Raw genomic sequence first — 60,948 nt, 5'->3', positions numbered from 1 at the left:
ATCTTGTGTGGTGATGTATTACTTATTCACCATATTTTTCTGTTCAGACCTTTGCTGTAAATAACTTACTCATTTCTGGGTAAAGCGCGGAATTAAAAAAATACATTTAAAAAGTCCTGTTAATGATACAGTGGGTTTATGAGCAGGTCTGATGGGAAACAGTACCACAAGCAGTTCAGACATGAATGTGGGTTTAGTGTGACTGTGAAGCAGGTGAAGAGCATGCAGTCAGCTTTCCTGGATTGTCATCTGTTGTGGTAGCTTTCATGGATCTTTGTGCGCACTTATGTTATTTTAAGAAGTGTAATGGGCTCCTGAATAAAACACATCTTCAATAACTGGGTCACACTGTGATTCATGAAGTACAGCGTGAAATTCTGCTTTCTTTGGACTAAATGTAAAGCATCTTAACTAGAAATTCTGCCTGTTTCGTGGAACATCTGGGCACAAAACAACAATGGGGATTAAAAAAATTGAAAAAAATGAGGTCCGGTGGGTTTTTGTTTCTTTATGTTTTTCATGTCACAAAGCAGCATGACAGTACCAAGAACTCCACAGTGAATTTCCACAGCACTCTTACCTCTGCAGCATGAACAGGGCAAGCCAAATTTGTCCCCACCTGAGGCCTCAACTATTTTTACGCAGTGGAAATTTCATTTCCAGAGTGACTTTTCTTTCAAACAGTAACTGGAATCAGAGAAACAGTGAGCTGCCGTTTCTGTTTCATCTCTCTCTCACTTTTCTCCCTCTCTCTATTCAACTGTCTTGCCTAAGAGTTTGGCTTATCTCGAGGAGTCATGACATGACGGTGGGCAGTGGGTGGGACTGAGGGGGGGTGAGTCAAGCCTTTGAAGCGTATGTGTGTGTGTGTGTCTGCTTGGGTGTTCAGCATGTGTCATCTGCGGCATCATACTGGATCATGACTTGAGCTCAAGAATACCAAACATTCCTGTTTAATATTGAATCTGGCAGCCACAGGTTGACTGCTGCACTGGATGTGATATGATTTGAGTGTCGGGTTACTCACTGACTAAACGTTGACATTTGTCGTTTTACTGCCTCTGATCACTGCATAAACAAGAACAGGCATGTGAAAACATTCCATCAGCATTTCCTGAAATACTTACTAATCTTATTACTGAGAAACTCGTGATGGTGGATCATTTTTCTTGGTAACAACACTATTGACACTGACATTTTACTTTATGTATTTGATAATTACTTAAAATTTTATGTATTTAATTTACTTCATAGTGTAAGTCTGTTTCTCCACACTGTAAATGTACTACTGTTGCTTTTGTCTACTATGTGTATGTGACACAAGTACATGTTGGACCCGGAGCAGGGGGCTTTCTGCTGCTCTTTTAAATGGATTATTTGCTTTTTGTTTCTATTCAAGTTCGTCCTTATCTAAATCAGTCGTCTTGCGACAGAGGGTGTCCTGTGTTGTACAGACTGAATAGCCATCTGGAACTAATTTGTGATTTTGGGCTATAAAAATAAAACTGACAATAAATTTAACTATCTGTCATCCTGAAATGATGTAACGTTTCCATTGTTCCAACTTTCAAGAGGGAAAATACTTGAAGTTATAGATTTTATTTTTATATGCGCTAATTGTGGCATTTACTGCTGCCTTCCAACAACAAAATGTTTATTCACCCTCTTCTGTATCGTCATTCCACTGTTTTATGGGTAATGGCCATAATTATTTTGATTAAATGAGATGCCACAACTCAGCTATACTTGGTTTATTATTGTGATTTTTTTTTATTTTAATTCTGCTGGGGACATGCCAGTAAAACCAAGAAAAGTATACTGAGAATTATGGTTTAAATGTACTGTATTTTTACACCAAAACTATTTTTGAGTCATTTTTTAGAACTCAAGTGGAATTCCAATACATTGTACTCAGTGGTCAGCTGAGGTGATCGAAATGAGTAATGTGGGCTTTATTGGGAAATCGCATCATTATCTGGAGGCTCCGTCAGCAAGCCAGGAAGCACCTGTGCTGCCAAGAGGGAGGGAGGGGGAGCGGGGGTACATGTCCCTGCGAAGGCGCCCTATTGTGTTTGGGTGCTTTTTATAAGTCACATGGAAAAAGGGACATTCTGGACAGGAAGTGACTTGACGCACTCACATACCGTACTAATGCGGTCTGGCCAACAGTTATTGTCTGGTGTAAATAGAAAGTGTTCTTACAGGAGTTACTTGCAGCATGAAAACAAATACATGAAGCTGGTTGCACTGTGAACTTCAGTCAACAAGACTACCACAAACATGCAGAACAATTCTTTGTTTGTTTGTTTGTTTGTTTGTTTGTTTGTTTGTTTGTTTGTTTGTTTGTTTGTTTGTTTGTTTGTTTGTTTGTTTGTTTGTTTAGACATACAGTACATACATGCATACATACATATAGTACAGGACCTGTAGCTTTCTATCTTGGGCAAGCTACAGTGGGCATTTACCTCTGCAAGCATTTCTTTTCCGATTTTTTCAGCTACTATAGTGCTGTATGTTATTTTTGATTACATCTAAAAAGTTTAATTTGTCCTCCATTCATTTCTGAAAGTTACATTAATGACAGCAGTGGTAAAGTTGGAAACAGCAGGGCATGATGTTATAAATCAGGAGACATCATAATGCAAGATCAGGATTAGAGACAGTGCAATCACATGATAATGTCATAACCCAGCAGACAGGCTGTGAAAAAAACAGGAAAAGACACAAAATGCCAATAAATACATGGCATTTATTATAGAAGAAAAAATATACAGTAAAGTAATTTTGGGTATGGCATATGTTCATCAGCGGCATCAGTAATGTTCATAGGTATGTGTTTGGATGGTGAGGAGAAAGGCATTGGCTAAGCAAAACAAAAAGTTGTGGGCAGTGATGGGGAAGAGACTGAGAAAACTAGGAGCTGGGACTTTTATATCCTGTGGCACACTGGGCCCAGGTGCTTCAAATCTGGTTGTATACTGCAGTCAGCTCCTGCTGTCACAATGCATTCACACATAGTTCAGTGTTAAGCCCTCATGATTCTCAGTTCACATATTTGTTGAACCAAGTTTGTCAATTCTCACAGCACTTTCAGATTTCTGTCAGATGATATAAGCTTTTTCTGCTGATGTTGTATATCACACACACAAAAAACGTGCAGTGGTTTTTAAGGGTGAGTTGACTTGAATCCTGGTTGAGCACATTTAAATTATTCATCCTCATGCAAATTCTGAGGATGTTATTTATGACTGTTGTGCATGTGCATGACAGATGAGTGAGGCAGGTTGGGCTGACAGTGGACTCAGTCAACTGTGATCTTCTGTAGAGTTATGAAAGATGTGTCCTCCTCGGGTCAACTGAGTACACTGGTCAGTCACTCTCAAAGGTATTTTCCCCCATTTATTGCTGCAACTACAACAATTATTTACATTATCGATTAATCTAGCAGTTATTTTCTTGATATATCTATTCATTTGCTCCGTAGAATGTTGGCAATAGCCCATCATCTCCCAGAGCCTATAGTGACGTTGTTACGCGACGTGTTGTTTTTTCCAATCAACACTCTTAAAGTATCCCAAAGATATTCAATTTACTCATCCAAGAAAACCAAAAATGATTCCTATTTGAGAAGCTGAAACCTATGAATTTTTACTTTAAAAATTACAATTGCAGATTAATTTTCGACTCATTGATTAATCATGTTTGTTTCTGCTCTACTCCCTTTCTTCCCATGGTAACTTTCATCCCACACCCACACAAGCAGTGGTTTGAGAGGAGGATATGATTTGTGTTTCTGTAACTTTAACTTAATGTCTTACCTACATCGGTTAACAATGATGAAAACTTTGCAGTTCCTTTGCTTTTATGGATTAATCAATTGAACCTTCAACAATGAACATAAAAATCTCAGAAATTTTAATTGACCCCTTGCACTTCCGGCCAGATGACATCACCATGCAGATGACACACTTTGTCAAAATACCACATTAGACGCAATCATAGTCGACACTACATAGTCGACACAACACAGTCCTAATAGCCGAACAGCTGACTACACGGTTCTGTGGAAGCAGGATTGAGGCTGGCTTTAAAATTGCCTGTCTGCTTCCTTAATGCATTAGCTATACTACAGAGCCTCTGATATGCTGAAGCAATCCTGTTAGAGAGATATGTATGGGCTCAGGACACTAATGTGAGAGGAAGGGGAGGGGGGCGTTTGGGGTGAAGGGATATACAAAGGAGTGAGAAGCAACTCGAACACACATCTTGTTTATCTGGTTCGTCTGGGTCCACTGTTCTTATTTACAGCTGACACTAACAAACCTCATAATGAAATGAGGGTACGGAAACGGATGGTGGGCCTTCCTACTCATCAGCCATGATGTCACAAGCCCAGATTAGACTGGACCATATGGCACGCTGCCTGCTGTCCTTCTAATCCTCAGCCACCACCCAGGAATCTCGCCATCCAACCACTGACTCACAGTACATCCATCCATCTATCTATCTATCTATCTATCTATCTATCTATCTATCTATCTATCTATCTATCTATCTATCTATCTATCTATCTATCTATCTATCTATCTATCTATCTATCTATCTATCTATCTATCTATCTATCTATCTATCTATCTATCTATCTATCTATCTATCTATCTATCTATCTATCTATCTATCTATCTATCTATCGATCTATCTATCTATCTATCTATCTATCTATCTATCTATCTATCTATCTATCTATCTATCTATCTATCTATCTATCTATCTATCTATCTATCCACAACTGAATGACACTTTCATGGCCAGGAAGACTATCTATTGTTTTGTTTGTCACTGTTTATTTGTTTCTTTTTTTTTGTTTAGTGTCTGTCCATCTGCATCTGTCACTTTGTCAGATTTCACTGCCATTCTCTTTCTCTCAGTGTTTTGCTCGTTGTATCATTACCATGCACTCATGCAGCAGACACAACATGATGTAACCCATATTTGCTGCATCCGTTTGTCCAAAGAGGCTTTCAGTGCCTCTAGTACTCTATGTATGTAATGTCAGATTAACCATTATCAAATTAACTACCAGCCCAAGAAGCAATGACTGCTTAATTTAACATGTACACTCAGCAAAGTGCCAAATATATTAACCAAATGTGATTATCATAGATTAATGAGAAAAGGCCTGTTATTCACTCCTGTAGTTTCAGTTGGATGAAGGGCTACAGTTAGGGTACATTACATATTTAAATCCAAACACACATACACACACACCATCCTGAGCTGCGTTAGGATTGATTGCACGTCATGTGAGTGCAAGCAGTGTGACGTTTAAACCTGTTAATTCATTTGGGGGATTAGGTTTACATGCTCGGATATAAGGCAGGTTCAACAGGCTATACATGGAACTAGGTAGATGCAGTTAGAAGTTTACTTTTGTCAGCTGCATGTCTGGCTACTGATTTCTTCCTTAAAGTATTGAGTAGCCTACTACATGGAAGACTATTCATAGACAGCCTTGCTAAAAATAAATCACCTTTGGGTGTTTACAGTAGGTGTGTTACTCACTGTGAGTTTGACTGTGTGTATGTGTGTGAGTGTGTGAGTTTACATACACTATGCAACCATACCCACTTTTTTTGTATTGGGGCTAAAATAATCATCAACTATTTGTTGACCGACTGTCTGACTTAATCAGCAACCAATAATTCATCATTGGTTAAGCCTATATCATTCTTTAAGCAACAAATGCAAAATATTCCCTAGTCTGGGACAATGATTGGCCTGAAGTCACATGACCATATATCCAACCCAAATTTGTAGATGCCCAATTGGCTGATTCATATCTGGATGTACACCATTGGTTGTCTTTTAAAATAAAGGAAATATTAGTGTAGAATAATAGAAGATGGAAATAGTCCTTAGTTACAGCTCTGTTACGTATATTTTATGGTATGATATTCCTGTGTGTGTGTGTGTGTGTGTGTGTGTGTGTGTGTGTGTGTGTGTGTGTGTGTGTGTGTGTGTGTGTGTGTGTGTGTGAGCGCTTGTGTGTTCTTCATCATTCAGTATCACTATTGTTGTATTTCTCCGATAGAAATGTGCAAGTCTGGTTGCGTTTTGTATAGCATCCTTGAAGTTGTTTTGTAGGTTCGGGGAAGTAAGGGTGTTTTCAATTAATCGTAGTCATCCTTCTCAAAACTGTGGTTTTTATGTCCACAGACAGCCTATTAAGAAATACTGGAAGCTGGTGTGTGGACAGGTGTAGGTGTCATTAGAGGACACCGCGTGAGTAATAGTTGAAACAAGCACGCTGCAGTAGTGGGATTTTTTATGTATTAAAACCCGGGGGCGGAGTCATCTCAGTCACAGTCCAGACATATTTATGGGCGGGTTTCTGTGTCACGATCACACCTCGCCGCCGGTGTCCTTATATGGTTCGTGACGTCACGCGCCGGAGGTTCCATTCACATAAAACTGATCGGCCGGAATCCCCTTGGAGGAAATGTAGACACAGACGCGCACGGGGCTCATCGCTTGCCCGTATCCGCCTTTTAGGAATAATCCAGTTTGATTCTTTAGGCAATAATAACAACAACTTCCAGGTGTCAAAATGAAAGTATCCAACATGGATTGCCGGCGTCTGAGGAAGATCATCAGGAAAGAATACGGGAGCTGCCTTATATTGGATTGCCGACCTTATTTCTCATTCACGGACTCCAACATCAAAGGCTCTGTCAATGTCAATCTCAACTCAGTGGTGGTCCGGAGGTCTCGAGGTGGACCGGTACCACTGCAGTTTGTCATCCCAGATGAGAGAGCCCTGCTGAGGCTTCGAGAGGGGAGCATATCGGCGATCGTAGTTCTGGATGACCGGACGTCCCACTGGCAAAAACTGAAAAAAGACAGTGTAGCACAAATAGTAATAAACACCCTCTCACATCTTGCGAGCGGGACAAACGTCTGTTTCCTGAAAGGTGAGAACTTTCAAAAATTAAACTGAGAAAGTGAAGGTAATAGTTAAAAAAACAGAGGCTCCTGGCTTTAATGTGGAATTAATGTCTTTACTTCGTTCTCATTTTAACAAACTTTTAACTGTCATTTTTATTTTAAAGATGGCAAACATGATATGAAATTGAACCTTTTTGTTTCAGTTTGTTTTTTATGGCTGCCCCACAAACTTAAAAGGAAAGCTACTCAAAAAACCATATGGCTCATTATTCTCCATAGAACGTGAATGTAAATGTATAGGCTATACATAGCCTACTTTTAAATCTATTATGTCTTTTTCTAATAATCCAGATAGGCCTACTGTTAAAACGAAATCATCTTTCTACCATTATCCTTCCTTACTGTGTTAAGAATAGCCTACATTTTTCTCTCACTTATTGGAGAGATATATGTCCTGCGTGCGTCAACGGAGCGGATGAGTCAGTGAGGCAGAGACTCAGACAAATTGGTAGTGCGACGACTTTCATTGATAAAAAGAAAGAAAGACAATTAAATATCCCTTCTTTTATGAATTGTGATAATGTGTTGAAGCACAGCCATTTCCGTCTGTCACCTTTGCATCCTCAGGGATGGCCTAAAAGGATTACCGGTCAGTCTACAGCGGGTTCCTGTAATTAATTACGCGCTTTATCAGGTTATAAAAGTTATAATCCGGGTCTTGGGTTGTTTCATAAACGCTGCCATTTCACAAGATATTCGGAGCTTATTTCTTAGAGTATGTGCTTATGTGTTCCCCCCCCTCTTTTCTCAGGAGGATACGAGAACTTCCACTCTCAATATCCTGAACTTTGCACTGAGGTGAAAACCATCGACCAGAGCGGAACTGAAACCGAGAAAAGAGTCAACAGCCACAGCGAGAAGCTCTCTCACCACAAACCAGATTATGATCAGGTATGGAAACACCCTTACAATACAGTATACACGCCCTCTCCCTCCCACACAGGGCGCAGATCCACTGCCGGTTTTTATTCTTAAAAAAAGCAAAGCCCTGCTGACATCACAGTGACTTATATTTGGCATCAGCCCATCATAACAGTTTCTCAACATACATAGCTGTGATATTCTCTGACCTTCACTGCTCCCCAGACTTCTCATATTTGGCTCATAAATGGAGAGGCAACTCAATGCTGCCCAGCTGACATTAGGACGCCCCATACAGAAAAACACTCTTTCATCTCTGACCTTTCCTCTATCTCCTCAACTGCCCAAATAGAAAGCATGTGCCTGCGTGCTTCACATCTAAAAGAACACTCTATTGTGTCTGTGGTTGACATACTGTGGGTTATTTCCCTTAACAGTTTACATATTTGGGGGGAATCCATCCTTTCAGCTGTAAGAATGCTTGTGCGTTCTGTCTGCAGATGAACATAATGTTCTAGCTGGCAGGTGCTTGAATGTTATGGCTTGCACTCAGGGAAAAGGGGCATTTTCCCAGCTATGCATTATGCATGGGTTAAGGCAAATGGTTTAAGGTTAGGGGTCTAGTCTTATGTCTAGCATTATCTACTTGACTCACATTTCTTTTTCCCTACCCCCCCCCCCCCCTGTCCTCTCTCAGGGTAAACCTGTAGAGATCCTGCCTTTCCTCTACCTCGGTAGTGCCTACCACGCCTCCAGACAGGACTATCTCAGCGACCTTCACATCACGGCCTTGCTCAATGTGTCGCGCAGGGACCAGCAGCCGGCCAAGGGCCACTACGACTACAAGTGGATCCCAGTGGAGGACAGTCACATGGCCGACATCAGCTCTCACTTCCAGGAGGCCATAGAATTTATTGGTGAGTTGAACACTGTGTCTCTCCCTTTATGGGGAACAACTCTTGAATTGAGTTTTGGTGTATGTAGGATGCATTCAAAGGTTTATTTCTGAATCAGATTTTTTTTTGTTTTGTTATTTTTACGAAGAAGCTGGTTCACTTGGCTCAATATACTAAAAATAGTTCGCTCACCCAAACAAGCTAGGGAGGGAAATAAATACACCACCACCAAGTCTTTTCCAGGAATAACATCAACTTCGGCATTTGTATATTTATAGTGCAACATCCCCCCCTAGAAGTATCAAAAATATCCAGGCTGAGTTAGGTGATGGAGAGACAGCCACCTATACATAGGTGTGTTTATTTTTGAAATGCGTCTTCATGCTCAAGTAAGCCTCCTTTATCACCGCTTTCTTGCCTGCTGCCAAGAAACTCAGCTGTAATCAGTTTAACTTGATCGCCTGCCTTCAATCCCCCACCAACATATCCAGCCAGTCTGCTTTCATTCAGGATTTGCTCACTTCCCCCCCTTCGACCTCTCTCCCTCCCCTTGTCTTAACTTGAAAAAGACGCTCCCATGCCGTCATTGCCTCTCAGGCCTAATCTCAGTGGCTTATTCTACCGGGTGTGGCCAGTCAGTGTGACAAGTGAGTGAGCTGTCCGTGTTTAGTAATGGCTGGGTGGAGGAGGTTGGGGGCTGACTGACACACAAACACACACACACACACAGTTGTTTATGACGATTGGGTGGAGGATAAAAGCAAGCTGGTTGACACACTATGGAAAAGCACAGTTGTTGGTTGCTCGCAGGTGGGAATCATTGATGGACATGAGGGCAGCAGGGCAGTGAGTGTGTTCCAGCAGAAGAGAGAGTGTGTGGGAGAGGAGAGAGGTGCTGGATAATAACAGCAGCAGCAGCAAAAGATGTACACAATGTGCTTGTGGCTATTTTTAGCCAAGCATAACCAAGGACAAAGCTCACCCACAAACAGCTTGGCTGCTGTTGTTGGTATTTTGTATTGTTTGGGATGCAGACTACATTTAGGGTGTCTTCGTGTAACCCCGTCTATTACATAATATATGCTAATTGTTCCAGGGGAAGGTTTAGCCTACATTTAAGGATGGCCTCTAAAATTCATCAGCCATGCCAGTTGATTATGTAATTATTAAGTAATGCACTGAACACAAATCCTCACCGTGCACAAACAAAAATCAATCGGAAGCCTTTCTGACCTGGGAATGATTTACAGTCAGGGAAGAGATAATAGATATTATTGACATCCTGGATGAAAACAGCTGCTGAAGCGTGCTGTGACATCTCCAGCCAATGGAGGCGCACCACTTGAGGATGGTCATTAAGACACCCACTGCTGCTGTCACCCCTTTTTTTCAAGCCCTTTCCCTCTCTCATTGCATCCTTCACTCCAGATGGGATGTTCATTATTCATTCATGTGATTTATCGAGAACCAGAGCTGTTCCCCCTGCACTGGCTCTGAGAACTAGATAGAGGTGGCACGCAATTTTTCTATTTAATAGAGAGACACATGTGCAGGTGTCTGCAGTAACTTTGTGGAATCAGCCCTCTCTTGGTTGCTCAAACTTACACACGAGACAGACAGAAGAGGAGACACGTAGGTGTTTGCAGTGGCTCCGATGAGCAAAATCTTGAAATATGTCAGGAGCGACCCTAAAAACAGATGACAGAAAACAGATTTTTGTGTAGGCAATAGAACATACAGATATGTGTGTAGGAGTGCGTCAGCTCTAAATTAGAGCATACATCTCTGCGCCAGTGAACTCTGAAGCAGTACCCAGCACCCCCACAGCAGTGTAGAAGAAAGAAAGTCTCACACTACAGCTGCACTCTGTCACTCAGACAAGCCTCACAAGTGCCTGTGTGTGCACATCTCAAACTGGAAGAGAATATCTATACATTTCTGCAAAATTAAGAAGTTCCAATGAGGCTGATGTTCATGTTTGTCATGTCGTGTATGTGTTTCAGAGAGAAACTAAATAGGATGTGTAGACAAGTGTTCGCATTAATTAGTGAGTGGGAGTACGTAGTTCTCAATGATTATCTATATAGTTCAATCAAATGTGATTGAACTCCCCCCGGAGGATTCATTACAACCTCTCCACCACCTTAACTTGACTTTCAAAAATATCAATTACAGATATACACAAACAATAATACATGACAAAATGCCTCTGCATTGACACTGACAAACTCCATTCATTACTATGTTCTAACTGAATTAATATATTAGATTGTTCAAATTAAATCACTGCAATTTTTTTTTACCAGACTTTGTGCAACAATTCAGATCATACATGCTCATCACAGATAATTAACATTGGTTTGTGTCCTTCTTCTCTTTTTTACCAGATCACGTGAAGCAATCAGGGGGAAAGGTCCTTGTCCACTGTGAAGCAGGCATCTCACGCTCCCCTACCATCTGCATGGCGTACATCATGAGGACCCAGCAGCTGAGACTAGATGCTGCCTTCGACATCATCAAGCAGCGCCGGGCAGTCATCTCACCCAACTTCAGTTTCATGGGTCAGCTGCTGCAGTTTGAGTCAGAGGTCCTCTCCACAGCCCCGGTGTATGCTGCCACACCAGAACCAGCCACGCCCTGCGCCCCAGAATCTGCCTCCTTCTTTGCCAACGACTTCACCACCACCTTCAACACCAAAAACTTTGAGCCATCCGTGTTCACCCTCCCTACCTCTTGCCTGCAGTCCCCGGTCCACCACCAGTTCAAACTGAGCCCAATAACTGCACTGCCTTAAAATGAACTGTGACTGCTTGTAGTCTTCCTTGAAAAAATAAAAATAAAAATAGTGCTCTCTGTGTGACTGGTGTTGAAGCCAGCAGAGCCGATAGACTGGAGATCAGCAACAGAAGAGTTGTAGTATTAATTTCATGAGACTTTCGGATCAGTGAAATCCGTGGGCCTCATATTGATGCTGTTTTCCTGTCGTCTGAACTGCAGTGATGAAACAACATAGCACAGTGATAAACTGCAATATACATGCCTTAGGTTGATATTGTGATTTATTTGCCTATTCACAAATACAGTCAGGCATTTAAACCTAATTTATTTGAAAATTACAGTCTGTCTGATTTTTTCAATAATGTGGATGTTAATATGTGTTTAATAAATGTTTTCACCTCCAAAGCAATGTTATGATCATTGACTCATGTGCATGGTATAAATGAAAAATCAAATGAGTGGACAAGACAATACCACAAACATCAATATAACTTTTAAAAAAAACTTTGCATGTATTAGAGGCCTATACATTTTCGCAAGGCAGGACAACATAAAGAGGAGGCAACAGTGACACCTGCAGTGACTTAGAGTTGGCCTTTGGTGACAGGGAGGAGATTTAGATTATTTGCTCATATTTATAGTTATAGTCTTCGTCATTTTATAGGTTATCTAGGTCATCAAGTAATTGTGACCCAGTATAACCATTAGATAAGTTGTATGTTTGTGTGCATGGGTATGGGTGTATGTATCTATATGTGTATATATTTTATTTTATCTACTGCTTTTATTTAAGTATGAGATGTGTGTGTGAGTGCTGACCGAGGATGGAGCTGTTTTAAAATTCGTTGTATTGACCTCAATGCAATGACATTAAAGACAATTCAATTCAATTCAATTCAATTCAATTCTATTCAAATAAAATTAACTCAAAATTCCCACTTGAAACAAAGTGACAGTGTGTTTTGGAAGCAGCATAAGAAAATTATGTATTCTTATTCTTATTATTCGTATTATTATTCTTATTATCATCATCATTATTATTATCATCATACTACTACTACTACTACTACTACTACTACTACTAATAATAACATTATTAATAATAATAATAATAACGATTATTATTATCATTATTATTATTGTTGTTATTATTATTATTATTATTGTTATTATTATTAGTTTTGCCAAGCAGCAGCTTTAATTCAATAAGTTTAGTTTATACTATAGACTTCATACTTTTTTCTTTTCTTTATTGACAACAACACAAAATAAGTGTATACAACAATATTACACAAACATACAATCATAAACACGCCAGGACGTTTAAGGGTGACACCAAGATAAAGAAAGAAGAAAGGGAATACTTATTCAATTAATATTTTGTAAAGCTTACAGAGATCATATGTTTTAACAGCTTTTTTATTTTCACAATCATATATAGAAGAGATGTCATTTTTAACATACGCAGACAGTTCCAGAAAATTTAGATTTGTGTATGTGAAATTTGGATAAAATAATTAACAAATTAATGTATAGACTTCATACTTCTGTCAACACACGCTCTTTTCGGTATTTGGCGCCCAGAGGATAGACAGCTGGACTGTACCAACTGTAAAAATAGGGAGGCATTTAAAAAATAAACATGCCAAACCTGTTGTTTACAACAAAACGCACTACAGAAAATGCGGCATACTGCTCTTAAAGCCACTGTATAGTTTAATTCTCAAATGCAACCTAATTTACATTAAAACCATACACTATCTAGTATAAGCTTATTGCTACCATCCCGGTTTTCAGATCATGGTATAATCCATTACATCCCGCCCCCGCCGCCATTTTCCATGTTATTCTGTGTTTTGCCGCACAGTGTTTCACCGATTTTGAATGCAAATATTTCGGATATTTTCTGATAAATTCGGGTTATTAACTTCCCGACTTCTCCGGTTTAGTGGAGGGGGAGTTCATCTCCAAATTCAGCCAAGGAGACGGCCTACTTAGACAGCCATGTACATCAAACAGGTAAGCGAGGAACACTACAGTTACTTAGAGACTGGCCTAATGAGGCTAGCATAACGTTATAATTGTGTTCAAAATACAGCGTTTCAACACGAATTATAGCTTTAAATTAGTCGCAAAGTTAAGCCGGATCACACCAAATTTAGATATTTAGCCTATAAACGCTAACTACCGCTACCTAGATTAATATTGCATTGAATTGCCCGTCCCCCTTTTAGGAAGCTAGGCCAACGCTACAAGCTAACGTGAGGCTAACGTTACTTGATTTAGTCTGTGTCAACATTGCACCGGCATCCTGCAGTCAACTTGCTTTTAACTTGCTTTCTCGTATTTAGAGATATACTCTGACGTTATTGTGGTGGTTTAACCAGTGTTTTATGTGTATGAGATGGTCGCCAAACGATGAGCGTCAGCTAAGGCCCTGTGTATGTGTTTAGTGGTAGTAATCCATAACTCCTCTGTGGTTATGATGGTGTTACGGGCTGTGTATTCACGGTGGTCTCCGGGGTCCTGTGCAGGTCATCATCCAGGGGTTCAGAAGTTACAGGGACCAAACTGTGGTGGACCCGTTCAGTCCAAAGCACAATGTCATTGGTGAGTATCAACTTTTCCGCACATGCTCATTGCTTATGGTGTAGTTGTGGTTTTACTGTACCAGGAGTAAGATCCACTTATTTTGGTCCTGCTCTGTAATGTTTTCACATTTATAATAATAACTATTTAACTTTCTTTTTATAGCACCTTTCATCCATAAAATGCAGCTCAGAGTGCTTTACATTTAAAGCGATAAAACAAGAACAAAGAAGTACAGCAAGTTAAATAAAAACAGCATAAGTGAAAAACAAACAAACATTAAAACAAATAAAAAAATGATAAAAGTTAAAATAGATTTAAAAGAGGAAACTTAATAAAAACAAGTCTAAAATACAAGAAAAAACACAGATTAACTAAAAGCTCTGTGGTAAAGGTATGTTTTAAACTCTTAAAAAATAAAGAAAAAGAAAACTTTTTTTTTGTTTTCTCAGGGTTATGATTGACCAGTTTCTTACCTGAGTGTGCGTGGCTGGACAACTATTTTTGAACTTTTTATTGTTTTTTTTCTTCCTGTTTTCCTTATTGGTATTATTTTGTGTGTGTGTGCTTGATTTGGTGTTTGATTTTAATTGTATTTCAGCCAAGCATGTTAACGCACACAAGGGATTTGACTCTGGTTAATTGTCTTTCAGTGTACTTACACAAATAGCAACACAACAATCTTCAGAGATATACGCAAGGTATGATTATATACGTGTGAAACAGTCACAGTGTAAGAAGGATACAAATAGTGCAAAGAGGTGAAAAATGCTAGCAGTGCTGAGTTAAACATTAAATGGTAAAAGAAAAAAAGACATGTTACTTTATTTACACTTAGTTGGCTCCTGTATTTTAAACGTCTTTAAAGTTATTTTGTCATGTTGGTCAATTGGTTTTATGCTGATGTTAAGCACCTTGAACTGCCATTGTATATGAAAAATGCTATACAAATAAAATGAACTTGACTATGTAAGTATATAGCGTTCATGTGCTTGGGGCGTACTTCGAATGAAGGCACATACATAAGCTGAAAAAAATAGTGAGCCAAAATTTGATGTGGGTGGCTGTGAACATGCTGTATGTCATCATGCCCTCATTTTGTGTTTTTTCCCCCCCCCTGTTACAGTTGGAAGAAATGGGTCAGGAAAAAGTAACTTTTTCTATGGTAAGTTGGCCTCAATGACAGCAGTCAAACATGGTCCCCTCTTGTAAAGCTCATTGTCTAAAATCATGGCTCCTTTCTGTTTCCTTAGCCATTCAGTTTGTGCTCAGTGATGAGTTCAGCCACCTTCGACCTGAGCAGCGCCTGGCCTTGCTCCATGTAAGTACTGGCAAATGATACACACACAACAGGTCCAGCTACTTTTTTGAAAATAAAATGAACCTTTCACTTATGTAACCTGTGTAACTTTCTAATCACAGCTGGATTACAACAGTCTTAAGAACATTAGTAGTTACTGTATCTGTTATTAGCATGTAACATGTAAAACATCTATAAACACATTATAACATGCAGTCCATGTTCAATTATTGTCTCAATGTATACATGAATTTTCCTCCCCTGTCACTGTAGGAGGGAACTGGTCCTCGTGTCATTTCGGCTTTTGTTGAGATTATATTTGACAACTCTGACAACCGGCTGCCGGTAGGAATGAGACAATTTCTGATCCTATTATTGTAATGTCTGACAAAAGGATTGATTTCCCCCTCCTACTGCAGTACTGTTGAAACCTTTCAATAAGCCTCTCAAATAATACTCTGTTTCCTGTGTTAGCATGAGGCCTACCTGTCTGTCTATGTAATAAATACTTTGTTGTTTAAAATTTTGCTGCCATCATAAATTCAGGCTTGAAGTGCACTTGTGTATTTGTCACGCCATCTGGATTGTAATCTAAAAAGTGCATAGTGTCATCTGTCCAATATAATTTTACACCGCTGATGCCTGGTCTGTGTACAACACCTACCAATGCCAAATTAACAGCATTATAATAAGTGACCTTAACACCTAACACACCCACCAAATTAGACAAAGGAGAAAAAAACTTTTAAGGGAGGCCTTTGGCATAGCCCATTTTACAACTGCATTTATACCAAGACTCTCACAATAGTAAACAACATCATAATCAATATATTTTGCAAACTACCTGATATTAATATTACCTTTAGAACTGCTTCTATGAGCGTCCTTAGCCTAGGCTACCTAGGCTAAGGACTGTGGTTGTGACCTCTCAATATAGTCGAGACTGCTTCAGTAAACACTGTGCTTATTATTTTGACAGATAGGATGTTTGTACTACTGTAGAAATACAAAGATTGGTTTTAACTTGGTGTGAAGCTGTAATCAGGGAGGTGACTAATACTATGACATAACCAGTAAATTCTGCTGCAGCGTGATTCTCTTCCTGACCAGTCATAAATGTCTCACCCTCCAGATTGATAAAGAAGAAGTCTCCCTTCGTCGTGTCATCGGTGCAAAGAAGGACCAGTACTTCTTAGACAAGAAGATGGTGACGTAAGTATTGCTGTGGACAGACTGTCTGTGTCCCTGTAATCACAGGAAATAACAACTCTGTCAATCCATGTAATCACTTGTTTGATGGAGTCTGTGATTGTTGCAGTAAGAATGATGTCATGAACCTTCTGGAGAGTGCCGGCTTCTCCCGCAGTAACCCCTACTACATTGTCAAGCAAGGAAAGGTGAGAGAGGAGTGGTTGCATAACCTCATACTTGTTTAACCCATTTTTTTGGGTTTGTTCTTCATAATATGTAAGCAGAGCTTAAGGCCAGAGTGCTGGATGTCTTTAGTTGGGTGTTTTGTTTTGGGTTTTTTTCATGTTAAAATCACAACAGTACAATATCAACTGATAGAGGGACTGTAATTTATATGTTAAATCATAAATTAACATCCACTAATGTAAAGTGTATTGTGTCAAGTAGGGAACATGAACAGTATGGTATTCTGTCTCACTCGTTATTTCAATGGTTCATTCAGATCAACCAAATGGCTACGGCACCCGACTCCCAGCGTCTGAAACTGCTGAGAGAGGTGGCAGGGACACGGGTGTATGATGAGCGCAAAGAGGAGAGTATTTCACTCATGAAAGAAACAGGTATGAGCTTCTTAATGTTATTGTGTTGAGTACGTTCACGCATGTGAGACACGATTACAAAATTCTTGTGTTCTTGAAAAAGTTTCCTATTGTCCATCTATAATTACTTAGTACATTTCTTGAGCCATAGGCTTCATAAGAACAGTCTAAATAGTGCACACTGTACTGCACAGTAACAAAAAAAACCTGAGGTTGTTTCATTTGGAAAATAATGCTGGAAATACATCTGTGTCCATTGAGGAACAGTAATGTAAAAACAAGTCTTAATGGTGTTATTTCACTTTTGTTATTCCATGTTCATTATACATGATAGTGAAAAACATACAATTACATACAGTACTAGCAAACAGAATTAGCCACTAAACCATCACTTATTTGCATTACAAAAACAACAACTTGTGTGTCTATCGCAGAGGGGAAGAGGGAGAAGATCAATGAGCTGTTGAAATACATTGAAGAGCGTCTGCACACCCTGGAGGATGAGAAGGAGGAGTTGGCTCAGTACCAGAAATGGGACAAGATGAGAAGAGCCCTGGAGTACACCATCTACAACCAGGAGCTGAACGAAACCCGTGCCAAGCTGGATGAGGTAAGAGAATCCCACAAAGATCTGAACTGTGTATGACCAAAATTTATGCATATAGCATTTTGATCACAGGTGATCTGTGAGCTCGTCAATTCAGAAACTCCAGGAGAGAGGGATGTCATAAGCAAAAAGATTGATTGACAAACACAAAGTTGATCAACCAAGAAGATGACAGTTACAATTCAAAGTGTGGGTGTAGACCCAGTACGAATTATTCAGACAGCACCCAGGCAACCAAGTCAAAACATCATTATGAGATTGTTTACTTTAGCACTGTCTCTATGGCAGCAATCATAAAGCTAGGTTGGCTCAACTAGAAACCAACAGTCCATGTGCATTTCATGTATGGCACATATATGAAAATATGAGACACTTAGGCATTTAAAAATGTGTTAGAATAAAGGAGTCTGCCTTGTTTTGGTAGATGCTTGAATGCAACAATCTACCAATCACTGTGGCCTGTCCACTAAGCATTTAAGTGGTATTTCAGTTATGTACAGCTTCAAAACCGAGCCTTTTGTTTTGTGTTTTTTTTCTTCTAGCTGTCCTCCAAGAGAGAGACCTGTGGAGACAAATCCAGACAGCTGCGCGATGCTCAGCAAGATGCCCGAGACAAAGTAGAGGTAAAGTAATCCATCATGGATGTAAACCTGTGATTAGTGGTGGATGAAAATGAACATTCAACAAAAATTGCTATAATATGCACTGAAATACAGTTAAAAAAAATCATATGGTAAAATGTCATACTTATGCTGTAGAATGTTGTACTTTTAAAAACATGATTATTCTAAATATCTCACACTGAGAGATTATAATGTACTCACTACGCAAGCATAATTTGTGAATCACAAAATGTCAGGCAAGATAAAACTGAAATAGAATACAAAACTACTTGAGTGATATTAACTTTGGTTATGTGTCATCATGATCTTTAATATTTTTTGTAGTGAGAATAGAAAATGAATACCATTAAAACATTTTTAAACTGCTGACGTTCCCAACCGCTGACATTTCGTGTATTTGAATGTAAATAAATGGATAGTCATTTATTTACTGACATGGAAGTAAGCTCTTATAGTTCAAATTAAATCTCATCGCCTGTTTCTTCCTTTTGGCTCTCGTTCTATAGGAGACAGAGCGTGTTGTGCGGGAGCTGAAGTCCAAGATCTCCGCAATGAAGGAGGAGAGAGAGCAGTTGTCAGCCGAGCGCCAGGAGCAGATCAAGCAGAGGACCAAGCTCGAGTTGAAGGCCAAGGACCTGCAGGACGAGCTGGCAGGCAACAGCGAACAGAGGGTACGGAAGCCTCCCATCTGCGTCACTCTGCACACGTGATACTGCAACAACACTCCCCCTTCCCCTACAGCACTGTATGTAGAGGGATGATAGTCTTTTTCTCTTTGCACCCACTCCGTTCATACATGTTTAAAAGATTGGTAAATGTCCACAATCATTCACTTTTCATGTATCTGCAAGAATAGTACGTGGTAGTCTTCATGGCCTCTCATTGGTTGCTGAATTTTTTTCAGTTATGTGGTTTTTGTAGTAAAATAAATAAATGAAAGAAAACAAATTACCAGAGCCCAAAGGGAACAGGGGAACAAAATCAGGCATATTCAGTTTACATAAATATAAAAACACAATGTCAGAAAAATTCAAAAATTGTTGACAGAAAATGTTTATTTTTACTTGATGAATGACTCGAATTAATTTACAAAAGCATCACTAATTTTCTCTTGATTGTCTCAGTAGATTCACTGACCAAACAAAAAGCACAGATCCTAATGTCTCCTCTCCCCTCAAAAACAAGAAGTATGGCCAAATGTAGTTAACAGTTTTGGTGCTGAATTTTTAAGTAAAACTATTTTCTGCTCCAGTACTGGGATGACGAACCAAAATAGAGGCAGCACCAGCCTGCGTATCAGACTCTTGCCAGCAGTCCCACTATACATCACTCCTGGCATGAGTTGGTGTGTACAGAGCTGGCATGGCTCACTGTCCTTATGGCCTCATGTTCAGTGTGTGTTTGTGTGCATGTGTGAGTATGAATAATCATACAGAAAAGCTTTATTGGCTCAATCTGTCTGAGGACCATGATGGGTCCCAGGCAGCATGCTGGCTGGTGGTTGGATTAAGCCCACCTGGCTAAAACTGGCACAGCATCAGCCAAAAGTTGTTGGAGCAAAATGAAAAGCAAGGGAAGCAGAAGTGCGTCACTATCTGATGATAGTACTGATTTTGATCAGATTTGAGGCGGCCTTGACTGACAAAAATTCTGCCCACTGGCAGTGGTCAGTGGGCGGCTCTGCAGTTTGTGATCCCTGTTGGTGTCTGTAATGATGCACCTCACTAATGAAGTTCAAGAGAAGGATTCAAAAATAATTTTCAAAATCTTGACACAAAGGAGGCATGCATTTTTCATAATAGGTCATTCTACACAGGGAAATATTTCTTCTTTTTTAGGCATGGGTGAAAAAATCAATTCACATGAGAAGTTTGAGTTTTATCTCCTATTCTGAATCAATTCAATGTCAAAAATAGATTTTCAAAATGTTGGTTAATAACATGATATTGGTGGAGTGAAAAGGCAGAACTCAACCGTTTACATTTCACTGTCAATTACAGTAAGATAAGGTAGCATGAGCAAATGTAGTGTATAGATGTGGGTATATAGGTAATACCATACTGAGGTGATTGGAGCAGCCTATATCTTTGGATAGTGAGTTTTGTATCAAAGTCTTTTTAGCAGTTGTCCTCCTCAGCACCTTCAGTCTTGACTTGACTTAATGTATTTGATCTTTAATCTTTACTTTCTGTTTCTCTTTTCTTACCATCTTTATCTATTCTACATTTGGAAGCTGTTGTAAAGTTGCCTGTTTTTTGTTCTTACAGAAACGCCTACTGAAGGAGCGCCAGAAGCTGCTGGAGAAAATTGAGGAGAAGCAGAAGGAGCTACAGGAGACGGAGCCCAAATTCAACATGGTGAAGGAAAAAGAGGAGCGGGGCATCTCCAGGTAGGGATGACTCACTCACAGCTATGGCACCCCGAGCAGCTAGTGACCAGCCTTAACTTGATGAGTCAGTCATTACATTATGAATACATTCTGATAGTGAGAGATCAAGAGATGGATATTCATGGATTCTCTTGAAGCACTTTGGTGCAGGTGTGCTACAAATGTTTTTGAATCCTGAATTGCAGACATGGGACCCTGAGTTCCTTTGAGGCACACAGATGCATCAAAATTATGAAAATATAACTGTTGGCTGACAAGATGAACTTTGCACACATTTACATGGATAATTTCTCAGGGAATTAATATGAAAAAAATGACCCATTGATGTGGCTTTCTGTGTGAACTTGTGGTTTAGTTTACAAAGTCTTAACTCCTTCTGTGGTGCCATCTCCTTTCAGACTGGCTCAGGCTACGCAGGAGAGGACGGACCTGTACGCCAAGCAGGGTCGTGGTAGTCAGTTCACCTCCAAAGAAGAGAGGGACAAGTGGATCAAGAAGGAGCTGAAGTCTCTGGACCAGGCCATCAATGATAAAAAGAGGCAGATCGCAGCCATCCACAAAGACCTGGAGGACACAGAGACCAACAAGGAGAAGAACCTGGAGCAGTACAATGTAAGAGGAGGAACAGATACCACAGCACTTTTTCTCCATTGTTCAGTTTTATATTTCGATTATTTGCTAGTTGCTGGTTTTCATACTAATTTTTAAGACCAGTTTCAAAGGGAGTTACAGTTTAAGAATGGTACTTTTTATAGCTATAACTATCATTGATTTCACTACTGTTTGTAAGTGTTATTCTCTTCACTTTCCCCCCCCCTTAAAATTACATCCAGTTGTTATGGATCATAAAAACTGCTTTGTTGCTGTAAAAGGTTTCTGCTGGTTTAATCTAACCCCTGACTGTGTCTGACCCACTTTCAACTTGTCTCTTTAGAAACTCGATCAAGATCTAAATGAGGTCAAGACCCGTGTTGAGGAGCTGGACAAAAAGTATTATGAGGTGAAGAACAGGAAAGATGAGCTGCAGAGCGAAAGAAAGTAAGACTCTTATCTTTGCCTCTAACCTCCTATTTGACATCACATCTTTCACCTAATTACATTTTCAGTTCAACCTTCACTTGTGCTTTATATTTTTTAGTAACTCCACATAGTATAGTGTCACTTGATTTATATGTATTCTCACATGACTCATGCCGGTATCTTTTATTAAGCTGAAAGGTTGAGTTGTTCACCCCCTCCCTTTTAAGCCATTATGCTGTGTTTGCCTGGCAACCTTTATTGACATACCACAATATTATCTGCTGTGAATGTCAGTGGGCCTTCTATGTCCACTTACACAACAAGGTGTATTTATATAATGCAGAGGAGGAGGATCCCTCAGGCTTCTGCTGCCTGACACTTTTTTGCTTTTATAATATCTTCCAGTCTGGATTAATTCTGGAGCAAGTTCGTAATGAAATGAGAGTCAAGAGAGAGGCTTCCCTGCTTCTTTAAAACACGACATATGGAGCATTTCCATTCAGGTCTTTCCAAGTATAATTTTAGGTTACATACTCAAGGCACTCATTTTTAAAATTGAAAAAAGAGGTTGTGATCTTTTTCTTTAAAAAAACCAAACTGAATTCCTCTAAATTCAATAAAAAACCAACCTAAATAAAACTGAATTAAATTATTTTCATGAATATGTTAAGACGCTTGTCTGCACCCTCCTCTGTCATCCATTGTTTGGGTGTATTGGGTGAAAAGGCAGCGTGAAGACAGCTTTAATAGATGGAATACAACATGCAGATGCCACATGCTGTTGGTAATGTATAATCTAAAATTAGGAAGAAATGATCCTAATTGAAACAAGAGGGGGACTGCTTTGGCAGTCTAACTGTTTCAATTATTTAAATTTGAATATTTAATAAGAATTAAGGTATTTGTTTGTATTTATGAGGATAAAAGCTGACCGTCTCAATATTGGTAAAAAAAAAAATGACTTCAAAAATGCAAATTAAATTTAAAACCAACCTGAGATTTTCATTGTTTTCTTTTTTGTTTGTGTTTATTCAGTCATTATTCACATTACCAAGTCATAACAGTGCGCCTCTTTCTGTCATAATGTTGTTGTTTTTTTAAATCACTGACTGACTTCTGTCATCAGTATCATGGCTGCAGTTGACTTTTTGTGTTTCTGGTGACATAAGTGTAACAGTGTGTGACTGTCCATGTCTGTGCAGCTACCTGTGGCGTGAGGAGAATGCAGAACAGCAGGCCCTGGCAGCCAAACGAGAGGACCTGGAGAAGAAACAGCAGCTCCTTCGAGCGGCCACAGGCAAGGTCTGTGTCTCTGTGCATGATTGCATAATTATTGACTTGTATAACGGAACTACGGGATACCTAACACTTCCGTCTGGACACAAGTGCTGCACTTGTCTTTGTGCACAGACATGTAAATGATGACGGTTGAAAGCTGTGGTAAAATACTGGTATCTCATTAATCCTTTTACTAGCTTGCTAACAATACACACTCACCACCCTTTTCTCTGGATGGCACTCAGAAGCAGAGGTAGCTTGTCATGCCACATGTCTATTAAACCTTCACACATGCACTTAACTTGTTGAAGTACTAAGGGAGAGGAAATGGGCAAGTGAAGATAAATTAAACCCCCAAGTGAAAAAGTGCCTCACTGTCTCTGAGCCCACCTGAATACTGCGAAAGACTCACTTTATGACTCAGCCTGTTGTTAGGATAGGTATATCAAATGGAATCATTCATCTGCCTCGCTACTGGCACCTTTATCATAGCTGGCTAAATTTACATATGACTCATTCCTCACTGGCCCATCCAGTCACTGCCAGTCGTTTCTTCTGTGCAGATGCATCAATCAAATATCACTTCTGAATAATTTCTGCTGAGATGAAAGGATGCTGTCTGTGGTTTCATGGACAAATGTCCTGCATTTATTTTTCTTTCATTGGTCCCGGCTGACTCATCCTGTCTCCAGGCTTTGATGGACTGTCTGTCCTATTTCATATTTTAAATTAATTATGCACAGTTTATAGTGTTGCACAATATTGACAAAATAAAGAGATTTCTCTCTGTGCATTTGTCTATACAGTCAATGTGGAGGCAGCTAATGGAAAAAACATTTTCCTGCTCTTATATCAGCGCTCTGCTTGAGAGGAAGTCATGGCTGTTTTTGTGAGAGAAAAAATCTGAATAACATTATAATCAGTTATATTAGTGTATTAGTATTAGTGCTTTTAGTGCATTTTGAGATTTTCACAGTTTTAATTTCATTTAAAAGTGATATATCAAAGATGTATCAGAATATATACTTCATGTCAGTTATTTTCCAATCCTAATTAAATAAGAGCAATAGTAGGTGCTTTTTACTTTATAAATAAAGTGCTCAATATTCGTCCTCTTCCTCCAGGCCATTCTGAATGGTATCGACAGCATCAACAAAGTCCTTGAGCATTTCCGTAGGAAGGGCATCAACCAGCATGTCATCAATGGTTATCATGGCATCGTCATGAATAACTTTGAGTGCGAGCCCGCCTTTTACACCTGCGTGGAGGTGACTGCTGGTACCAGGTCAGCTTTTTTTTCTTCTCATTGTTTTCAATAAAAAAATGTGACTTACAAACATTTGTGGCAGGTGTGAACACTTTGCACCAAAACACAAGTAGACTTTTACCTTCCCTGTTCACATGCTGCACGCTAACACATAGGTGACCTGTGTCAACCTTTATTTAATGGAGGCATTAAGAGCAAGCTCTCTGTTACAAGGACAATAGAAGCAATAAAAGTACATATAAAGCAATAAAAGCGCACAAACAGTATCAACAGATTATACAACACTGTGTTAAACCCATCCATTCTTTATTTTCATGATCTTATCTTTTTTCAGACTCTTTTACCACATTGTGGAGACTGATGAAGTCAGCACCAAAATACTAATGGAGTTCAACAAAATGAACCTTCCTGGAGAAGTCACCTTCCTCCCTCTCACCAAGCTTGACGTCAGGGACACCGCCTACCCTGAGACCAATGTAAGGACTTTGTGTACATGATGTACTTTGCGTAGTTCAAAATATAGGAGAGCATTTTTAAGCATAGTTATGAGGTTTTATATAAATGTATCTATACGGTATATAACTAATCTAGTTTTTATGTTACATTCACAACAGTTACCTGCTGCTGTGATTGTTGACTCTTGTTTATCTGTTAGGGACAAAAATGATCTGCATTTACTAATTGACAGGTGCTTTCTTACATCAAGCCTTTGATGCAACATTCAGATGAATTACAACCATGCAAACTTTCCCTCATCACAACACAAATACATTTTACATTTCCTAATTGTACTACTACTTCTTGTTTGACAATACAGTGTGTAGTATTTGCTTTTATGTTCATACCAACCTGTTTTCACCCCCCCAGGACGCCATTCCCATGATCAGCAAGCTGCGCTATAGCACCAACTTTGACAAAGCCTTCAAGCATGTGTTTGGGAAGACCCTGATTTGTCGCAGCATGGAGGTTTCCACCCAGCTGGCCAGAGCTTTCACCATGGACTGTATAACCCTGGAGGGTAAGCTCACCTGAAATACACACTATAGTATATATACCAATAAATGAATAAATATAATGAGCAGCAGAGGAGAGGAGTTCCAGTCCTTGTCACACAACAATGAGTAGAGTTAATCAGTCAACATCTGTTAATATTTATGAAAGGATATCTGTTATTTGTATTTTCAGAGTAAGGTTTGGTATTATTTGCCTCAGCAACACTGAACCTTTTTTTAATGTAGCATGGGATTTATTTTTAGGACTGAATGTAATGACAGTCCTCGTGGCCTTTTATCTCTTACATACGGTACATCGTGTTGTGACCTTGTAGGTGACCAGGTGAGCCACCGTGGAGCTCTGACAGGAGGCTATTACGATACCAGAAAGTCTCGTCTGGAGCTGCAGAAGGACATGAGGAAGGCCGAGGAGGAGCTGGGTGAACTGGAGGCCAAGCTCAACGAGAATCTGCGCAGAAACATTGAGCATATCCTTTTAATGCTGTATAATGGGTTTGTTGATTTAAGAACAGGTTTAATCATTTATGGCTACAGGAAAATGTTGTCTCCACATGCTCTCCATTGGGAATGCAGAGCATGTAATTGAAATACTTTTAAATGTAAGATTTATATCAGAGTTTAGGCAAGTGGCTATATGGATAGCTGTGCTGCAGATAGCTTTGCAGGTTTTTAGACAATCTGTGAATATTTCAATGTGGATTGGAAAGGTCTTACTCAGCCTTTATTTCGTTATTTTTGGCTTAGTTTACGGCTGTGGTGATTCTTGAAAAACTTCCCCAAACTACCACTTCATCAGAGAGACAGATTTTTTTACCTATTGAGGTCAACATTTTAATTATTCCTATTTGTAAATTCAGTGCTCTGTACGTTGCTCACATTTACTTCTCAGGGCAAACCTAAGGAGGGCAATAATTTTTTTTTTTTTTTTTTACGTGTTATCCAGCAGGTTGGTTCTTCTAAGTTATTTTAAAAATCATCCCTGCGATGAGAACATCTTGCCCCAAATTGCAACCAACGTTTAAATTCAGTATTACACAGACTGCCCACTGTGCAGCTCAATACTCAGCTGTTTGTAGTGCTGTCGCTGAAAAGGTAAGCAATGTCTGTGGAAATACTGGATTCAAATGTTGATTTTGTCCCAGGGAAATATGTTCTCATTTCGTGCAGACAATAAACACCTTTTTAGATCACGAAAATACTTTCTTTTTTTTGTATAGATGTCAGACAACAAGCAAAAAAATTACATTTGTATTTCTCCCCTAAGTTGATGAACGGAGCAAATGTCACAAATGGGGCTACATATTGATTATAACAAAATGGGTTGAGTCACACATGAATACCAAACAGTAAGTAAATAAGAAAGCAATTGTTTTAGAACCAAAATGTTAGTCTAAAAAAAAACCCTCAGACTCTCCTCTTCTGTCGGAAGAAATATGTTTTAATTTACACACTACCCTGCACTATATAGTTGCATTTGCTCTATCTAGGAGCTGTATTTGTGATAACCCCTTGAGTGCTGCCCTCACACAATTACAGGGTGATATCATGTGGCTGAGTTTGTATTTTAGAGAAGGATTAAACACATCTGGGGTATATAGCTACCTCAAAGCCAGCAGCAGGCTGACTCGGATGCTATGAGAAGGTGTTAGCAGGTCAAGAAGGATTAGAGGATGTCAGGTCATGTTGGAAAGAGCCATGACTCACTGCTGTCAGAGCTGGAAAGAAGATTTGGTCTTGCATGTACTGCATGTTTATAGATATGGTCACTTCCGCCTAGGTATGAACAACTATGTGTTTGCATACCTGTTTGGTTGTGTGTTGCTTCACACTCCAAGCCGGTAATGTGTGTGCGGGTGAATATGCGCACCTGGTGATTACGTGCATGTGTCAATAGGCAGGGGGAACGGATGACTGAGCCTATGACACTGCGCTCGTCCTTCAGTCCTGCAGCAGTGAGTCACAGGACAGATCAATTATTTAAAAGCCTCTTGTTTTTCACTCTCCACCTTTCTCTTGTCAATAAGCATGAGATTACGCTGATGCACCTCAATCCATTCCTTCTATTTCAAGTTGCCAACTTCATTTTGCCACCAGCACCACATTGCAGTGGAAGTATTGAGGTCATGCAATAAGTGCACTTGTGCTGTGATTAATCATCATAACCGCTACAACTCTTATCGACTTTGTGTAATGCGTCTGTTTTATATTTTATTCATAGGTGTTAAAGTGGTCATCACAGAGATTAATATGTTTCTCTTTTTCTTTTTTTTTAAAAGTCATTTAATTCAGGGAAAGGGGGACCAGATGTCAGCTGCTCCCATTCAAGACAATGATCAGATGGTCTTGAATCAGGGTTGTCCTCTGACTTTCAGTGGCCCTTTCTAAATCGATAAAACCACCAGCAGATTGATTTGCCTCAGTGTTTATTGAGTCTTGTTAAACCTCAAAGGGCCAGAGGAGAGCTGCAGTCCCTGAGGATCAATAAACCGTCTGTTAAATTAGCTTAATGAAGAGTATGTGCAACTCTCCTTAATCCTCTGCCTTGATATCAGTGATGACACAGACGTGCCCTGGAAACCCAGTTGTATTATTGAAGCCCTTTTGTTTTCACCTTTAAGAGAGCCGCAACAAAGGCAGTCTCTGTCTTTTCTGTTATCGTACATTTGTGTATAATGCTGTTTTGTTGTAGTCTATACTTGGCTTTAATTACAGTAAGCACAATTTCAGCTATATAAGCCTTGCATAAGGTAAAATGCAGTGTAGTTAGCAGAGGTGTTAATTACAGCTGTAGCCTGTAGACACTGATTACATTAGGTTCCTTAACGGTTGCCTCCACGTATTAACAATGAGATTGACCAACTGATGAACCAGATGCAGCAGATCGAGACACAACAGAGGAAGTTTAAGGCATCCCGAGACAGTATTCTGTCAGAGATGAAGATGCTGAAGGAGAAAAGGCAGCAGTCGGAGAAGACGTTCATGCCCAAGGTGATCTGCTGTGTGCTGATGTTGTCATAATATCCTTATTTGTACTTGAGGCGTTTTCTAATATTTAGGTTCAGCTCGTTTACAGTGCGCAACCTCCCTGTGCTGTCCGCTGACGTCTGTCTTCTCTCCCTCTTCTTCCTCTCCAGCAACGCAGTCTCCAAAGTCTGGAGGCTAGCCTTCATGCCATGGAGTCCACCAGGGAGTCACTGAAGGCTGAGCTAGGTACAGATCTGCTCTCTCAGCTCAGCCTGGAGGACCAGAGGCGTGTCGATGACCTCAATGATGAGATCCGTCAGCTCCAGCAGGTCAGGAGGAGGACAAGGAACAGACATACGATCTGTCTGTTAAACTCAGGATCTGTGGCAGAGTTTATAATAACTGCATTTTAAGTGTTTTTTTATTGTCCAGTTTCTTTATTGAGGAGAAGCACTACAAGATTCAAAAGTGATACCGTTTACTTTCAATGTTGCCGCCGCCGCCCGATTCAGCTACCAGTTATTCTGTGTTAAATATTTTGAATATGACTGAGACCAAGTGTTGACTTATTTATAACTTATTTATATAACCAAAGTACATTCAGTCTGTGACTTAATCAAACAACAAAATCCAATTTAGCTGCATCACATTACAGTTTTGTGTAGTGATGATAGAATATAATGTTCAATGTTTGTTCCTTCTTTTATCGTACATGGTGTCTCAGACCCCACAGATTGAACCTTTTAGAACCCCCCATCCCCATCCCCATCCTGCTAGTGTGTTCAAATAACCTGACTGAGGTGAAAGTAGCAGGCAGCAGCTGTGTGTGGGATATTTCTGTGATCCAGCGTTGCCCCCTCTTTTTCTTTCACTGCCAGCTGCTCTCAGCTCTCACCTCAGTGAACTCTCAGCTATTCCCGCTATGGTTGTGTAACAACTCCGCCCCCACAACATGGAGCATTTCATGTTATGGTCTGCAGTGTTGGCAGTTGTGGAATTATATTGCTTGACACATAACACTTTGTCTTGTAATTATGAGTTGGGCCCTCTTCACACCTGGCATTAAAATGTGTGTCAGGTGATCCGACCACAAGTGAACAGCTTGAAGGACAGGTGTGAATGTAGTCTCGCAATACCTCAAAATCATAGATCATCCTGCCCGCTGATCGTCTGGGGATTTCTAAATGTAAATCTAAAAAATAGATTTTTGTGGATGGAGTACACATGAAACACGCTGTCTGATTTCCATTTGTGTCAAAGAGTTTTGATTTTGTCCACATGTCAAGGTCTTTGCAAACTTCTTTTAACATCTGGCAGACTAGGCGCAGGAAGTGCATTGCTGCCTCTTGCCTATTAAAAACAACAGTGCATTTGGTCCTTGCAAACCGAAATGATTCACGTGTTTATTTACATATAGAGCGGGGAGGTGAGATCCGATCACAACTGGTCAATTGTGACGCACGTGGAGACGTATTGTAATCGCAGGTGTGAAGTGACGTACTTATAGCTATCTACTTGTGATCAGAGCACTCAAGATGCAAGTTAATACCAGGTGTAAACAGGGTCTTATTATTATTATTGTGCATTTTGTCTTGACATAAGTGAATACACACACGAGGGGGGGGGGTTGTGTACTGTGTTTGGGAAAAGACAGTTTTACAGTGAATAATTACAGATGTGTCAGATATTTATCAAAGTAATCAGAATTCTTAGCGTCTGTTTGTTCAGTGTAGAGCGCAAGATGTTTATGGTCAAACAAGGGCAGTCCAAATGTCTTGTTGGAGAAACGTTATGCAAAATTTTGTTTTAGATATTCTGTTACTCACCTTTGAAATTCTCTATCACTCTGCCATCATCATTATGTGTGGCAGGTTCTTCACTCTTGAGAATAAGTAGTAGCTGTAAAATGCACTAGTGTGTTACATAACAACATGTTTTGTGTTGACCTTCGCTGTCCACCCACAGGACAACAGACAGCTGCTGAATGAGAGGATCAAGTTGGAGGGGATCATGACCAGAGTGGAGACGTATCTCAATGAGAACTTACGGAAACGTCTTGACCAAGTGGAGCAGGTATGCTGTCCCTATAAACTCCCTAGAAATAGGTGTATAAATACATATATATATATATATATATATTATAATGAGCTGCAATAATTATGCAGAACTGCAATCAAGTGCTTTGTTTGAATTTTCAAACAAATTGATTCAATGAAGAAAACATTGTAATGTATTGACACTGTTCTGTTAGTGTTTGATTCATGCATGTCCGAATGGGGGTGTTTGCATTTGCATGACCCTCTTTTTTTTTTTTTGATGTGACCTAATTTGCATTAACACAGGAGCTAAACGAGCTGCGAGAGACTGAAGGAGGCACAGTGCTCACAGCCACAACATCTGAGCTGGATGGCATCAACAAACGTGTCAAAGATACTTTGTCTCGATCAGAAGGTACGCACTGTGCTAAAGACTAAACAGATAGGAGGTGGTTAGATAAAGTTTAGAAACAACACACACATACTTTCATGGTTGGTGGTAGTTTCTAGTTTGCCTCAGTTAAATGCAAATGTGCAAAATAAATCAACAAACTGCTGAAACAACATATTTGGAGTATTTTATTTATACTCAACAACAATCAAGCTCTGATTGAATATAATGTGTTAGTTGCTTTTTCAGCTTTCACATATCTGTCTGCATTTACCAATAATGCACTACAATCATCTTTGGCAATATAAGTACAAGGTCAGCTCAGTAATTTCTAATAGTATTTACATAAAGGCCAGAAAAAACAAAACATGAAGAGAAATATCTAAATGTGTTAAACAGAGGCAAATGTAATGATTGATGAACAAGTACGTCATAATACCATATTGTACAGTAGCCTTTTCAGGAAACTAACAAATCAAATCTTAATGATTAATTATCACAATAAGGATAATGTTTATTGGTCCTATAAAACTTGGTAATCTAAATTGACAAACTGCAGACTACGTATTTTCATCGGTATGTCCAGCAGATGGTGAGAATTGCTGTGATGTGTTTGTCTCACAGTTTGGATAATATGTTCTTCTACAAACAGCCGGGACGCACAGTTGTATAAATGTTCTCGTGGTGCTGTGACTCGGATGAGGATGAATGCAGTTGTCAGCAAGCACTTGTCCCTGAATAGAATTAATTTGCATGGATTCATATTTGATCATTCTCACTAACTTATTAATGACATATTCACAGCATGAGCTTCTTCTTAAGTGGATATTATATTTAATCCTTTGTCGGAAACTCTTTGCATGTCACTTTTTCCTTTTATGATTCAGAAATTAATCAGATTTTCTTTTGTCTCTCTCTCTTCACAAAGTGGGAGAAATAGCCTCTGTATTTGTAGGTTGTTGATGAAGGAGTAATTATGGTTCCTCAGTGAAGATGAAACTCGCACCTTTTTATAAAGAGTGCTGGCTGTTTTTTGCAGTTTATTCAGGAAAAGTTTATTTCTGTAACTTTTAAAACCAGAGAATCCAGCCTGTGACAGTGTTGGGCTTTTTCTGAACCAGGGACTATGCCACATTATATATGCAATAATGTCTACCGTCTCTCATGTCTATCCCCAGATCTGGATTCTATGATTGACAAGACAGAGGCGGAGATCAAGGACCACATAAAGAGCATGGAGCGCTGGAAGAACATCGAAAAGGAGCAGAATGACGCCATCAACCACGACACCAAGGAACTGGAGAAGATGACCAACAGGCAGGGCATGCTGCTGAAGAAGAAGGAGGAGTGTATGAAGAAGATCAGAGAGTTGGGTTCACTGCCTCAGGAGGCATTTGAGAAGTACCAGACCCTCACACTCAAACAGGTACACACAGGGAACACACACAAAGCCTCATATATTCATGTTTATTTGTGGTATTTAAGTTTCATTCTCTACTAGCTGCCATTAGCATCCCTGACAGGTGTTGTAGTTTGATTTTCTATATGTTACAATAGACATATCATACTGTTGACCTTTGATTCATCATTTTATCTGTTTGTGGACTCTTGGGGGCAGCAGTTGAAATACAACTCTGTCTACAGTATTATCAGCTTTTATAAAGTTGTTGTGGCATACACGTTCTTATGAACAGTTACCTATTTTATACATCCAGCAGTTACAGAGCAACAGTTCCAGTGTAAGTCCAGTCTTAGCAGCTAAATGCTCTTATGTGTTCACCAGCTAGTTGCTGATGTTAACTTGCCTGATGAAGAGATTTTTTTCTGATAGTTAATCCCATTTTGGATCTCATTCCTGATGAGCAAGATATCTGGAGTCATGTCTTGATATTTTTTAGTTGAATGGCGATATACGATATATATCCATATTTTTTCCGTAAAGTAATTAGGGTTTCTCCCAAAGCGTTATAGTTTAGTGGCCACACATTTTAATTGAATAATAGTGGATTAAATTAAGTTACTTCTACTACTTCTTGGTTTTTTACTCTGGCTTTTATTGTACTTACAGTAACAATAACAGTGTACTTGTCCAGTTTTCATCTGGTTCATTGTCTCTGTATGTGCAGCACACACTGAGGGCCCAGAGGTGAAACATACAGTTCTTTAAGACAGAGATCATCATCATCATCATAGCCATAAGGAAGATCTCGCATTAAGTCTTTGATTTTTTAGACTGAACCAACCAAAACCAGCATAATGTCGCTGCTGTGTGCTTTTAAATAGCACGCCAGCGTTTCAGATTCAGAGGTTTGAGGCTGAGCTGCAGGGCTGTGTGGGGAAGTTTATTTCTGCTGTTGAACGTAACTGCTGTGAAACAATCAGAAAATAACTTTTTATTGGTCTGGTTCACCGGCTTTCTTACTGTCAGAGCTCCTTCACTACATTCACTCTGTACCTCATTCGACCACAGCTAACACAACAGCGTCCTGTAGCCTCTTACTGTCGTACTACTCGACTGCCGTAAAGAGTGTAAATAAACTATATTGATATAAACGATAACGTCTCGTCCTATATCACGTTTGAAAACATCGATATATCTTAAAAACTCAATATATCGCTGCGCCTTACCTGGAGTCATTAAACCCCTGTGCTGGTGAATCTGTAGTCGAGCATTTCATCTTTCCTCATTCTTTTTGGGGAGCAAAGGGCAATAGAAAACACTCGGGCAGCTGGTTTCTCATTTCCAATTGGTGCTGGTTAAAATGACAGAAAACACTGACATCAGATTAGAGCAGCTTTACTAATTCTGTTACAGCTAAAAGGTGAAGTTTGGCTGGTCTCTGTAACACCACTGTATGAGTCCGCGAGCTTTCGTACTTTCACACAGGGGCAGCTCTTCTCTTGAGAAATGTCTCCCAGTTAAACTTTGATTCATATCAAATCAACATTTTAATCTGATCAGCTTCATAGTAGATATAGATATAATTACACTTCGTTAAAAGTGCTTCTCATTTAATTTTCAGATTGTAGATCCAGTTTATGAAGCTGATCACACAGCTGTTTAGTCAGACAATGTCAGCTGGGCTGTTTGTCTCATTCCTTACACATGTTGGCTGTGATGTGCATTTTTGTTGTTTGCCAACTGAAAGGAAGACACAGAAGAAGAAATGTTAGTATTTTATTGTTCAGGTGTTTCTCTGTGGGCAGAGATAACTATAAAAACGACGGTTTCCAACAACTTAGTGCAGACATAGTCTGAGTCACACCCATGAGTGTGTGCACATACACATACAAATAGACCCAGATTCCCCAAGGAATAAGACTTGACACCATCGCATCCCACCCACTCACCAGTGACTCAGACACTAGTTAGTGCTCTGTCTCTGATTTTTCAGCCAGCTGCCACTGGGAGCTTAGACTGTGAGTTGAGTGGACCTGGCTGCATCTTTCATAAGTGTCTGAGCATGTACATAGTGCGTGTGTGCGCGCGCCCCCCCCCCCCCCCAATGCTGAAAATAGCCTTACACTTTCTCATAAACACTCCACATAGTTAATCTTTCTCCTTGGGACACTGCTCGGGGGCAAGATGGTGCCATTGATTACAGAAGTGGATGAGAGGGCCAAGTAATAATGGCACTTGCTCATGTTCCCTCGGTCATTAGTGATTCAGTTGGATTAATTTATATTTGAAGAGTTTGGAGAGTGCATGTCATTTTTGAGCCAGACTAAGCTGGTTCCTAATTAATAAGGTCATGTCATCATCAGATATTATTATAATCTAGCAAGACACTTTTAAATGCTTGTTCTGAAAGGTAGAATATATCTGGATTTTGTCCTGCTTTAAGACCGTTCAATCAATTCACATTTTATATATTAGCAGGATATAACAAAGTTTCCAACACTGCAGAGCTTGTGTCTGTTGAGATGGTGACACACACTAAGGTTCCTATTGCAGATTTTGCTGCTCGGAACACTAGTGTGTTTCTGGAAGTTATTTACTAAAGATAAAGAAATAAACGTACTTATGGATTTGCTGACTGACACCATCTGGGCTAACAACAATTTAATCTTTCTCCTTTTGTTTTGTTTCTTTCCTCCCATAATGCAGTTGTTCCGTAAACTGGAGCAGTGCAACACAGAGCTGAAGAAGTACAGTCATGTCAACAAGAAAGCTCTGGACCAGTTTGTCAACTTCTCTGAGCAGAAGGAAAAGCTAATCAAGCGACAGGAGGAGCTAGACCGTGGCTACAAATCCATCATGGAGCTCATGAACGTCCTGGAGCTGCGCAAGTACGAGGCCATCCAGCTCACCTTCAAACAGGTTTGTTACTCCTGAGATTCAAAGCCTCAAGGGAACATCCACATTCACTTAAACTCATGACTTAGCCAGCGTTGGGGTCCATGATGCATCAGCCAGCTGCCGGGCTTTCAGTCATTGCTTAACACAACAGACAGACTCAATTTTGAAGGATCATTAATGCAGACTGTTACACACTAAGATAGTTCGTCAGTAGTTGATATTTTGGATTTTCTAGTTGGTACCAGATGTTCTGTTCATATAGACTGAGTCCCCACAAGTACTTCAGTCTCTATCTAATAAAATAATATTATAGAAATATAACATTATTGCAAGTTGAAGCTTTTTCTTTAAATAGTTTACTAGATGTCTGCTAATATGCAACATTTTTATTATTATACTTTTGTTTGCCTATTTGAAGTTTTAGACAATCAGATTTTTTTTTACTTTTACAAACCTGTAGATTCTCACTGTAAGAACTGTTTAGGAACATCACTGATATTCACCAGCGCCTGTTCTTGGTATATTTTCTCACCCCCAGGTGTCGAAGAACTTCAGTGAGGTTTTCCAGAAGCTGGTGCCTGGAGGCAAAGCAACACTGGTGATGAAGAAGGGTGATGCTGAAGGCAGCCAGTCTCAGGATGAGGGCGAGGGTGGTGGAGACAGTGAGAGGGGCTCTGGCTCACAGAGCAGCGTTCCCTCCGTGGACCAGTTCACTGGAGTCGGCATCAGGGTAAGATTGCGTTTGTCATTAGGGGTCCTATCAGCAAAACTGATGATGACCCAGTCGATTTTCTTCAGCATATTGACTTAATTGCGACAAAAGTTCACTGCACTGCAACCTGTGGTCAATTCAGAAATCAGTAACTCTGTGTTTTTCTTAAAATATGCTAAATTAATTAACATCTATATCTCCACTATCTCCGTCTTCATTCATATACAAACAAAATTGACACAGATGTTCTCAGATGGTAGATATCAAGTGTTTGAATGGTGTTTAGATTAGTCACACAGTGAGTCAGTAATATTCAATATCTTGATGTAATTTGTACCGCAATAACAACATTTTCTGTTTCATCCATTCTCACGTTTTTAACCATGAAGTGAAAATATGACATTTCTGTGCCTGGAGTCTAATACTCTTCCTCCTCTGTCCTGTGCAGGTTTCATTCACAGGGAAGCAGGGTGAGATGAGAGAGATGCAGCAGCTGTCTGGGGGTCAGAAATCTCTGGTGGCTCTGGCCCTGATATTTGCCATCCAGAAGTGCGACCCTGCCCCATTCTACCTGTTTGATGAGATTGACCAGGCCCTCGACGCCCAGCACAGGAAAGCCGTCTCAGGTAAAGTGTTAGCACAAATACATATATGTAAAGAGAAAATTAGGACAATATTATACATAAATACATTTAACTGAGTAGTGAGGCTCAACGTAATGGGGTTTGTTGACATTGTGTCAGTGAGGTGATGATTCAAACATATGGTTGCAGTTTGTGGTTGAGTTGTAAGTAATCTGTGCAGTTCTGCTTCAAATAGACGTCACCTTTATCTTTATATTGCATCTATATTTCAGACATGATTGTTGAGCTGGCAGGGCACGCCCAGTTCATCACCACCACCTTCAGGCCTGAGCTGCTCGAGTCAGCTGACAAATTCTATGGTGTCAAATTCAGAAACAAGGTGAGACTTTTACTTGAAGTGTTCTAGTTCTGTTAAAAGTCCACAGGGATCATTCAAATTGAATCTTCTCTGAGGTTTTCTCACATGCAGTCCGTTAGAAGACTTTAACAGTGCTATGATGTTTCTCCAAAAAAAGATGTTTTTGCTGATGTTTTTTTTTTTTCTTTCTCCAATTTAACAACAAAATAAGTTTAACAGTACAACTGCAACACAAAATATCCAACTCAGCATGAAAGTCTCACAGCACAAAAGGAGTTTGAGATTGTATTTTCGTAACTTTGTATTTTGTGTATGCACTATGTATTGTAATGAACAACATCACATTTATAGACCTGGAAAGAAAACCAAAAACTTCTTAAAAACCTGACGTAATGCGTAACACGCTCCTGAGCTGCTCGACCCGCAGCTTCTCTCCAGACTTGTTTAAGAATAAACTAAACAGCATTATTCAACATGAACCGAACCCAAACACAGTCATGAGACATAGGGTGAAAAGGAACGAAGAGTTGTAGTCATAAAAAGGTTTGCTTGATATGACTGTGAAACCTAAAATAGAACGGTTCAGGTTCAGTGTCATCGTTGTCCTTCTGGAGGAGTCTGAAAAAGACAGTAACAGTCTTCGCTTCGGAGTCATTTTTCCCCATATTTTTCAATAAATATTGTACAATTCTGTTATTATTGATTTGTTATCTAAGAAACCACCATCTTCACAGTGAGCCGACTGACACCCACAGTTTTGCAGCTTAATTGGTGTTGGGTTTTAATTTCCCTCATGGCTGTTGTTACTGATTTCAGTCTGCCGTTTTCTGTTTACTTCTACACAATTTCCCCTGGTAGACGTGGTTTATTTTCTGCTGAACTGCCTTACTGAAAAGAAAATGTTTTCTTTTGAGTTTTTGAGGTTTCATAACATAAACTGCTTACATAAACTGCTAACTGATTACTGCTTAGTCAGAGTGGCTAAAGCGGAGGCATCGATTGGTCATATAACTGTGTGTGTGTGGGGTATTTTTTTTTTTCTAGGTGAGTCACATCGATGTGATCACAGCGGAGCAGGCCAAAGATTTTGTGGAGGATGACACCACCCATGGCTAATAGTCTCACCCCTCCTCCCCCTACTCTACAGTTCACTGCGTAGCTGGAAGCCTTTTGCAACAGGGCCCAAAGACAGAAATGTCTCTGTCACTCTACCAGCCTCTTTTAGTTCTCCTGTTATAGATCAACAGTGCCGTCTAAGCCTATTGGACGATCTCTGACTTCAGAATATAATTGGACATGTTACAGTAAAAACAGGCAACTCCCTCGCTCAAAATGGCTGATGTTCACAGTTTACGTTTGACATCACTTCATGGTTTCGTAAAAAGAGACAAATACATTGTCACCCTTCCTTTGTAGCCATGCTTCTGTATCTATCAATGGCACTGGATTTGAAAAACTAACACAGGTGTAGGTATTTTACACAGACATTTTGTCTGAAGAAAGCACTCATTTCCATTTGTGTTGTTGTGATTATTTTTTCATTTGAAATGAGAAGTGCCAGAGGCGCTCCGAAGGGCAACAAGCCTTGAGGACCTTTTTTAGAAAGCGCTTCATCCTGTGTACAGGTCAGACTGTTTTGATATGACTTACATGAAGATTGTTCAAGTGAAACCTTAAAGCTGTGTGGAAATGGGAGAGTCTTAAACTGATCTGGATTTTTGTTGTTTTTGTCGACACCCTTGAAAAACACTCTGAGGTTTCTGCAGTGTATACTCTTTGTACTGGAGAAACAATGTTAACTTGTATCAGTCATAACCAGCCATATGGTTTAAAAAGTTTGAAAGGCTGTGGTTCCTTTTTATGGTTGTTACTGTATTGTGTAATTTCCTGTTTGAGGTCATTTAAATATGTGAAAGTTTTTATTCCAAAACAACTTATCTATTGTAGAAATCAAAAATTTCAGCATTAAAAAAACAAGCAACCTGTAGTGGAAATCCATATCTATTTGGGTCTTGAAATGACTAAATATTAAGTGCTTTTTCTTGAACTTGTAATTTATCATTTAATTTCTTCAGTAAATATGTTGTTGGAATGGAACTCCTCATATCTTGTACCTAGTTTCAAATCTGCAATGCTTTTTACATGTTTTTGTTCCTTTTTATGTAATTAGAAAACTTCAAAAAATAATAAAGGATTTTAAAATAAAATAATTGCATCCCTTTATAAGACCACTAGATGGTGCTGTGCTACTCATATCAGTTTTTCTCACATGGTGAAAGCAGTTTTCACCATGTGAGAAATAACACGTCTGTCAATAAGTAAGGTGGCACATCTTAGGAAACATACTATGTACTTTTCAAAAGGATTACAGCTACACATGACTGGAGTATTATTTAACATGAACTGGTTCATCATGTCTTGCAAGCATTACATTTCTGAAAATATGATGCATGTAGTTACCCTCCCATTATTTTGAACATAAATATTTGTATAGTTGAATATACAATTTTCATTTTCATTCATGTTTGCAATTATTCCTTCTTTTTTTTACATGTACATTTAATTACAGTGACTGCTAAAAATATCTTTGTATGTATAAATCAATAGTAGTAATCTACTTATTTACCATAAAGTAAAAAATATCAGCATATATTCAAATACTCCTTATTTGTATGCCTGTATTTTATCTTTCAATGTAACCACAAACTGAGCCTCACTGGACTGGAAAAGAAGAAATTCTTGAAAAGGACGGACACTTGACTACAGCTTTAGATTCAGCATCAGGTCACAGTGGACACGAGGCCGGCAACTGTCTGGGATCAAGGTAGGAATCTGGCAGACATTACTCAGTCCTTACACCTGTGTTATATTTTGTTTGTTATATCAATGATCCTGTTGAATTGCAGCGTGCCAGGGGAGTTCCCGCATGTCACACATGCGTGGGTGCCATTCTAGTGTAACCTCACCTTGCATTGGCAGCCGATCTGAAAGGTCGTGACCCGCTGAGATGGGATTGTGCATCCTTCTTGTAATATCGCAGACTTCCCGAGTATCTTGGTCCACAGCAGTCGCCAGGACTCGAATGATATTGTACGTCAGAGGTTTTTAACCTACAAAAACACGATGCCCACAACTGGGATTTTATAACCTTTGTGCTGTTAGTCATGATCTAAAGCAGAAATACATCTCTGGCCTGCTGCGGGAGCCAAATAACCGATCAAAAGAAAAGGAGAAACATAGTGTATTCTGTCATTTTAGTTGTCGGCATCTGCAAAATGAGGCAAAACAATTTGATACATATTGCTGAAGACACTTCTTATGCTGTATCTTGAGAATCACTGCTTAGCATCATACTCTGCTGTCTGCTCCTAAACTGTCTATTGCAACTCACACTTACACTTCTGGAGTGAAAAATAGAAATAACAACCCAACATCCCATACCCAATTCATCCTAATCTGTTATTTCTCTGTTATTTTCTCCACCGTGTAACTAATTTTCATATTTAATGATGGGTCATCATCAGTTTTGCTGATAGGACCCCTAATGACAAATGCAATCTTACCCTGATGCCGACTCCAGTGAACTGGTCCACGGAGGGAACGCTGCTCTGTGAGCCAGAGCCCCTCTCACCGTCTCCACCACCCTCGCCCTCATCCTGAGACTGGCTGCCTTCAGCATCACCCTTCTTCATCACCAGTGTTGCTTTGCCTCCAGGCACCAGCTTCTGGAAAACCTCACTGAAGTTCTTCGACACCTGGGGGTGAGAAAATATACCAAGAACAGGCGCTGGTGAATATCAGTGATGTTCCTAAACAGTTCTTACAGTGAGAATCTACAGATATTAAGTAAAGATAGAAAAGTAGCACAGTACAAAACGATTTTATGAAATTAAAGTAAAGAAAGAAAAAGGGATAAATTGTTGGCCTTTTTGATAGTGTGCACCAGGATGCCCAGATGTAATCACTATTAGTGCAATGCAAGATTTTGCAGTTAAAAGAGACTTCAGTTGCTGAAATATGTTTTGTTTTTTTTCTCATGCTTAAAAACATTAGCAATCATTAGCACACAGTAAAGCAGAGTGATGGTTATACTAGACATGTCAGTCTAACTTAAGGTAAAGCACATTTTACCTGTTTGAGATACAAGGTGAGTATCAGTATACTTTATTTGAAACAGGTGCATTTTACCTTATTGAACCAACCAGCAAAGTTCAAGCAAAAAAGATTAAGACATGAATTCAAAAAAGGACAATGATACAAAGTATGTATGTAGCTACACAATACATTGTCTGTTGAACTGAAAGGCCCCCTCCACTCAAAAAAAGTTTTTCTTCGTTTTCCTTCAGTTTGATTTTGGAGCTTCACTGTGCACCAAGATGTATGAAGGCTATTTTCACATATATCTGCTGAAGGTGGAAAGTATTTCCGTGCTCACCTTAAATTTGAGTTCAATGTGAGTATTTACGAGCGTGATGTGTGACCTCACAACAATTTTTCAGCAAAAGCAATTGCAGTCCAGTATGTAACTTACACAAGTGTGATGTTGAAATGTGAGGCCTTCAGCGCACATGTGAGAACAGAGTGAAGTAGAAGACATCTTGAGTTCAGCTGTTAAACGTTTGACATAAACAATATTTGTAGATTCTGTGTTTTTAATGAGGAGATATCAATTTAAGGATTCATGTTTTTGACTCTGTTGCTACATGTGAACTGAGCTGACCTCAAAGTCTGATGGTCAGAGATCAGATGAGAGCATGTCAGTGGGCCTGGTGCGACATTGACAGCACACCTCATCTTTCTGTACCGGGGTCCTGCCAGCACAGAACAGGTTTCTGGCTCCGCTTGCCAGATATTAACAACCCTGCACGCTTTCTGTCGCCAAGTCAGCTGACAGATGATGAGGAGGATCAAGAAGACCTACGCTTTATATTGCCGTCTGTCTGGTCCCAAACTCAGCTCCTGCATATTTTGATTTCCTTTCATCCATGTCTCGTCTCGTCTTACTTCCTCTTCTCCTCTCTCCTACTCTTACCTTATAATTTTTTATTGCATTTTTTTGTTTTTATTATTTCAACAATGGCTTCATACAAAGTGTGCTAGTAAGCCATGACAGTGTGACAGCGAGCTAGTGTGCACACTACCAGCCACCTCTCATTTATTATTTACATGAAAAAGGCCTATTGAAGGTTAGTTAGAAACAAATGGGTCTTAAAAATCCTGAGGGAATTAAATCCACACTTACAGGACATTTTCCCCATTGTAGCAATAGTGCCACTGTAGTAAATTACTTTAAAGACTGAGACAATTGCTGCATCTATTGTTGAGATGAAACACTAAATTGATAACAGTTTTATCAATCAGCTGTTTTACATAAAGACAATGAGGTCAATACAGTAAGGTTAATGTATGGCACCATGATCAAGCAAATAAAAAGGACATATCAGGTGATCAATCAGGAATATGTTTCCTTTAAAGCTGTAATGTGATAACTATTGGAAATCTATTTTATGTTAAAGGTAAGTTTTGGTTTTGAGTGATGATGCCTTCTTTTCTCTATACCAATTCCTACCACCTAGTCCACCTCTCTTCTGCTTGATTTCACTCCTGGCACCTCTTCTCTCCATTTTCAGACAATAAACACCCTATCTTTTCAAGCGTGCCCTCTGGTATCAGGACATGGAGCACAGTCATGAACAGATAATACCACCAACCACAAACTCCTTATCATAAAAACAGGCATAAAGCTGTCCTGGTTTTTACAGTCAACAAGTTAATTTGTTGTCTAACAGGTGCTTATTAACTGTGGTGGAGGGTAGGAGGAGGAGTGAGTCCTGTGAACAGATTGGCTGTGTCCTTGCACTTCATGGTGGTCCATCTGCCATGCAGGCCTGGTGGACTGACTCTCTCTCTATCTCGTGCTCGCTCTCTCTCTGTCTCTGCTGCTCCAGTGTCATCTCCATATCCGTCTGTTTTATCTGTTTGTCAGATGATCAGTCTGTCATCTGTCGACGCTTGACTCTGCCTTCTCCCTATCGCAGACATGTGATTCTGGTCTGTGTTAGGGTTCCTGAACTGTATGAGCATTTTTACTGCCTGAAAGCCTGTGCTGAAGTCTGAAAGTGGTGAAGGATGAGTTGCAGCCTGCCAAACAATGGACCACTGATGGGAGTTATAGTTTTACAAGCATGTTTCGCTCTTGGGGGAAAATAATGTCATTCATTAAGTTACGAGAGTAGGGATTACAGTGTAGGTGTGTGTGTATGTGTGTTGAGCAGATGGGCATGCCATTAGAGAACAGGCCCTACACACACACACATACACACACACATATCTCACAACCAAGCAAAACAGATTTAAAATGTTCTTTCTGTTATATAGTTGCCTTATGTCAGTTTGTTTCCAGTCTTCCATGCATTATTATCTCAAGGCTCTGATTTAATGAACTCTTTCCCATACATTAACTTGTGGTCATGTGGTACAGTTGCTGGTTTAGAGAAATTCAATGATTAGTCTGAATTTTTGAGAACTTGAAATGTGGATGTGATGATGATATAAGTGAGGTTTGACCATTTGGGATGACAGATGAAGAGGATAAGGTGCAACATGACATCTCCAAGTAATATTAGAGACTTGTTAATAGTGAGGCTAACTTTAGATGACTTTAGGAGCAGAAGATTCTGATTTATAAGTAGCGTGTACAGGGAATTCAGTGTGGTCAATATATATAATATATATGTCATGTTGTATGATGAAATATGTAGTAAAGTATGTTGTTAATTTTAACCAATGTTGTTTTTAAATATCCTTGGTACCGTGAATGCAGAATCTCACCTTCACCAGCTGAAGTACGACCCAACATTGTGGTTAAAGTTAGCATGACTGACAAGAAAACTGAATACTGAAGTCTCCTGTATCACATATACATTCATCTGCCATAAACCACCACTTTATTCCTGTGGTTTAGGTTAACATTTTTATTCATAGCACCTCTCCATTGAGCAATAGTTTTTTTTAGCTGACTAATGCTAGCTAATTAACTTGTTGCTAACTTTAGACAATGGTTAGCTTATCAATCAACACAAAACTTAAAACGCAAAGTGTTAGCTAATTTGTTATCATTGACTAAAAAACTGCAGTTATTGGTTCAACATAAAATTGATGACCCTTTTTATGAGTCATCAAGTGAAGTGTTTGCTTCCCGAAGAAGAGACTCAAGAGCGAATTCATGCTTAGCAGTAAGTTACATCCTGGGTAAGTACATTTACTCTTAAGTCAGTGGCGTGCACAGACATTTTGGGGGGCAGGTGCTCAGTGAAAAATAAGGGCACTTTGTGCGGCATGTGGAACTGCCGGCTGCCTTATTATAGCAGTGTGAGATTTAAAAACAAAAAAAACCATTAGAGGCACAGGTTGAATGTAATTGCATATTTATTTATGTCAATATGTTAATAAAATTACTTGACCTTTCAAGTGGACTATAGCAGCTACAATGATAGATCAGTGTACTGGTTGCAAAATAAGAAACATGTTTTTTCCCGTCAGAACAAAAGAAGTGTACAAAGTGTCATTTTGAAGTGAGGAGTGAAGAGTGAGCATTACCATTCTCTAAAGCAGCATCCTCCTCGGTGGTCATCACGTCATATCTATTATTGATTTGGGTTAGCGTTGCTATAGCTTGGCAGCTGAGGCTAAGGGGGCAAACAATACACTCGACTCGATTCATTTATATGTGTTACCTGGCTGGTGGGGCAGGGGAGGAGGTGTGTGTGGGCTGCAGCTGTGCACTGCTGCTGCAACGCGCCTCCGTTTGTGTCCGTTCTGCGCGTTCACGTTGACGAAGGAAGAGAGGTGTGTGCGGAGGAGGAGGCGCATATTGGGGAATTATTATCACGCTTTTAATCGTCGAGCATTTATAGATGATCATGTCAACATGAGCCACATACAGTACACTGTTAAAAAAAAAAAAAAAAAACTTTCAAAAGGGTACTTGCTTGGTCCAGAGGGCAAAGGGCAGGTGCTATAGCACCACCTAGTGTCTATCTGTGCACGCCACTGCTCTAAGTACTGTACTTAGTACAATCTTGAGGTACTTTACTTGAGTATTTACATTTGATGCTATGCTAAAGTTCTAAGGAAATATTGTACTTTCTACTCGACTACATTAACTTGACTGTTTTAGTTAGTTACTTTTCAGAAGAAGATTTGACACATATAACAAGCTTTTAAAATATAACACATTGTTATAGATGATACATCTCACATGGTTTCACTTCAATAAATGTTCAAATGATCCAATATTTCACCAAAAATCAAAGAGATGAAAAAAAAAGTCCAAAAAACTAAAAACAGATTTGTGTTTCTTCTTTCCTCCCCTATTAATCATCTCACGACCCCTCAGATTTATTTGGCAACCTTCTGGAGGGGCTTGAATCCTTGGTTGGGAACCACTGGACTAAACTAGCTAACTATTTTAAGTAGTGTAAACTAGCTCCACCTCCAGTAGCTACAACAGTAACATGCTGCTCTAACACTGATGCTTCACTATTAATAACCTTATAATATCATTTATAATAATATATCAGTCAGAGGGACCAAACCATTATTTTCACTGCAATACTTTAATTACATTCTTTTTCCACACGCAGCCTGCTCCTTTTGGGAAGATGAGTTTAACACTTTGATTCCCTGGAAAGATTATTTTAGGTCCATTTATACAAGAACAATTGATTCATATTCTAGAATTTTTCAAATTAAGATTTTCTATAGAATTACCGCCACAAATAAACAATTAAATATTTATAATATTAACCACTCTCCATTATGTAAATTTTGCAATGAAGAAGTGGAGGATCAGTTACACTTATTTTTTTATTGTACACATGTAGTCAGATTTTGGTTAGACATTCAAAAGTGGCTAAGACCCAAAAATATTCACTTCGAATTTACACCATTAAATATTTTGTTGGGAGTACTGGAGATAAACTGCCCACAGATTGTGAACACCATCATCCTTTTGGGGAAAATATTTATTTTTAAGACCCAAACAAAAACACTTCTGAATTTGGCTTTTTTTAGAAATAAAGTGCGATGCCAATTTCTTTTGGAAAAAATTATCGCATCCAATCAAGACAAGATAGAAATGCATAACAAAAAATGGGAAAAACTTACTTTTGAATGAAGGTATACTAAGTAGTTACTGTTGATATAATTTTAGTAGTTTCACATCCTTTTTTTGTTGTTGTTGTTGTTGTTGTTGTTGTAGTGTTTTGTGTGTTTGTCTTCTGTCTGTTTGTGTATTGGTCAGTGTATTGTCGGTTTATACATTGTATATGCCTGTTCCCATTAAAAAAGAAAAAAAAAAAAAATACTTTAATTACATCAAACTACTAATTATGATGTACTTTTACTTAAGTTAGATTTTTCATGGAGGTCTTGTTACATTTTACATTGCATAGCTACTTTTACTCAAGTGACGGATCTGAATACTTCTTCCATCTCTGCTTTACAGACATATTTCAAGACATATGCAGATACTCTACCTTGAATAATAGTTTGTATCTGATATAGTTTTTCCACAAGTGTGATTACCTAGTTATAGGTAGAAATATTCTTAAAATACAATTAGATTTACTCATTCTCCATCATTGAAAAATCCAGAGTCTATGAACATGGAAAAATATATCATTTCCTCACATGAGAATTACTTCGCCCCCTCAGCCGACAAAAGCTTGGATCAAGGGGCTGACTTTCAATAGAACGCAGTGAGGTAGCTGCTCTGCTACGTACGAAACCCTGACCCAAAATCAGGTCTTCTGCTAGTGATTTAGCACCAGGTTCTCCACAAACATGCTTTACGAGATAAGAGAGAGGCGACTATCATCCGGCCGAACCCCAGCCCTGTCATGAATGGCTCTACTCACCAACCAAAGCCGGCTATCCGGGACCAACCCAAGATCCTACCTAACAACAGGAAGTCAGCCATTTTGATTCTACTTTTTGATTTTGCCGCCATTTGCTGCGATTTAAATATTTAATCCAACTGACTTCAAATTTACTCAGTGTCATCTTAAGACATTAGAAATGAAAGCTTATCAAAATTCTTTGCCTCCGTTATACCTGGTGGATGTGGCATTACAGCTAATTTCTGTGTTTCGGGGTGGGGCGGAGTAGCGAGGGTCCGGTCATCACTGCTTGCAGCTCTAATTATTATTATTATTACATTGAGGTCCATATTAGCCTAGATAGGTAAGGGTAGTGAACTAGCTAGTAACGAAGATAACCTACAACTGATTTGATAACTACTACTACTACTACTACTACTTAGCTAGTTGTATATTCTTACAAGATTATGCTGGCTAGGATTTCTGGACAGCCACACTTAGTTAGTGCCACTAATTATGTAGTTAAGTATTTAACAAGCCTTATGAAACTTTCAAGATTATACTGGCTAGTAAGGTAGCTAGTTATCCACACTAGCCATGTAAGTCTAACATAAATTAATGTTAGATTTATGACCTGAAGATTATGCTGATTTCTCTGCATTTTGTCAGAATTAATATGAAGGTTAATTTATAAATGGGAATATAAATTAAATTAATATGGAAAAATACTGAGTTAGCTTTTGTTAAAAAATAATATTAGTTTTGCCTATAGTCTTCTCAGAGTAATGTTTATTTAGCTGACACTAATCTGCCTGACAGGCAGACGGATGCTAACCCCCGTCGGCCTGCTGTTGAGCCACTGGAGCCCTGCAGGAGGCCCTGGCTCAGACTGCGTGGAACCAAAGGTCATCAGCCGATCTGGCCCCAGATTTCACTACATGACCCAAGCTGTTGGATGGGGGAAAAGTGTGATATACTTGATATGGGTCAGTATTGTTTTAATAGCTTGTTCTGTGATATCCCGCTACTTCCGTTAAAATATCTGCAATTTATTCTTAATCACTGTAAAATTACCAGGGGCTCTTTTGACATAAATCGTATCCGGATGTATAACAAGAATGTTTTAAAGTGGTCATCTTTACGATTCAGCTGTTACTTGTTATTGTTTTCTGGTGCTAATCAGTAATTGTTACGGTGCTTTTACACCTCACTTCCCAGAGATCACTTTGCAGTCAAACATGGGCACCATCTGTCATCAATTTTCAATTTTCAAATATGAGTTTCAAAATGTGGGGCTCTCTGTGGCTGTTCAGTGATGGTGTCTATTGTTGCTTGTGAGGTCTCTGATCAACACTGATAATATAATTTTGAAATGAAAAATAGGCTGAACCTTTTGAAATACCCAATACCCAATATCAGGTGTTTCATAACAGACATTTTTAAACCTTTGATAAACTGGGAATATTTTGAATTAATACATATAAACATTACTTCAAATGTAACTGAAACTTTGCTAATAATGCTTATGTGGTTTAAGTTAAAGTAAACAATTAGAGGTAGTGTTGTTACAACTGAAAGGCATTTTACTTCTATTGAATGCATTCTAAAATCAGTAGCCAGCTATGCCGTTACAGCTGAGTCAAGAGGATATTCCAATCGCGTTTGCTTTTAACATATTTTCCATAGCACAGCGGTATTTAAAACATTGTTTAAGAGTTCTTTCATAGAGAAAAGATGCTCATCACACTGGATAGCATCTCTGAATAAACAAGAGATGATTGATGATATCATGAAAATCACATGCAACTAAGTAACTGAAAGTAGCCTTTAGCAGAGTTACTTTGTTAACCAAACAGCTTTTAACACTAGTCATTTTATTTCTTCTAGATTAATATTTAAGTCAAGTTATAGTACTTCTACTTCATAATATTCTGGTACTCTTTCAATCTTTGACATGAACTCCAACTGAGTAAGGTGTCTGTACTTACTTTTGCACATCAAAGGATTAATATGGCTGTTCAAGTCTATAAAATGTGAATGTGTTAACACAGTCTTTTGTAATCTCACCTGTTTAAAGCTTCTCAAGTGTGGGACTAAATCCATTTACACAGGATCTGAAGCGTGTCCCACTGCAGGTGTTAATGTCGTTCAGGTCTATAAAACATCAAGTATATAAATATATATATAAATTTGCTTCTCGTGTTAGCTATTTACAACATGCTTTTTTCTGGTTCACCTCCATAAAACCCAGTAACATGGACGATAGTGATTATCTATGCTGTGGCATGGCTGTATGTCACTGTGTAATTTTAGTTCAATAAAAAATACAACTGCTGTCCCATCATGAACAATGGAATTTACAGGCTGTTGTTGTCAGTGATTGCTGGTGCCTCATTCCTTTTTTAAGCTTGTTTTATGAGGTCATATGTTCTCTGGACCCTTGGCCAAATGCTGATGGCTGGTCATAACCTCTTTGAAGTCTGGATAAGCCACAGGGGCACCAATGTCAAGCTACCTTTGCCAAAGTATTCTTTTGTAGTGATTTTAGATGAACATTTTTGAATGTTGATTTGTTTCAATGCCTTTCCTGGCTGTGAGTGTATCTGTATGCTTGTGTTTGAGTTTGACAGATGTGTAGGTTTACCAACATAAATAGAGTATTATTGACTCTCTTATGACATGAAAGAAGTGAAGCTATGGTTTAAGTCAACCAGCTTTAGGATTCAGGATTCGGGCTTGTGTAAATGCTGTGTCCTTATGTGTGTGAAGTTTTTATCCTTGGAAAGTTTTGTTCTTTAAATGAATAATTTAAAAAGATACAATTTACTTAAATAGCCGCAATTCAAACCAGATAAAAACTACTACATACTTATGTATGTCAGTGGCGCTAGCTGATGTGCCTGTTCTACTGTGAACAGAACAAAAGAAGCCTGCTGAAATAGATACCTTCTTCTCATGCAATGGCCATAACCACATTTGACCTTCGTGCGTATGTGTGTGTATGTAAATGTGTCACATGTGTTCGTGAAGGAAATTTTGAGCTTTGGCTTGTCACATACTGTTGCCTGCTCAGTTCTGAACATAGAGGTCCTGCTATTAAGAGGCTAAGGGTAGAATATTAGAATTGTTTTAATTAACACACTAAGCCTGTTTAATGACTTCGCACATGTCAGCTTAAATCCTCTACAAAATAAACATTCCCTTCTTCATGGGAATGCCCACCAGCGGACCGGCATTCTCAGCTGCACCGGGAGCATTTTGTGGAAAACTGATCACCTGGAAAGGGAGTTTGCCAAATGCCGAAGTAAGCACAGTCTTACTTTGGCATTTGGCAGATGGAATGGATTGTTATGGTTGTCTATGTTTCACTGAATTATTGTGTCACAAAATGTAATGGTGATACTGATACGGAGAAGTTGTGGTGCCATGACATTTTTCATCCAATAAGATAAGCACAAAGGATAAACCATCTCCCTGTTCCTTTATCCCTGTAAAACTAGAAACAATCTAAATGCTTCTTAATTTCCTAATAATGACTGCATGCATGGTAAAATATACTGTGCTGCTTTCAAATCCAAACATACCAATGTGGACACTCATACTATAAGCTTAAGCTCACACACACAAACTTCTGGCTTCGTATCTTTACAGTCTTTCAAAAGTCATGATTACATGGTAAAATATATCAAAAATATTTTTTCACTCAGGCATTTGGAATATTCCAGATAGTGAAATGTAATCCTATTTTCAGACCACACATGCAACTTCTCCTTATACCAAATCTGCAGGTCTAGCTAGCAGGGCTGTACATTTTGTACCACTGGTGCCAAGAGGTTGGTCGTTTTGCAGCATACACAAATATTCTGTAGCATTGACTCAAAATCTTTTGAAATTTTATAATTTATATATAATAAGTTTTATAATTTCAACCGTCAAAAACATAGTGGAACAAAATAAAACCAATAAAATCAATATACAGACTAATAAAATTGAAACAAATATTCACACAGTTTACAGACTATTTTATAAAACTGTTGTAAATTTATGTTAAACACAAAATAAACTAACTTGCGCTATAGCTGCAAGTCATTAGTCCACAGTATGTTGTTAGCAGGGATTTTGAAGTGATTTTGTGACACTTGCAGGTAGATTTATGTGCTGCAACTGGGCAGCTAATCATCTAGTCTGAACCCAGTGAATGTTTTCTTTTGCCACTTGTTCAGCAAGCTAAGGTACACAAGAAGACATGTGTTCATGCTTATAGGTTATAAGACACATACTTTAGCAAGAAAGCTAACTTGGGTTGTTGTTCAAAGAACATGTTGTGTAGTGGGCTGCTATGAAGCTCAGTGTGACTGTCTGCCAATGATAGTGTGTTCATTTTGTCCAGGCTGGTAGTCCTGGGTCTGAAAAGTGAAGCAAATACGGATTTGCCTATAAACCTGCATTCTCTCTAATGGCCTTCGGGGGATTTCTCCACTGACTTAAAAAAAGTCTAATTGTATAGAAGTCTATAGGAAAATTACCTACTTCTCACTTGATTCATTACCTCAGTAAACAGTTTATGGTCTCAGTTGCTAGTCCCAAGTCTTCCTCAATACAGCAGTAAATTCATTTTGTAAATTATAGTCCCATTTAATTTAAATTTGACAATAAAGCTGGGTATGCTTTGGGATTTACAAAATGCTAAATTAGAGTCCACAAACCAATGGGTGATGCCACTGTGGTTACGACCATTATTTTTTATACAGTCTGTCATTTTGTCAGATTTTTGTCAAAGCAATGCAACGTTTTCTATAGTTTAGTCCACAGTTCTGACTGTCTGAAGAGTTCTGAAAAAGTTTATTGAGTAATGAGGTTTAGACTTGAGTCACATGACATGAATGTAATGCATTTAGCTGCAACCAAATCATAGGACTTGCAAGTTTACTTGGACTTTAACACCAATGACTTGGGACTTCACCTAGACTTAAACCTTTTGACTTCAAGCACTTGATATTCTCCCTATGCACACATATTGAAATGTATATTATAAAAAAGTGTGCAGTGAATTATTTCCTGATAGTGAATATGACAAATCAATTTAACAGCAGTCAATCACACTGCATAAGACTTGAGGGAAAGGTGTTTCTTAGGAATGTTTTGACAGTTTAAAAGAAAAACTGCAGGTTATTTAATACACTGTAAAACACATTTACAAACAAACATTTTTGAGTAGTAATTATATTCCGTGATCAATACATTAACAACTATTTGTATCTTTTGGAAATTGCATTTACAAGTGAGTTCTGTATCTGTGAGACTTTGCTTTCTCTAGCTGCTAAGAAGCTGTGACTTGGACTTGCTCACTTTGTCACTTGTTAGTTCTTTGTATAGGCCTCTTGTTGCCACTCTCAATCATCAAAAATGACTTTTCATCACTAGGCTTTTCAACCACAGCTGTCTACACTCAATATGACATGACAGATCACTTCTCCATGTCTTTTCATTTCACATGACATGAAGTGCTAATCTTAAATGGCACAGCTGCATTAGTGAATTATGGGAAATGTGGTTTGATGATACACCTTAAGAGTAGTGAGAATGCTTAACTGGTATTCGCATTGACTGCAACTACTATAAACATAAGGACTAGACAGCATACTGATAAACACATACACATACAGACACACTCAGATGCATAACTGTAGAGGTCTTTCACATGGGTGTGACTGATCATTTTGTTAAGGATGGATTAGTAGTAGTAGTAGTAGTAGTAGTAGTAGTAGTGTGTGTGTGTGTGTGTGTGTGTGTGTGTGTGTGTGTGTGTGTGTGTGTGTGTGTGTGTGTGTGTGTGTGTGTGTGTGTGTGTGTGTGTGTGTGTGTGTGCGCAGGTGACATTTTTTCCATTACCAAATTGCTGTGGCTCCAGCCGTGTGGATCTTTTTTTTTTGTTTGTTTCTGTTTCAAAGATAATGGTGCACAATGTTGATAATGTACAACTGTGTGATGCACTTTTCCCATTAAAAAGATTTTTTTAAACAAAATCTCTTCTAAGATCTGCCACAGCATCTTTGTTAATGTGGATGCATATCAGACCAAGGAATAAATTACTATCTGCCATTACCTTTTCTTTTCCATCTTCGGTGCACTGTTCTCTGGAAAGCCCTTGAGATGAAATCTGCTTAATGAAGCAGAATTAATGAATTAATTAACGTGTAAGAAATATCCTCAGAAAATAGGTGGCTGTAGCTGTTGTGTTGTGGGTGTTCAGTATGATGGTTTGAAAAGATTGCAGGGTATTGACTAGACACACAATTTAATTGTAATTCACCTCTATTACTGCCATGCTTCACACTGAGTCATCTAGGCATGCACCATTATAGAAACCACTTCATGCTACAGTGGTATCTGTTTCTCACATGGCCAAAAATAAATGGAGGGATTGTTCTGTAGAGTTGTCACATGAATATATGCACATGCAGTGTGTAGTGAGGGTTTCCTGGTGGTTGTCAGCAGGGAAGATATTTATTGAAGTTTGTCATTCATCATTGAAACAGACAATGTGAAGATGGAGAGAATTCTTCTTCCTTTAGTTGACAGGTAGATTTTTTTTGCCATGATTTATAGGCTTGTATTTTTCTGCAGTCAGTTGAGATTTCAGAAAATGTCCCTCTAAAGAGGAAAGTATTTTTTTTTGTTTTTGTTTTGTTTTTGCCTCATTTGTGAAAATTGATCACTGGAATATTTGTGCAGTATATTTCCCCCAAACAGCTGATGTACCTCTGTACAGACATTAGCCATAAGATAGCTAATGACATAAGCACCAACCATGTGTGTGTGTGGAGTAAGTCTGGGTGTGTGTTTGTGTGACAGCTCAGACTGAGATCTCACAATTAGTTTTAAATAGTAAATTGGACCATCCCTTGAGTAAATACCTAGTTTTAAATAATGTGATATTCCTCCAACCTAAAGAGAAAACATTTAAACTTTTATTCTCAGACTAATTCTTTGAAAACAGGCTAGGTTACCAGTCACAATATTAATCCCCTTGCTAAATGACAATTTCCTATCCGATCAAAAGAATAAGTAATTAAAAATGCAACCAGTCACCAATTAAAGCTTGCCCCTGTCTCTTAGTTTGAGTTGTGGCATACTTTTTAAAGATTGCCGATGTGCTCTCACTCAGTACTATTCTTCCCCTAATGATGATTTATTACCAAACCCGCCCTACCTTTTGGCTCACAGATGTGAAACCGCAGACTGCCAGACCATTACAAAATGTGAATAATCTGACACTGTGTTCCAGGGGCTTGGGACTCAACCCCTCCAATGATTCAGCAGTTAAAATTGATCGCAACACCTAGACATACTGAGTGACTGATGGCATTCCCAGAACCACAGTGCATCCCTTCATTGGCCAGACTATGTGAGGGTGTGTGATTGTAGAGGTGATAATCGGCAGTGGCCAGAGGGACTTTCTTGTCCCTGTTGTTGTGCCGTGTGGAGCTGTCCCGGGCAGGGACTCCCAGTTGGTCCCTTTCAACTCACCCCCCTCCTGCCGTCTCCTGAGCCCACCTCTTCTGTTATTCCCTCTAAAACTCCACTCAGTCAAACTCCTGTGTCCTTTTGAAGAAGCTCTGCTCTGATTTCCCCATCTTTTGACACTGGAGAGAAAAGGGGAAGTGAAGGAAAGTCTTAGAAGTGTATGGAGCAAAGTTTATAGGGAAAGGGAGTTGCAGAGAAGACGCTAAAGGGGGCTTTGCTGCTTTTGCTGCTGTCAATCAGGACTAGCTGAGTTGAAAAGCCCCTGCTAAAGTGCTCAGCAGTCGGTTCTCTCTTCCCGCCTGCTGGGTTTCCTGTCAACTGTCCATTCAGTAAGAAAAACATAGCAGGCTAGCGAAAGTTGCCTCATCGGGATTTGCTGTCTTTGGATCGTGGTAGTTATTTTTGAGGGGGGTGTTTAGGGGGGTTAGGGGTGTAAAGGCTGCAGGTGGTGCTAGGGAGTTTGTTTTGCCATGCAGCAAGCTTGGGATCGGACAAGTAGCATTGAGGGTGTTAAAAAAGGCCATACAAAAATGCTTGGGAAAGGACAAAGTGGCGGATACACCTCAGAGACAACGGGTGAAGTCTTGCAGAGGTAAGAGGAAATTATGTCCACCACAAAATCAGAAGGTATATACAGTATAGGCACATGCCTGTAGCTCACATGGCTGTATGAAAAATGAATTTGTTCCACAGGGATTTGGGTGATGGCATTCATGAATATACTTCCATTAGTAGCTGTGGTGGTGGGAAGTATATCTGAAAGATTGCTTATGTTTGGAATAATTATGGAATGGCTGCCAGCATGAAATCTCCCGCTGTGTGTCTGGTCTGAATATTAGGTCAATAAAACTATCAGCAGTCTATTTTGATACTAAATATTTTGATACTTTTTATGAAGTACTAGGTTATTTAATATGGTCCCATTACACTATTCTTAAAAAGTCTTGAAGTGAAAAGGCAAATTTGAAGGAAGAGTATTAACAAACATATCCACAATCTAAAAAAGGCTTAGAGATTCCCTAAAATTGAATGATTAATAATAAATGCACACCTTTTAACTTCACTGCATTAACCAGTCATTTCTGTTATCATATTTAGTGGTCTCGTATTTTTAAAAATGTTTTAATGTTGAAGAAAAACCCCCAAAACAAAATAAAAAAATAAAATATGTTTGTGTTAAAAGAAAAGACTCATCTTTAAAGGTGAGAGTTGATTCAAATATGTGTGTGTGTGTGTGTGTGTGTGTGTGTGTGTGTGTGTGTGTGTGTGTGTGTGTGTGTGTGTGTGTGTGTGTGTGTGTGTGTGTGTGTGTGTGTGTGTGTGTGTGTGTGTGTGTGTGTGTGTGTGTGTGTGTGTGTGTGACACATTATTTCAGAAATTTGTGTTAAACACTTATACACACAACCTTGCAACTAATAAATGTTGTACTATTAAGTATTTAATTTGGTCCTTGTTTTATGAACCTAAAAATTCTGTTTAATATTTAAAGTTTAAATAATAATTGGAATTAGAAATTATTTTTCCCATAAATGATATGCCACTTTATCAAATCTTGGATTGTAGAATTTAAAAAGAGAAAAAATGGGAACTGATTGCAGTGTTAAATCCCAGTCTTACCGTTTTACAACTGTAACATTAATTGTGTCCTTCAAGAGGAATAAAGTAATAATTATGACTATTTTGTTAAATATATATTAATACTAAAATGTTAAAAGTGTCTCTGAACAATAATGTATGGCTTTAAAAATGTTAGATGATCTTATATTAAATATAATTAACTGAACTGAATTAACTTACTGAAATGTTTATTATCTTAAAATACAGCAACATTCATAATTTAATGTAAATAGCTTAGTTAAACACAGACAACATTTTTAACTTTCTAATGAATCCAGTCATCAGTACAAATCTATTTCTGTTAATTAAATAAAAATATTGTTCAAACTAAGATGTTGTCAGTATGTTTGCTATAAATAAAACTACCAAATTAATTTAAGTATACTGTACAAGACATTGAAAGACTTTTAGATTGTGTCTCAATTAAACAACGTAATGTCTCTAAAACATAAATGCATCTGGTGAAGTCATTAAAGTTAGGGCCTCTTGCTGTGAGAAGTCCGTACATTCTGTCAGCTTCTCTATATAGCTGTATCTCAGAACGGAGTGAGGTTTTAACACAATTTACATGTATCACAGCTAACCCCCAATTTGACAAAAAAAGTAATGGTATCTAATACACTCTGTGATCATATTACAGATGCACGAATACTTTGCATGGCTTAAGTAAAGAAATGTTCTCTTTTTTTTATCTCTGTATCTTTATCTTTATCAGTGAGACTTGGTGTCCACACAGCAAACAAGAAAACCATTTAACTTGTTTGAATTTAAAATGTGTCACCTTTTACGAGTTTAGGTGTAACTTTGTAATGTGTGGTAAAGTGGATGTTAGTGGATGTTATGGCAACAGGATTGGTCAGTGTTGTATTGGTATTTACCTGTAAGTAACAACAAGTGCAAGTAAATTGTGAGTTTTTATTTTGTTTGAATGTGTAGCTGGCAATATTTTAATTGGTTACTTGGTAAGTGACAAAGTAAAAGTGTACAGTAGTCCATACATGGATCTGCAGTCTGCTACTTATTTTAGAACGCAAATTCATGAATTACTGAAGCGTCCTACTGTCCTACCTGATATCCAGCAGGGATATTGATTTTCTCAAGATTTTGTTTCAGCCAATCAAATTTTTTTCTGAGAAATCTTTTTGTATTAAGGTTTGTTCATAAACTCAGATATATGTTCATGCCATTATAATGGCAGATACTGCACTAACCATTTGACTGCAGTTGCTTTACTGTTACAATTTAGCTCATACTGCAATTACTTAATAGTTACACTCTAATTAATTGATTGACTTGACATTTTAAATCTAGATTTTACAAATAGTTACTTAAAGGGAAATTACAGTATTTTTCAACCTAGACCGTATTTTCCCATCATTTTGGGTCGGTTTGGGTTTGTTATTGGTCCAGTACTGAGCAAAGTATCTTTAGCCAGCAGCCACTAAACATCATTTAGTCCTTGTGGGCCATTGTACTCATCAATGGGAAAGGAAAACATTCTTTCTGTTTCTCGCAAGGAGTCAGGTCACCTGCTGACTGTTTTATGATGATTTATGGTCACTCAGAACTGTCCTATCAAGTAGGACCACATGTCAAATGTGTTCAGAACGGCTTCACTCAAAGGGCGAGTGAAAAGCAGACTGTCGCAGTAGGGCATGGGGCAACGTGATATTGTTTAAATATGGCGATAACGCCACATATTTTAATAATAATAGCAGCGAAACTTCATGAGCATGGGTAACCAGGGTTACCAGGCTAACTTGATTAAGCTGGCTAGCACACATCCACGAGCATGCTACAGCTAAGTGGTGTGCTACCAAAATGTGCTGGCTGGAACACAGTAATTGTTTGGGTCAATGAGCATACGGAAACAGTTGCATACCAAACCAAACATCCTGTACTGAATGTTATAGGACAAGTACACAAACCGCTAAACTCCTATTGATGCTTTATTCATGTTAAAATGCAAAAAAAGGGCAAAGAAAAACATCTAATTCACCTTTGGGCACAACTTGTAATATAGTCCTAACAGGCAAAACTAAAATGATCTATATAACTCGCTGTGCATCTTTCTTACACAGGGTTTTGTGCATTGGTCATTGCTTTAGCATGCCCAATTCTTTGCTGACTTGCTGTCATTGTGAACTACTGTGTAAGCTAGTACGAAACAATTAGTGAAAGTAATGAAGTGAATGTTAATCTACTGACCTTCGATTGTAACTCCTTGTGCACTCAAGAAAGCAAAAACAAAGAACTAGAAGAGTCTAAGACAAATGGTATGATGAATAATGATGGTACTGACGGGTCCAGGTGGCTTGAGTTATGCTTGGAGATAGTCTTGTAATGTCTTTGGGTTTGGTGATGAACACTCTGGATTGTACTTTAACAGATTTATGGTCAAAGAGATTAGTTAAGCATGGTTAACATGTTTTGTCCCATTATTTTCACCTTAACATTCATCCCTTCCCTCTTTTTCCTTTTTCACTTTCCTCATCTTACTCCTCTTTACCACCTGCTGGCTGTATATCACTCTGGTAATATGTCACAGAAGGGAAGGTTGCCTCTGACCTCTTACAAGACGCCACTGATGGCCACAATGTAGTCCAGTCTTTGAACATATTGCATGTGTTATCTTACCTTAGCTTTGCTGGAACCTCTAAGCGAATTTTACCTTGTACTGCAGTCCCTACAGCTGTCATCAGTTACACTGACGTGTGAAAATGCCACGGGAAAGGTAAATCCTACCAAATTGTGCATTTCTGGCATTTATTCTGCTTTATTGGGGGTCATGATTAATGTGTTTATGGGTTTTATTTTTTCTCAAACTGTGGTGCCAGCAAAGCTACAGCTAAATTTCATGACACATGTAATATTGCCTTTCTGACACTTAACATTATAAATTGTGCCTTTTGCTGTGAGGAAGTGTGGCATGAATCCTTCAGATGTGTTGTTGACTTTTAAACCTTTGGCGGGCAGTTGTGAAAGTTACTTAATAGTTCCAATTTTTTTATTTTTTTGTAACATATTTAATCATGGCTGACTGAAAACAAATGATGTCATGGTAGTGCTACCGATTTTATAGAAACATCCTATTCATTTTTTGCAGTTATTCAATGCTATATTCTTATGCCAATTATATTATAAATTGCATCTTGGTTTGTTATCAAAAAAGAGGATTGCCCAGAGTAGGAGCTGATTTAATGGGGTTTTGTTTGTTTGTTTCTTAGTTTAGTCTGTCATTTGTCCATCTGGTATCTGTATTTTTCAGACTCACTATAGGTAACCAACTGGTCAGGTTCTGGTGAAGCGAGAGTTTCAGTTCTATCCGACTGAAGGTCATTAACAAGAGCTAATCTGGTGGGCTTTCTCGCACTTCATATGGCTCTGCCCAAATGCTTGTCTGGACTTAGATGTGACAACTGATTAGTGAGCAGGCTTTACAGCTCTGTGACAGTGGGGGACTCCTTTGAAATTCATGGCATTTGTATGAGCAAGGTTGAGCAAAATAAATGCTGTATTTAAATAACTTTTGTTATTTCAGAGAGGGACACATGTTTATTTTTTAGGTAGTTGTTTGAAAAGGAATAGCAGTGTATACAACAATGGATAGTGGGCCTGCCATGTCTTACAAAATGTGTTTTGAAATACCATTAGGAGGATGTTTGTGATATTAGCATAAAATTCTATGCTCCAGGGACTAGATGTTATCGCTTCCCTAGCAACAGTACTTATTAGTACAGCAACTGACAAGCAACTACTACAAGCAGTAGTATGTTAGTTATGCCCAGGCCTTCCTTGTAGGGAGAATGTTTGTCTCTCCCATTGCTTACAGAAATTGTATATTTATTGTGTCACCTTCTGTAGTTTTACTACCATCTCTTTCCGCCACCACCACCTTAAGCATGTGTTCATTGCTGTGTTGACACGTGGCAGCAACTGTGGCTTATCTTAATGTTAAATGGCTGACAGTTGCATGGCACTGGGTAGGGGTCTCTGAGGCCTCATAGTTAACATGGCCATATTGGTGTCCACTTTTGTGGTGACATAAGCCAAATCTAGTGGCATCCTGTTACTATAGTGTTCAGCCAGCATAAGGTTGTGTTTAACACATGTCCACTTCCCTCCCTTAACATAGTAAACTTGCCTTATTTGTCAAACATATTTGGGAGGGTTCTTCCAGTTTTGATGAGGTCTAGCACTTGTTCATTTTGTTCATTTTTAGTTTGAATGCATTTATTTTATGTTGCTTTGAACAATAGCACATGATATGGATCTGATGTAATGTCATCTAAGTTAAACTATGTTACCCAATGTGATTTATCACTGTCAAAATTCCATTTGGACAAACAATTTAATTGAATTGCCTTATAGTTAATGTGGATCGAATAATTTTCTCTACTGAAAGCCTTACATAACTTATAATCATGTTTCCATCACATCAGAGGACATACTTAACCCTTGTGCCTAACTCAAAAAAGTGTTAGAGTTGAAAATGTCCGTATTATAAGTTAATATTATTTTCCACTTTCAGTGAATTATTATATATATATATATCAGTCCTGATAATAAATTTCAAATATTCATTCATTTTCAGGACTTTAATCCTTTAAATGCCAGTTTGGGCAACAAATACAACTTTTTTTTAAAATGATAAGACAGAAAAAATGTATTATTTTCCATATACTAAATGCAAAGTTTTTTTGTTTTTTTTTTAGGGGTGGGGGCAGATTATCACACTCTAGGATATGTCAGTGATTAGCAACAACATTGATTTTGATGCGTTATCATTTTTTGTGCAGTGTCAAATAAAAATAAAAACTCCCTCTGGGCTCCTTGGGGACAAAAGGGTCCCCATTGAAACCCATTAAAACTGTGGTATGGGCTGTCATTTTTTAGCCCAGGCTTCAAAATTGTATAATTTTTTTTGTTTGTTTGTTTTTCTTTACCAGATAACGTCATTTAGCTGTATTTTGCCTGTGGGAGAATCCCCCAGTCCTGCTCGTCCTGTATTATGAAGCACAGCAGAGTGTGTGTGTGGGTGTGGGTGTGTGTACGTAAATGTGTGTATGTGCAGACACAAATGGAGAATTTGCATTGTCATGTAGGTCTACATTTATAGCATTATGTCTAAATATCTCTCTCTCTCTCTCTCTCTCTCTCTC

At 38.8% G+C, this 60,948-nt stretch overlaps 3 protein-coding genes across 3 annotated transcripts in view; all 3 read left to right on the top strand.

Moving 5' to 3' along the window:
* The first annotated feature begins 6,512 nt into the window (after positions 1 to 6,512).
* Positions 6,513 to 11,932, top strand: dusp5 (dual specificity phosphatase 5). The gene is made up of 4 exons (XM_062428082.1): positions 6,513 to 6,971; positions 7,757 to 7,896; positions 8,564 to 8,783; positions 11,150 to 11,932. The coding sequence occupies exons 1-4, from the start codon at positions 6,608 to 6,610 to the stop codon at positions 11,554 to 11,556; spliced, it is 1,131 nt and encodes a 376-aa protein (XP_062284066.1). The 5' UTR covers positions 6,513 to 6,607; the 3' UTR covers positions 11,557 to 11,932.
* A 1,448-nt stretch (positions 11,933 to 13,380) lies between these two features.
* On the top strand, positions 13,381 to 38,962 carry smc3 (structural maintenance of chromosomes 3). The gene is made up of 29 exons (XM_062428080.1): positions 13,381 to 13,559; positions 14,075 to 14,150; positions 15,256 to 15,294; positions 15,383 to 15,450; positions 15,703 to 15,774; positions 16,562 to 16,641; positions 16,748 to 16,826; positions 17,123 to 17,240; positions 17,654 to 17,829; positions 18,369 to 18,449; positions 18,956 to 19,120; positions 20,717 to 20,838; positions 21,237 to 21,450; positions 21,773 to 21,876; positions 23,061 to 23,160; positions 24,261 to 24,421; positions 24,738 to 24,879; positions 25,271 to 25,421; positions 25,731 to 25,883; positions 28,253 to 28,404; positions 28,551 to 28,709; positions 30,346 to 30,453; positions 30,723 to 30,831; positions 31,986 to 32,233; positions 34,916 to 35,128; positions 35,646 to 35,837; positions 36,268 to 36,445; positions 36,676 to 36,782; positions 37,806 to 38,962. The coding sequence occupies exons 1-29, from the start codon at positions 13,545 to 13,547 to the stop codon at positions 37,875 to 37,877; spliced, it is 3,654 nt and encodes a 1,217-aa protein (XP_062284064.1). The 5' UTR covers positions 13,381 to 13,544; the 3' UTR covers positions 37,878 to 38,962.
* A 15,686-nt stretch (positions 38,963 to 54,648) lies between these two features.
* rbm20 (RNA binding motif protein 20) overlaps positions 54,649 to 60,948 on the top strand; it is a 52,408-nt gene continuing 46,108 nt past the window's right edge. The window contains exon 1 of the mRNA XM_062436695.1: positions 54,649 to 54,761. Coding sequence (XP_062292679.1) covers positions 54,700 to 54,761 — 62 coding nt within the window. The 5' untranslated portion in view covers positions 54,649 to 54,699. The remainder of the gene's footprint in view (positions 54,762 to 60,948) is intronic.

Source organism: Scomber scombrus, chromosome 2 (assembly GCF_963691925.1).
Source record: "Scomber scombrus chromosome 2, fScoSco1.1, whole genome shotgun sequence".
NCBI lineage: Eukaryota > Metazoa > Chordata > Actinopteri > Scombriformes > Scombridae > Scomber > Scomber scombrus.
Note: the sequence above shows the minus strand (reverse complement) of the source record. Positions and strands in the feature narration are given on the sequence as shown.

Bases quoted from the DNA above. Each gene is read 5' to 3' on its own strand.
- dusp5 (XM_062428082.1), top strand. From the start codon at position 6,608: ATGAAAGTATCCAACATGGATTGCCGGCGTCTGAGGAAGATCATCAGG. The intron at 7,897-8,563 runs GTATGGAAACAC...GTCCTCTCTCAG, and splicing joins ACAAACCAGATTATGATCAG to GGTAAACCTGTAGAGATCCT. The intron at 8,784-11,149 runs GTGAGTTGAACA...CTTTTTTACCAG, and splicing joins GGAGGCCATAGAATTTATTG to ATCACGTGAAGCAATCAGGG.
- smc3 (XM_062428080.1), top strand. The intron at 25,884-28,252 runs ATATCCTTTTAA...GGTTGCCTCCAC, and splicing joins TCTGCGCAGAAACATTGAGC to GTATTAACAATGAGATTGAC. The intron at 28,710-30,345 runs GTCAGGAGGAGG...GTCCACCCACAG, and splicing joins AGATCCGTCAGCTCCAGCAG to GACAACAGACAGCTGCTGAA.